The 72,089-nt window shown below is 37.8% G+C and overlaps 3 protein-coding genes and 2 pseudogenes across 3 annotated transcripts; all 5 read right to left on the bottom strand.

Annotated features, from left to right (window-relative positions):
• Positions 1-1,368: 1,368 nt before the first annotated feature.
• Positions 1,369-2,295, bottom strand: LOC147372108 (olfactory receptor 6C4-like). The gene has a single exon (XM_086403959.1). It carries the CDS (start codon positions 2,293-2,295, stop codon positions 1,369-1,371), a length of 927 nt encoding a protein of 308 aa, XP_086260085.1.
• Positions 2,296-22,352: 20,057 nt separating this feature from the next.
• Positions 22,353-24,990, bottom strand: LOC147372109 (olfactory receptor 6C4-like; annotated as a pseudogene).
• Positions 24,991-31,949: 6,959 nt separating this feature from the next.
• On the bottom strand, positions 31,950-32,963 carry LOC147372110 (olfactory receptor 6C2-like). The gene has a single exon (XM_086403960.1). The coding sequence runs from the start codon at positions 32,883-32,885 to the stop codon at positions 31,950-31,952; it is 936 nt and encodes a 311-aa protein (XP_086260086.1). The 5' UTR covers positions 32,886-32,963.
• A 9,655-nt stretch (positions 32,964-42,618) lies between these two features.
• On the bottom strand, positions 42,619-43,543 carry LOC147372111 (olfactory receptor 6C2-like; annotated as a pseudogene).
• A 19,193-nt stretch (positions 43,544-62,736) lies between these two features.
• LOC147372112 (olfactory receptor 6C2-like) lies at positions 62,737-63,814 on the bottom strand. Its single transcript, XM_086403961.1, has one exon. The coding sequence runs from the start codon at positions 63,773-63,775 to the stop codon at positions 62,840-62,842; it is 936 nt and encodes a 311-aa protein (XP_086260087.1). The 5' UTR covers positions 63,776-63,814; the 3' UTR covers positions 62,737-62,839.
• Positions 63,815-72,089: the final 8,275 nt, after the last annotated feature.

Here is a 72,089-nt window from a genome sequence, read left to right on the forward strand (position 1 = left end):
GAAAGAATGAAGCCATATCACAAAATTTGTCCTTTATAAACCTAACAAAAGTAAACAAAAAGATGAAAATTAAATTGTGATTGAAAAAAATTTTTCAAAGACTACCAAAGAGAGAGAGAGACAGAGTGGTTAACTCAGTCATTAACTTAGAAAGATGTCAGCTATGATCAGCAACAACAGGTAAGAGGATGGAAACCTTTCCTCTAGAACTCTAACCAAAACTTCTAGAAAATGAATGTGTAAGTTGACAAAATCTTGAGAGTTTTTGCCCCATTTGGAGAAAAGTGGACCTAATTTACAGGAGGATGGTAGTCTCAATGGCTACATTTGTAAGATAAATGAAAAAGAGAAGCAGAATAAAAAATATTTTCCCTTTAATATAAGCATGGCTCCACATCATGCTAAAGCTGAAACTCCAGTACTTTGGCCACCTCATGCAAAGAGTTTACTCATTGGAAAAGACTATGATGCTGGGAGGGATTGGGGGCAGGAGGAGAAGGGGACGACAGAGGATGAGATGGCTGGATGGCATCACTGACTCGATGGACATGAGTCTAAGTGAACTCTGGGAGTTGGTGATGGACAGGGAGGCCTGGCGCGCTGCTATTCATGGGGTCGCAAAGAGTCGGACACAACTGAGCGACTGCTCTGATCTGATCTGAATGCGAGATTTCTTTAGAAACAATGCTAATACAAAATTGTAAAATTTAAAAATAAAATAAAATAAAAAAAAAACCATAAAAAAAAAAAAAAAAGAAACAATGCTCATAGCATCACTTCCTTTCTTAAAACGTCTCTTGGCTTACCAGTGTCCAGTTTACTCCAGAAAACAGCTAATTCTTTCCAGTTGTTCTTTTTAGACTTTCTCATTCATCCTTCTCTATTAACACTTACCATATTCTTTTATTTTTTGTAATCTTATGACTTGGGGCTTCCCAGGTAGAGCTAGGGGTAAGGAACACGTATGATAATGCAGGAGACATAAGAGATGCTGGTTCAATTCTTGAGTGGGGAAGACCTCCTGGAGGAGGGCATGGCAACCCACTCCAGTATTCTTGCCTGGAGAATCCCATGGAAAGAGGAGCCTGGCAAGCTACAGTCCATAGTGTCACAAAGAGTCAGACACAATTGACACGACTTAGCACACATGCACGCACGCAAGCTTATGACTTATAAGTAAACTGCAAACTTGACAATTTACAGTTTATATACATTTCTATCACATTACACCATAGATTCCCTGAAATTAAGACATATGCCTTTCATATTTTTATCCTTAAGTGCCAGGTCAGCACTTGAATTATGGTAGACACTCAATACATATTTACTGAATGAAGTATATTTTTCCTTGAGGTGTATTTTGTTTTGTTAAAACTTTACAATCTTTTTGATGGTGTCCTTGAAGGCTTGTTTCACTTGCTGATTTCTTAGAGTGTAAATGAAGGGATTTAACAAGGGAGTAATTGAAGTAATGAGCATGGCTATTCCTTTGTTGAAAGCACCTTCTTCTTTTGCAGAAGGATTAATGTACATAAACATGCAGCTGCCATAAGAGAGCGAGATGACAATCCTGTGGGAGGAACAAGTGAAAAAAGCCTTTGCCCTTTGCTGAGCAGAAGGAATCCTCAGAATGGTCCTGATAATATATGTATCAGAAAGTGTCACCAGCACCAGAGTAACCACCAAAGTCACAACTGCCAAGGAGATGACCATCAGTTCTAAGAGGCTTGTGTCTGAGCAGGCGAGCTCCAGGAGGGGCCCATAGTCACAGTAATAGTGATTCAGAACATAGGAGGCACAGAAATCCACCTGGCTCATTAAGATGATTGGGGGAAAGATAGCCAGGAATCCCCCTAGCCAGGAGCAGAACACAAGTTGTATGCAGACTCTGCTGTTCATGACGGTCAGGTAGTGCAGGGGTTTGCAGATGGCCACATAGTGGTCATAGGACATAGAAGCCAGGAGGTAAAACTCTGTTGCCCCAAGAAATATAGCAAAAAAATATTGAATTAAGCATCCAGCAAAGCTGATGGCTTTATTTCCTGTTGTCATGCTGGTCAGAAATCTGGGAATGAAAATGGATGTGAAGGAAACTTCTAAGAAGGAGAAATTCTGGAGGAAGAAATACATGGGGGTTTGGAGGTGAGAATCTACTAGAGTGAGAATGATGATAGTCAGATTTCCTAGGACACTTAGCATGTAGGTGAGAAACAGAAAGATGAATATCAGTGCCTGGACCTCAGGTTGATTTGTGAGGCCCAACAAAATAAACTCAGTAAATGTTTGGTTTTTCATTGTTGACCTTCAGTAGATCTAAAGGGAATAGGTGAAAATGATGAAAACTAAAGTTTTTTGGGGCTGGGGAGATAAAGCTCATTGTAATCAACAGAATCAGATCATATATAACTCTCTATCTAGTTGGGCCAAACCAGTGTCCATTGGACTAGACTTGTTCCATGTAAGCCCCTCTGTTGCTCATGTAAATGACCTTATTCCTAAAGTCTTTGTAATTCCTCAAGTTGATCTATTCCTGCACGCATAAGAGAATTATTACAGAATAATTACTTAATTTTTTTCAGAAGAATAAATTTTTGTACCCATCTTTTCCTTACAAAGTCTCCGTATTGAAGTCATATTTCTCTGACTCTGATAATCTCATACCTCAGGGCACTTGGTAGAAATATCTCTATCTGATGCTATTTTCTGTGCTTCTCTCTCCCCTCTGTTGCTTTTCCTATACTGTTTCCCCTTCCCTGTAATATTCCCCCTCCTTGTACTATTTAATGTTTAGATGAGTACCTGCCACAGATCCTCATCTCCATTACTATATAAATCTCTGACTTCCCTTGTTCCAGCAACCAATATGGTATGGGGAAGGAGGTGGGAAGGGGGTTCAGGATTGGAAACACGTGTACACCCGTGGCAGATTCATGTTGATGTATGGCAAAACCAATACAATATTGTAAAGTAATCAGCCTCTAATTAAAATAAATAAATTTAATTAAAAAAAGAAATTTCCCCAAGTAGATAATTCTGAAGATCTTGATGCATAACTGATATTTCTAGACCCTCCCCCCTTCCCAGGTGGTGCATTTGGTAAAGAATCTGCCTGCTCATTGCAAGATACACAAGAGATATCGGTTTGACTCCTGGTCTGGGAAGATTCCCCTGGAGCAGAAAATGGCAACCCACTCCAGTATTTTTGCCAGAAAATTCCATGGACAGAGGAGCCTGGTGGGCTACAGTACATGGGGTCACAAAGAGTTGGTCATGACTAAGCATGCACACACCAGTTCTTTTGTAGGGTGAATTTGTAACAGTGCTTTAGGACTTAAAGACCTTTAGTTCAATATTCTATCATTTTATTTTGACTACATGAGCAAGTTTAAGACATTAATAAATCATATTCATTAGCATTTACTTTTATTTCTCTGCCATTTTCAAAGTCTCCTATACACTGATTTGGACTATATTTCTTTTTTTTTTTTAATTTTATTTTATTTTTAAACTTTACAATATTGTATTAGTTTTTTTTTTTCTAATTTTATTTTATTTTTAAACTTAACATAATTGTATTAGTTTTGCCAAATATCAAAATGAATCCGCCACAGGTATACATGTGTTCCCCATCCTGAACCCTCCTCCCTCCTCCCTCCCCATACCATCCCTCTGGGTCGTCCCAGTGCACTAGCCCCAAGCATCCAGTATCGTGCATCGAACCTGGACTGGCAACTCGTTTCTTACATGATATTTTACATGTTTCAATGCCATTCTCCCAAATCTTCCCACCCTCTCCCTCTCCCACAGAATCCATAAGACTGTTCTATACATCAGTGTCTCTTTTGCTGTCTCGTACACCAGGTTATTGTTACCATCTTTCTAAATTCCATATATATGCATTAGCATACTGTATTTATGTTTTTCCTTCTGGCTTACTTCACTCTGTATAATAGGCTCCAGTTTCATCCACCTCATTAGAACTGATTCAAATGTATTCTTTTTAATGGCTGAGTAATACTCCATTGTGTATATGTACCACAGCTTTCTTATCCATTCATCTGCTGATGGACATCTAGGTTGTTTCCATGTCCTGGCGGTTATAAACAGTGCTGTGATGAACATTGGGGTACACGTGTCTCTTTCCCTTCTGGTTTCCTCAGTGTGTATGCCCAGCAGTGGGATTGCTGGATCATAAGGCAGTTCTATTTCCAGTTTTTAAAGGAATCTCCACACTGTTCTCCATAGTGGCTGTACTAGTTTGCATTCCCACCAACAGTGTAAGAGGGTTCCCTTTTCTCCACACCCTCTCCAGCATTTATTATTTGTAGACTTTTGGATTGCAGCCATTCTGACTGGTGTGAAATGGTACCTTATAGTGGTTTTGATTTGCATTTCTCTGATAATGAGTGATGTTGAGCATCTTTTCATGTGTTTGTTAGCCATCTGTATGTCTAACAGAGAAGAGAAATGGAGAAATGTCTATCTAGTTCTTTGGCCCATTTTTTGATTGGGTCGTTTATTTTTCTGGAGTTGAGCTGTAGGAGTTGCTTGTATATTTTTGAGATTAGTTGTTTGTCGGTTGTTTCATTTGCTATTATTTTCTCCCATTCTGAAGGCTGTCTTTTCACCTTGCTAATAGTTTCCTTTGATGTGCAGAAGCTTTTAAGGTTAATTAGGTCCCATTTGTTTATTTTTGCTTTTATTTCCAATATTCTGGGAGGTGGGTCATAGAGGATCCTGCTGTGATGTATGTCGGAGAGTGTTTTGCCTATGTTCTCCTCTAGGAGTTTTATAGTTTCTGGTCTTACGTTTAGATCTTTAATCCACTTTGAGTTTATTTTTGTGTATGGTGTTAGAAAGTGCTCTAGTTTCATTCTTTTACAAGTGGTTGACCAGATTTCCCAGCACCACTTGTTAAAGAGATTGTCTTTAATCCATTGTATATTCTTGCCTCCTTTGTCAAAGATAAGGTGTCCATATGTGCGTGGATTTATCTCTGGGCTTTCTATTTTATTCCATTGATCAATATTTCTGTCTTTGTGCCAGTACCATACTGTCTTGATAACTGTGGCTTTGTAGTAGAGCCTGAAGTCAGGTAGGTTGATTCCTCCAGTTCCATTCTTCTTTCTCAAGATCGCTTTGGCTATTCGAGGTTTTTTGTATTTCCATATAAATTGTGAAATTATTTGTTCTAGCTCTGTGAAGAATACTGTTGGTAGCTTGATAGGGATTGCGTTGAATCTATAAATTGCTTTGGGTAGTATACTCATTTTCACTATATTGATTCTTCCAATCCATGAACGTGGTATATTTCTCCATCTATTAGTGTCCTCTTTGAGTTCTTTCACCAGTGTTTTATAGTTTTCTATATATAGGTCTTTAGTTTCTTTAGGTAGATATATTCCTAAGTATTTTATTCTTTCCGTTGCAATGGTGAATGGAATTGTTTCCTTAATTTCTCTTTCTGTTTTGTCATTATTAGTGTATAGGAATGCAAGGGATTTCTGTGTGTTGATTTTATATCCTGCAACTTTACTATAGTCATTGATTATTTCTAGTAATTTTCTGGTGGAATCTTTAGGGTTTTCTATGTAGAGGATCATGTCATCTGCAAATAGTGAGAGTTTTACTTCTTCTTTTCCTATTTGGATTCCTTTTATTTCTTTTTCTGCTCTGATTGCTGTGGCCAAAACTTCCAAAACTATGTTGAATAGTAATGGTGAAAGTGGGCACCCTTGTCTTGTTCCTGACTTTAGAGTAAATGCTTTCAATTTTTCACCATTGAGGATAATGTTTGCTGTGGGTTTGTCATATATAGCTTTATTATGTTGAGGTATGTTCCTTCTATTCCTGCTTTCTGGAGAGTTTTTATCATAAATGGATGTTGAATTTTGTCAAAACCTTTCTCTGCATCTATTGAGATAATCAGATGGCTTTTATTTTTCAATTTGTTAATGTGGTGTATTACATTGATTGATTTGCGGATATTGAAGAATCCTTGCATCCCTGGGATAAAGCCCACTTGGTCATGGTGTATGATCTTTTTAATGTTTTGTTGGATTCTGATTGCTAGAATTTTGTTAAGGATTTTTGCATCTATGTTCATCAGTGATATTGGCCTGTAGTTTTCTTTTTTTGTGGGATCTCTGTCAGGTTTTGGTATTAGGGTGATGGTGGCCTCATAGAATGAGTTTGGAAGTTTACCTTCCTCTGCAATTTTCTGGAAGAGTTTGAGCAGGATAGGTGTTAGCTCTTCTCTAAATTTTTGGTAGAATTCAGCTGTGAAGCCGTCTGGACCGGGGCTTTTGTTTGCTGGAAGATTTTTGATTACAGTTTCAATTTCCGTGCTTGTGATGGGTCTGTTAAGATTTTCTATTTCTTCCTGGTCGAGTTTTGGAAAGTTGTACTTTTCTAAGAATTTGTCCATTTCTTCCACGTTGTCCATTTTATTGGCATATAATTGTTGATAATAGTCTCTTATGATCCTTTGTATTTCTGTGTTGTCTGTTGTGATCTCTCCATTTTCGTTTCTAATTTTGTTGATTTGATTTTTCTCCCTTTGTTTCTTGATGAGTCTGGCTAATGGTTTGTCAATTTTATTTATCCTTTCAAAGAACCAGCTTTTGGTTTTGTTGATTTTTGCTATGGTCTCTTTTGTTTCTTTTGCATTTATTTCTGCTCTAATTTTTAAGATTTCTTTCCTTCTACTAACCCTGGGGTTCTTCATTTCTTCCTTTTCTAGTTGCTTTAGGTGTAGAGTTAGGTTATTTATTTGACTTTTTTCTTGTTTCTTGAGGTGTGCCTGTATTGCTATGAACTTTCCCCTTAGGACTGCTTTTACCGTGTCCCACAGGTTTTGGGTTGTTGTGTTTTCATTTTCATTCGTTTCTATGCAAATTTTGATTTCTTTTTTGATTTCTTCTGTGATTTGTTGGTTATTCAGCAGTGTGTTGTTCAGCCTCCATATGTTGGAATTTTCAATAGTTTTTCTCCTGTAATTGAGATCTAATCTTACTGCATTGTGGTCAGAAAAAAATGCTTGGAATTATTTCTATTTTTTTGAATTTACCAAGGCTAGCTTTATGGCCCAGGATGTGATCTATCCTGGAGAAGGTTCCATGTGCGCTTGAGAAAAAGGTGAAATTCATTGTTTTGGGATGAAATGTCCTATAGATATCAATTAGGTCTAACTGGTCTATTGTATTGTTTAAAGTTTGTGTTTCCTTGTTAATTTTCTGTTTAGTTGATCTATCCATAGGTGTAAGTGGGGTATTAAAGTCTCCCACTATTATTGTGTTATTGTTAATTTCTCCTTTCATACTTGTTAGCATTTGTCTTACGAACTGTGGTGCTCCCGTGTTGGGTGCATATATATTTATAATTGTTATATCTTCTTCTTGGATTGATCCTTTGATCATTATGTAGTGACCTTCTTTGTCTCTTTTCCCAGCCTTTGTTTTAAAGTCTATTTTATCTGATATGAGTATTGCTACTCCTGCTTTCTTTTGGTCCCTATTTGCATGGAAAATCTTTTTCCAGCCCTTCACTTTCAGTCTGTATGTGTCCCCTGTTTTGAGGTGGGTCTCTTGTAGACAACATATGTAGGGGTCTTGTTTTTGTATCCATTCAGCCAGTCTTTGTCTTTTGGTTGGGGCATTCAACCCATTTACGTTTAAGGTAATTACTGATTAGTATGATCCCGTTGCCATTTACTTTATTGTTTTGGGTTCAAGTTTATACACCGTTTTTGTGTTTCCTGTCTAGAGAATATCCTTTATTATTTGTTGGAGAGCTGGTTTGGTGGTGCAGAATTCTCTCAGCTTTTGCTTGTCTGAAAAGCTTTTGATTTCTCCTTCATACTTGAATGAGATCCTTGCTGGGTACAATAATCTGGGCTGTAGGTTATTTTCTTTCATCATTTTAAGTATGTCTTGCCATTCCCTCCTGGCTTGAAGAGTTTCTATTGAAAGATCAGCTGTTATCCTTATGGGAATTCCCTTGTGTGTTATTTGTTGTTTTTCCCTTGCTGCTTTTAATATTTGTTCTTTGTGTTTGATCTTTGTTAATTTGATTAATACGTGTCTTGGGGTGTTTCTCCTTGGGTTTATCCTGTTTGGGACTCTCTGGGTTTCTTGGACTTGGGTAATTATTTCCTTCCCCATTTTAGGGAAGTTTTCCACTATTATCTCCTCAAGTATTTTCTCATGGTCTTTCTTTTTGTCTTCTTCTTCTGGAACCCCTATGATTCGAATGTTGTAGCGTTTAATATTGTCCTGGAGGTCTCTGAGATTGTCCTCATTTCTTTTAATTCGTTTTTCTTTTATCCTCTCTGATTCATTTATTTCTACCATTCTATCTTCTAATTCACTAATCCTATCTTCTGCCTCTGTTAATCTACTATTTGTTGCCTCCAGAGTGTTTTTAATTTCATTTATTGCATTATTCATTATATATTGACTCTTTTTTATTTCTTCTAGGTCCTTGTTAAACCTTTCTTGCATCTTCTCAGTCCTTGTCTCCAGGCTATTTATCTGTGATTCCATTTTAGTTTCAAGATTTTGGATCAATTTCACTATCATTATTCGGAATTCTTTATCAGGTAGATTCCCTATCTCTTCCTCTTTTGTTTGGTTTGGTGGGCATTTATCCTGTTCCTTTATCTGCTGTGTCTTCCTCTGTCTCTTCATCTTGTTTAAATTGCTGAGTTTGGGGTGTCCTTTCTGTATTCTGGCAGTTTGTGGAGTTCTCTTTATTGTGGCGTTTTCTCACTGTGTGTGGGTTTGTACAGGTGGCTTGTCAAGGTTTCCTGGTTAGGGAAGCTTGTGTCGGTGTTCTGGTGGGTGGAGCTGTATTTCTTCTCTCTGGAGTGCAATGAAATGTCCAGTAATGAGTTATGAGATGTCTATAGTTTTGGGGTGACTTTGGGCAGCCTGTATCTTGAAGCTCAGGACTGTGTTCCTTTGTTGCTGGAGAATTTGCTTGGTATGTCTTGCCCTGGAACTTATTGGCCCTTGTGTGGTGCCTGGTTTCAGTGTCGGTATGGAGGCATTTGATGAGCTCCTGTCAATGAATGTTCCTTGGAGTCAGGAGTTCCCTGGAGTCAGGGTTTGGACTTAAGTCTCCTGCTTCCGGTTATCGGTCTTATTTTTACAGTAGTTTCAAAACTTCTCCTTCTATACAGCACCATTGATAAAACATCTACATTAAAGATGAAAAGTTTCTCTATGGTGAGGGTCACTCAGAGAGGTTCACAGGGTTACATGGAGAAGAGAAGAGGGAGGAGGGAGTTAGAGGTGACCGAAATGAGATGAGGTGAATCAAGAGTGGAGAGAGTGGGCTAGCCAGTAGTCACTTCCTTATGTGCAGTCCACAACTGGACCACTCAGAGATGTTCACGGAGTTATACAGAGAAGAGAAGAAGGAGGAAGGTGACAGAGGTGGCCAGAAGGATAAAAGGGGGGAATGAAAAGGAGGGAGACAGATCCAGCCAGTAATCAGTTCCCTAAGTGTTCTCCACCGTCTGGAACACAGAGAAATTCACAGAGTTGGGTAGAGTAGAGAGGGGTTAGGGAGGAGACACAGGCGACCTGGTGGAGAAAAAGGAGAGTCCAAAGGGAGAGAGAGCAGTCAAGCCAGTAATCTCGCTCCCTAGTGAAAAATGGGTCCTGAAGATTGGGTCCTTAAAGGTACAAAATTGGTAACAAATACATAAAAGCAAAAATTAAAAATCTAGAGTAGAGTTTGGAATTTCAAAAATATGATGTTAAAGAAAAGAAGAAGGAAAAGAAAGAGAAAAAAACGAACAAACAAAAACAAACAAGGTCACGAAAATTATAAAGAAAGTACAGGTACAAAATTGATAACTAATACCAAAAAGCAAAAATTAAAAATCTAGAGTAGAGTTTGGAATTCCAAAATACCATGTTAAAGAAAAGAAGAAGGAAAAGAAAGAGAGAAAAAACGAACAAACAAAAACAAACAAGGTCACGAAAATTATAAAGAAAGTACAGGTACAAAATTGATAACTAATACCAGAAAGCAAAAATTAAAAATCTAGAGTAGAGTTTGGAATTACAAAAATACAATGTTAAAAAAAAAAAAGAAGAAGAAAAATAAAGAGAGAAAACAAACAAACAAATACAATGTCACAAAAATTATAAAGAAAATACAGGTACAAAATTGATATCAAATACCAAAAAGCATAAATTAAAAATCTAGAGTAGAGTTTGGAATTTCAGATATACAATGTTATATAAAAGAAGAAGAGAAAGAAACAGAGAAGAAGAAAAGAAGAAAAGAAAAAAAAAAGTCACAGAAATTATATAAAAAAAAACTATAGGTACAAAATTGATAACATATACCAAAAAGCGAAAATTAAAAATCTAGAGTAGAGTTTGGAATTTCAAAAATATAATGTTAAAGAAAAGAAGAAAAAAACAAAAACAAAAAAACAAACAAAAAAACAAGGTGAAAAAATTATAAAATATATATATATGAAGTTTGCTGAAGAAGAAAAAAATAGGGTCTTTTTTTTTTTTTTTGCAAAGTAATAGGTCATAAAAGTGAAAATTAAAGGAACAATAGAGGACTTAAAAAAATTTTTTTTTAATTAAAAAAAAAGAATGATCGTAAAAATAATAAAAATATATCTAGGACTTTCTTGTTTTTTTTTTTTTTTTGTGGGTGTTGTGGGTTCAGTTCATTTTTGGCTAGTTCCTTGGTCAGACTTATATTTCTCAAGATCTATAGGCCCCTTCCTATGTAGTCCGTAGTAACCACAGGGTTTTGATCTATTGCCTGTAGCTTCCAAGGCGTTTCCCTCTGTTATATCTTCTTCTGTTTGCTAGTCTCTTCAGTATCTGGTTTCCGCCCTGACACAAAGGGCACGGTGGAGGACACTTTTTTTTTTTTTTTTTAGGCTTACTTGTTCAGTCGCGCTGTGGGGAGGGAGGGAGGGATGCTGCAAACAAATAACACTGGCGTGGGCTCGCAGTGCCTCAGCCACCCTGGGTCTGCCCCCGCTCACGGGGCGTGTAGCCTCCCTGTCCACACTGCTCCGACTCTAGGTTGTTCCGCCCGGAACAATCCGAGGCTGGCCCTGGGCTGCATGTACCTCCCAGGTCCAAGTCGCTCAGGTTCAGGCACTCGGGTAGTCCTCAGAGGCACAGACTCAGTTGGGCCTGCGTTTTGTGCTCTTCCCAGGTCCGAGCAGCTCAGGTGATGAGGTGTTTGGCGAGCGCCAATGCTGCGACTTATCGCCTCCCCGCCACTCTGTTATCTGGGTGTAAAACCGGCGCACCTTCTCAGGCAGATGTTGACCGTCCAGACCCCCAAGAAGTTTTAGTTAGCAAAGAAACTTGCTTACAGTTTTATAGATAATGTCTCTCTGGGGCTGCGATTGCCCCCTTCCGGCTCTGGCTGCCTATCACCGGAGGGGGAAGGTCTGCAGCCAGCTATCTCTGTTCAGTCCTTTGTTCCGTGCGCGGGCCTGCCGGTCTTAGGTTAGGGCTGGCTTTTCGCGTGGTAGATATCCCACAGTCTGGTTTGCTAGCCCAAATTATTTCGCTCAGATAGCTCTCAGGGTATTCAGGCCAGATTCTTACTCTCAGCGATGCAGCCCACGCCGTGCCTCCCTGCCCAGCCCCCGATTGCTAATGGCGGATGCAGGCGTCTGCGCTGCTTCTCCACTGGGGGAGTTACCGTAGGGCTCGCAATCTGCGAGTTTTAATTGTTTATTTATTTTTTCTCCCTGTTATGTTGCCCTCTGTGCTTCCAAAGCTCGGCACAGATTCGGCAGTGAGAAGGTTTCCTGGTGTTTGGAAACTTCTCTCTTTTTAAGATTCTCTTCCCGGGACGGAACTCCGTCCCTCCCTCTTTTGTCTCTTTTTTTTTGTCTTTAATATTTTTTCCTACCTCCTTTCGAAGAGTTGGGTTGCTTTTCTGGGTGCCTGATGTCCTCTGCCAGCATTCAGAAGTTGTTTTGTGGAATTTACTCGACATTTAAATGCTCTTTTGATGAATTTGTGGAGGAGAAAGTGTTCTCCTCGTCCTACTCCTCCGCCATCTTGGCTCCTCCCCAATATTGTATTAGTTTTGCCAAATATCGAAATGAATCCGCCACAGGTATACCCGCGTTCCCCATCTTGAACCCTCCACCCTTCTCCCTCCCCTCCCCTCCCTCTGGGTCGTCCCAGTGCACCAGCCCCAAGCATCCAGTACCATGCATCGAACCTGGACTGGCGACTCGTTTCATACATGATATTATACATGTTTCAATGCTATTTTCCCAAATCTCCCCACCCTCCCCCTCTCCCACAGAGTCCATAAGACTGATCTATACATCGGTGTCTCTTTTGCTGTCTCGTACTATATTTCTGAGAATAGAAGTCTTGAGAGATCCACAGACAGCATCTCAGAGTAGATTTTGCTCAAAGCCTCAAAGAGTCCTCAGTGGCAAACCAAGGATTATCAATTTATCATGCTTCAAATTTTCTTGGCATACAGAACCCAGGAAGAGGAACACTCATGTTTCTGACAATGAGTCCTTGTACATAAATTGGTAATCCCCAAGGAAGCAAATTTTACTGGTGGTATCCTGTGTGCCTCTTTAGGTTTTTCTGATTAAGAAGCAGAAACAACGTAAAATACCACTCTAATTCACACGTGTAAGAGTAAGGAAAATTAGACCCTCACAATCATTTTTGTCAACCTCTCCATTATTCCATATAGCTTTTGGAGGTATTGACCTATATCCTGCTACAACCCTGCCTTCCTTGTCTGTACTAACCTGTGGTCTTTGGAAAATGCTTCATTGTCATCCAGATTTTCACAGTTGGAGGATTTAATCAATCCATATTTATAGAATAATAACATCATTTACTTAAAACTTTCAGTATTCTCACCCTCATTGATCTGATTGACTGTAGTGGGCTGTTTACCTTGTTGTCCCCAAGAGGTAAATCAAAGGTGAGATGTGCCATGTGAGTCTCTGAGTTGTATAAAATTTAGTATTTTTTAAAATTGGGTTCCCATCCACATTCAGTTATTCTTTCAATGGAAGTACCCAAGTTTTTAGAGCTTAACTGGGAAGGAAGTGTATTACTTCCATTCTTTGAATCTGAATCAGAATCAAATCACAGTTTCTGAGACATAGACTTTTTCACGTGTATAATTAAAAAAAAAAAAGAGCAAATAATCACCTCCTTCTCCTGGCAATAATAGAATTAAAAAAGAGGACTTTAATAAGCTGAAAATGTTTCTGTTCTAAGAAAGATTATTGCAGAGTCCTTAGAAGGCAGGGTATGGGTGGGCTTCTTTGCAGTTTCTGTGTTCATTAGAGTGACATGGACTTTATTTGCTCTTTTTAGAGCAGGCACATGGGGATCAGTTTCTCAAAGAAGTTAAAGATGCCCTGTGGACCCAAGTATAAAAGGTGCAAATAAACCTCAGTTGACAGTTTGGAGAACAAGTTGTAAACATGTAGCTGAGGAGAGAAGTTCCTGAGAGACCATAAGGGTGTCATGAAAGAATCTGCCACAGTCATGAGGTTTGTGATGTTGAGAGTGATGGAGTGATAACCCAGGGGATTGGTGTGCCTGCCCGAGTCATTATTCCTATTATTTTTCCCTTTAATAAACTAGTTGGCCAGTGCTCAAACTTGATATAAATGAGTGTCACTTCACAGTGGATTATCACAACCTTGGGGCTTCCCTGGTGGCTCAGTGGTAAAGAACCCATCTGCCAATGCAGGAGATGTGGGTTCGATCCCTGGGTTGGGAAGATCCTCTGAAGAAAGAAATAGCAAACCAGTCCAGTGTTCTTGTCTGGGAAATCCGATGGACAGAGGAGTCTGGAGGGCTATGTCCATGGGGTCTCAAAAGAGTTGGATACGAATTAGCAACTAAACAACAACAACAACTTTAATGCCATGGTATCCTCCATTAAGATCTGCATGCTTAGTATTTCTGAAATTAATACTCCATCCAATTAGCACCTGGAAAATATTTTTCTATGGAAGATTTGATTTTATGTATACATTCTAGAGGTCTACAGGCTCACAGAAGCTATTTGCCTTCACCTTCTGAAGGAATAGTATGTTTTCACTTGCCTCCTTGTGAGATATTCTAACAACCTTGCCTATTGCACATAACTCTGCAGGCAAGCTCTTAACCACACCCAACTTATTCCAGGAATACAGCTGTGACATTATATTGACAACATCCTTCTGCAAGGAAATTCAAACAATGCTTTCACATGGGCTAAACAAAACTTTTCATAGAACTTTCTAATCAGAATTGGTCCACTGCATCGTATAAAATTCAAGGCCCCACTACTGCACTAAAATTTCTGAACAATACTCCTCAGCCCAGGAATGATTTATACCTGATGTAGTAAGGAACCAATTCTCCAGTTTTATCAGCATTTGCTATTTTAAAGGAGTCTCAGTGTTTACATGCTTAATTGGTTCTCAGAAGCAACATGCTCCTCATTTAGGAATTTGATTTCAGTCCATTATGCTGCTTCTTACAAATGGAGTCACTTTGTTTTGCTTTAAAAAATTAATTAATTTTAGAATTATCATAATTGAATACAACATTGCATTAATACAAGATAATGAGTAGATATTTATATATATATATATTACAAAATGATCACTACAATAAGTCTAATTAATATCTGTCACCGTACATAGTTATAGATTTTTTTTCTTATGATAAAAGCTTTTTAAGATAGACTCTCCTAACAACTTTCAAATATACAATACAGTACAATAACTATAGTCATCATACTATATAGTACATCTCCATAACTAATTTATTTTATAACTGGAAGTTTGTATATTTTGGCTCTCTTTACCCATTTCTCCTAGCTCCATCCCCCATCTTTGGCAATCACCAGTCTGTTCTCTGTATCTATGAGTTTAATTGTATTTATTGATTTACAAAAATTTTTATTAGAGAATAGTTAATTTACAGTTCTGTTAGTTTCAGGTGTACAGCAAATTGACTCAGTTATATATAAACACATATGTGCTCTTATTTAGATTCTTTTTCCATACAGGTCATTACAGAGTATTGAGTAGAGTTCCCTGGGCTATTCAGTAAGTCCTTAATGGTCATCTATTTTACTTTTTATTAAATGTTTTGTTTTGTGTTAGAGTATATCCAATTAATGTGATAGTTACAGGTAGACCAAGGCAAAGGGACTTAGCTACATATACACACACACACACATATACACATATATGTATATACATGTACATATATGTATAAATACACATATATACACATGTATCCATTCTCCCCCAAACTTGCCTTCCATCCAGGCTGAAACATGACATTAAACAGAGTTCCCTGTGCTATATAGTAAGTCCTAGCCTGGAGAATCCCAGGGATGGCAGAGCCTGGTGGGCTGCTGTCTATGTGGTCGCACAGAGTCGGACACGACTGAAGCGACTTAGCAGCAGCAGTTATCTATATTATATATAGTAGTAGTGTGTACATATTAATTCCAATCTCCCAATTTATCCCACTCCCCCTTACCCCACCTGGTAACTGTAAGTTTGTTTTCTATATCTGTGACTCTATTTCTGTTTTTTAAAGTATGTTCATTTGTACTTTATTTTTAGATTCCATACATAAGGAGTATCATATATTTGTCTTTCTCTGCTTGTCTTACTTAAATTAGTATGATAATCTCTAGATCCATCCATATTGCTGCAAGTGGCATAATTTAATTCTTTTTAATGGCTGAGTAATATTCCATTGTTTCTATCTATCTATATACACCACATCTTCTTTATTCATTCTTGTGTCAATGGACATTCAGTTTGCTTCCATATCTTGGCTATTGTAAACAGTGCTCAGCAAACACATGTAAGAGAGATCAAGCATTATTTGTTTTTCTCTGTCTGATCTATTCCACTTAGCATAATGCCCTTAAGGTCTCTCTATGTTGTTGCAAATGACAAGATTTTCTTCTTTTTTATGGCTAAATAGTTATATATATTTTCTTAATTCATTCATCTGTTAGAGGATACTTAGGTTGTTTCCATATCTTGGCTATTGTAAATAATGCTGCAATGAATGTGGGGGCACAGGCACCTTTTCAAGTTAGTGTTTTCATTTTCTTCAAATAAATACCCAGAAGTGGAATTGATGGATCATATGATTTTTTTAGTTTTAATTTCTTGAGGAAACTCTATACTGTTTTTCATAGTGGTTGAATATAAATTGGCTTGCTCCTAATGGCTTGCCACCCCAAACCAAAAATCACTAAATTGCAATAAAACAGGCACTTCTATCAGTGTCATTCAACCGTCCCAACCCCCCAAACTTCTTCACTGGAGAGGCTTTGGCTACCTTACCTTGGTCCTTTTGGAGTCCCTGAATCAGTCATTGTTCGTGGGTTTCTGCTGCAAAAAACTGCTTTCTCTGGCTGCACATTTCACATTAGTATGGCAACTGTTGGCTGTATAGTGGATCTTTCTTGGAATAAGTGCTTTTACAAATCCTGAACCTTTGACTCTGCACCCAGTTGTTCATTATGCCTTGGGTCTTTGAAGCACCACCCCACAAACTTGGCATGGCCACAAAGGCCTCATTATTCAAATGAAAATGCTACTTAGAGAGCCAAACTTGGGCCTTCTGGCAAATCTCACCCACAGGAGGAAATGATCTCCATGTCCTCAATCCTTTGCTAGATGCAGTGGTGCCTGAAGAGGTCACCCCTCCCCCATATCCATTGGTCATTTGGGGAGCCTCTTGGGATTAACTGAGTGATTAAGAAATGGAATTTGCATACTTTACAGATTCAGCACCAACATCACACAGGATGAAGCCCACTGAAAATCTTCTGCACTAGGACATCCCTAATCAAAGTTGGGACCCAGGGGTCAGCACAGTAATTTTATTTATTTATTTTTAATTTATTTTAATTGGAGGCTAATTACTTTACAATATTGTAGTGGTTTTTGCCATACATTGACATGAATGAACCATGGGTGTACATGTGTTCCCCATCCTGAAACCCCCTCCCAGGTCCCTCCCCATCCCATCCCCTCTGGGTCATCCCAGTGCACCACAGCACAGTCATCTTAATATTGGAGGATGTGATGGCCAACAATTGGCCCCTTCACATTTTTATAGACTCTTGGTCTGTTGCCGACCATGTAGTCACATGGTCTGGCTAATGGCAGCAACAACAATCCCTTATCGAAGTTGTTTCACACTCTCCTTTGGGGTAAAGAACTCCAGGAATTTCTTGCATCACAGATACCCAAAATGCAAATCAAGGTTGCATACTAAAATTCAATTTTCAGAGCCTCATTACAATGCACAGGCTGATAAATTAGCTTGGATTTCTGAAATACACACTGGTACAGTCTCAGATCTGATGCCACTAATCTCTTCTGGTGGGCCCATGAAATGCCAGTCCATAGTATGGCCTCTGCTTTCAAGGCCTGAGAAGAATTAAAGGGACTTCCCTTTTCCAGTGGGATCATAAGATAACACAGTGACTAACCCATGCATCTTATGAGGGAAAACGTGCCCCTGCCTATAAAATGGAAGAAGATTATCTCCCTGGGGGATGGCCCTTAGCCAGTGGCAAATAGATTAATGAGGCCACTGTCTCCCTCTGCTGTTAGTTACTATTCTTGGATCATGGTAGACACCTGGAAATAGTATTCCCCTCTCCTTCCAGACATGCTACCATTGAAGCCACAATACCAGACCTCAATGAGGCTTTTCTTATACTTTTACTAAAATGAGCTAAAGCTCTTGTTGGTAGTTTGTCAAGAGACTATGCTAGAAAATGGACGAATTAATGAATGATCTCAAGGGAGCCTGACCCAGAACAATGTTGCCCAACATGTTTCTTTGTTCTACTGATGATAAGAATGGTCTCTCTGATATTCAGCACAAATTGAGTATGTTTTCCCACTTTGTTAGCCTAAATATTGAAACCATTTAGGTCATCAGAGTCTAAATTGAAGGTGACCACAGTCCTTGAGACTTCAGATTCTGCCCCTGCTTCAGCATGGTTGCTATCCTGTGGTCCATTGCATCTGGGCTGACTTGTTGGCTGCTGCCAGCTCTCAAAATCTGTGTACTGCTGTTCACTATTTAGCTCTCAGTTCTCTAAAACCTGATGAAAGGAAAATGATCCTTGTTCTAATACTCACATGCTGGTGATCATGTACTGGGGACCCTTGCTGATTTGCTACCTCCTGGGGGTGTGCTGGTCCTGTCTTCAATATCCTGCAGTGGATTTGAAATCCAGGTCCCTCAGACTAGTGCACTCTGCTGTGATCCTAAGGAAAAGGGTCCTGGCCTTTGGGGAACCACAATTTCCTACAGTGGCAGCCTTCCATAACAACTCTAGTGGGAAGGTGTTCTAATGCGGTTAAGAAATAAATTCTTTTCAGTGTGATCTCTAGACTTAAAGCACTCCAGTCGGGGCTTCCTTGGTTGTCCAGTGGCTAAGACTCTGAGGTCCCAATGCAGTGGGCCTGGGTTCGATTCCTTGTCAGGGAACTAGATTCCACATACTGCAACTTAAAGAGCCTGAAGAGCCTGCATGTCACAACTCAGACTCAGTGCAGCCAAATAAATAAATTAGTAAATAAATATTTACCAAGAAAAAGCAATCCAGTCAAAATTCTTGCAGGATTTTTTGTAGATATAGATAAGTTGATTTTAAAACTTACATATAAAGAAAGGCAAAGAAACTCAGATAGTATAAACAATTTTGAAAAGAATAACAAAACTGTAGCATCCACACTATTTAATTTCCAGCCTGTAATGCAAAATAGATAATTTTTTTGGTATGTGTGTGTGATCAGTTGGTTCTGTATTGCTGTTGAGTGGGCTGTGATCATACACTGTTTTCAACAGTAGTCATTTCAATATCCTGCTGCATGGATCTTGTTGATTTCTTTATATTAGATAACCCAGTTGCTGAATCATTTGCCATGGCATATACTGCATGACTTTTACAATCCTGAAGACCACATATTAGGTACTGTAAGGCAGACAAACTTAGATAAAGTTTACTATTAAAGTTTGCAAATTGTCATTGTCCTGGATTTCTAAATCTGGGCTACAAAAACATGTCTTTGTTTTTTGTTTTTTTACTTGGTTCTACCTTAGATAATTATATTTTAAAATATGGATGTAGATTGTTTAATTTTGTAAGAATAATTTGTCATTGTACAGCAGGATGTGTTTACAGTGAGTGGTACGTACATTCTCTTAACTGAAGGAAATCTAAGGTTGTTTTGCCTTGATAGTTGAGATAGTTTGTCCTTATGTCTAAGTAAAACACATTGGAGGAGCTCCATGAAGCCCTAGATTCCTTATTAATCAGACATTCCACTGACACTGGCACTATGATTGGAGCTGAGCCTATTGAGATTCAGAGCAATCTGTTTAAATCTCTTTCCCAATTTTTATAATACTTTTTAAAACCAGAATCCAAAGAAGTCTTAAGGCCAACCATGAAAGATATAATAGGAAATCACATTATGCACCATCCTTGCCACGTTCTTGTCCTCCTAGGTAAACATAATACCATTGAGGAAATAGCTCGACAAATTCGAAACACAGGATTAACCAATGAAGAAGAGGCAAATATGGGACCAATTATATGAACACTAGTTTATTTATTTTCATCTCCACCTCTCAAGCTTGTCCTATAAAAATTGTTCAACTACACAAAGCAAACTTTTTCTCCTGTGGATCAAAATGACTGGAGGACTCTTGTAGCAATCATAGAACATTCCAGGAATGATATGTACACATTTTATATGTGTACTCTTAGAGTCTGCTTACTTTGAGGGGACCAGACATTCACTGGTTTGCCACAATCCAATCTTTATAAGCTTATGGGAATGATTATAAAAGATTTCCAGAATTCCATATTACCTACTCTCCCAGTTGATGATATATGCTAGGTAAAGGCTCAGTTGTTGGTGGGTACAACTCACTTCCTCTTAAGGCATTTTTCTGGACAATAATACCTGCTGTATTTGTAGCATCTGAGATAATCTTTATCCAAGAATAACCCTTAGGAATTGTTCCTACATGTCGAAACATCTTATTGTTTAATTTTATGATACACAAATGTATTTTGAGTCTTGGCTTTTGATTCATTATCTTTTTGTAATGTTCTCCCATTGTTGTAATTCTTGTTGAGTGGTTATAACCCATTTTACTCTTAAAAATTACATCTCATTTCACATTTTAATCCATTAACCAACAGTGAATATAGGACAACTGTTGAACATACACAGAAGGCCACTTGTACAGATGGAGAAGGAGGATGGAAGCCTTAGAAGTGAGGTCTTTAGAATGCAAGAGGACTCGATAGAATGTTTAACAGACAAATATTTGAAAATAAGATATGGCAAATAGTGTTAAATAAAAAGGTAATTATGTGTCACTAGACAATTAAAAAAGCTGTTCAAGAAAATAATGTAATTGTATGGTACCACTGTATTTATTGAAGATGGAAATGGCAACCCACTCCAGTATTCCTGCCTGAAAAATTCCATAGATAGAGGAGCCTGGAGGGCTACAGTCCATGGGGTTGCAAAAGAGTTGGACACGACCGAGTGATGGAGGCAATTGCTTTAAAGTGTTCAAAGTCTCCCACCTGTGCATTTAAAATACAATTGATGTATAACATAGGGATCTGTCACCCAGTGCTAGGTGACAACCTAGAAGGGTGGGATGTGGGTGGAGGGGGGAAGATTTAAGAGGCAGGGGACGTATGTATACTTATGGCTGGTTAATGTTGTTGTATGGCAGAAATCAATTATCCTCCAATTAGAAATAAATTTAAAAAACACAATTGAGGAAGCTTTTCAGAAGAAATCATAAGACACTAATTTTAGGGAAAATATCAAACAGCACAGATGGTGGATTATTATTATGAAAAGAGGCACAGTGAAATGCTTCCACTTGCCAGGCAAGTAGATTCAACATTTTTCTTGTTCTCATTATTTCCTTCAGTGTCTACCTTGCATGTCTAAAACTTTAATTTCTTTTAAAATTAGGTATGACAGTCTTTTCCTTCTCTACATGACCTCTAGTTGTCTGGCATTACTAGATTGAAATAATTTTGAACTTGACCTATAAAGCTTTGAAAGTATAGTGAACCTTTTTAACACTGCCAATTCAACTGCTTTGCTTCCAATTCTGACAATTTTTAAGCCTATAATTTTTGACTTCCAGGGGGACGTTTTACTTCCTTTTCTATATCTCTTTATTTCCTTTCTCCCTTTTTTCCTTTCTCCTTCCCTTCTTCTTTTCCACTGTCTCCCTCCTCTTCCTCCTCTTTCATCTCTCTGATGGCTACTATTGGCAGACTTTATTTCAGAATATCCTTGATTAGAACCTATTTTTCAGACTGTTTCCTAAGTCTGTGCTCTTCAATCACTCTGAGATAAAAGCCAGACATTTATGTCCAAACCTCACTTGTTCCTTGGATAGCTTGCTCAAATTTACCTTTAAATTAATCTTATATTTCACATGTCCTAAAGCTGAGTCCATTGGCACACTGATAAACAAATACTTCTCATACATTTATTTTTTCATCTGTGTTTCAAAACAAACTTGATTAAATATAATTTGTGAGTATTAAGCTGACAAATGTTTTTCTCTTGAATCCTTCATTTGATTTATGGCTTTATCAACCATGCAGTCTTCCAAGCTGGAAAACTTTCTCATTTCTGTCCACTACATTGCTTGGATTGAGATTGTAATTATGTCCTTTCTCTCTATTTTATGGACCATAATGAAACGTTTACTATTGTTTGTGAATGCTATTCTTGAGTAATTGCTTGTCACTCATCTTGTATGTAAAAGTTAATTTATTCACTGCTTTATTATATTCCTCATAAAGCAAAATTGATATATTACTTTCTTATAATTTCTCTTGGCTCAGTAATACTTAGTTAACTCTTAAATGTGCAATAAATATCTTCACTACTGGGCTCCTACCATTCACCCTAAATTAATATCCTCCTACTGTTCCCATTATACACCATTTTGCCTCTCAAATGTCTCAAAAGTGAGAAATCAAATGTCTCAAAAGTGAGAAATCATGATATCAAGAGCAAAGTTGTCTCAAATCATTTTTTATACATCTCATTTATTTCTTTGTAATAGCATTTAGTTTCATTATAATTTATATGTTTTTATATCTCTCTATGATACTGGCCTGGAGGTTCTTAGAAATTTGGGAGCTATGTTTCTTGTATTTCTATTCTCAGTGCCCAGAATATCCTTTGAAACATAGTCAACACTTATTAGATATGTATTAACTCAATTATTTGTTAATTTTATTAATTAAAATAATAAATTATGATTATTAAAATTTTGTAATTTTTTTATGGTGTTCTTAAAAGCTTGCTTCACCTGCTGATTCTTTAGGGTATAAATAAAGGGGTTCAACAAAGGGCTAACTGAAGTCATGAGCAGAGATATTTCCTTGTCGAAATTCCCTCCTTTTTTTGGTGATGGGTTCATGTATAAAAAGATGCAGCTGCCATAAGAGAGTGAGATGACAATCATGTAGGAGGAACAAGTGGCAGAAGCCTTTGTCCTTTGCTGGGCAGAAGTAATCCTCAGAATGGTCCTGATAATATATGTATAACAAAGTGTCACCAGCAAAAGAGTAGCCACCAGAGTCAAAACAGCTAAGAAGATGACTACTAATTCTAAAAGTCTTGTGTCTGAGCAGGCAACCTCTAGGAGGGGTCTATAGTCACAATAATATTGATTCAGAACATTGGAGGCACAAAAATCCATCTGGCTTATCAGGATAATTGGTGGCAAGATAGCCAGGGCTGCCCCTAGCCAGGAGCAGAACACGTTGTATGCAGACTCTGCTGCTCGTGATGGTCAGGTAATGCAGGGGTTTGCAGATGGCCACATAGTGGACATAGGACATAGAAGTCAGGAGGTAAAACTCTGTTGCTCCAAGGAGTATAGCAAAAAAATACTGAGTCAGGCAGCCAGGAAAGCTGACAACTTTATTTCCTGTTGCCAAGCTGGTCAGAAGCCTGGAAATAAAAATGGATGTGAAGGAAACTTCTAAGAAGGAGAAATTCTGGAAGAAGAAATACATGGGAGTCTTGAGGTGAGGGTCTACCATAGTGAGAATGATGATAGTCAGATTTCCTAGGACACTTAGCAAGTAGGCGAGGAACAGAGAGGTGAATATCACCACCTGGGTTCAGGTTGATTTGTGAGGCCCAACAAAATAAACTCAGTAAATGTGGTTTGGTTTTCATTGCTGACCTTCAGTAGATCTAAAGGGAAAAGGGAAGGTCAGTGATCAAAACTGGAGTTTCTCAGGCTAGGAAAAATGAAGTTAATTGAAACCAACAGAATCAGGTCATATTATCAACTCTTCATCCAAATTGGCCCAAAGTGGCATCCCACTGGACTAGGAATGGCTCATTGGAAGACCCAGGGTTCCTATGTAAGTGGCTTCATTCATAAAGCTCTTTTTTGGAAAGTGAATATTTTAATGGATCAATATTTTCACATTAAAACATGAATAAAAATGATTAAACACAAAGAATGATCTAAAATACACACAGGAATGATGTGCATATAGAATTCATATAATGGAGTTAAAAACAGCAAAACATAAAATATTGGTTCAATTAATAAAGCTTTTGTCATTTCTCCTATTCCTGGGTTCTTAACACAGACATGTCACACAAGAATGACTCTGCCTGTACATGTCCTTACTTATAAAATATTCATAAGTTTCCTACATTTAAATAATTTTATCTGATTTTAGTTCTCTATGTCTTTTTTACTTCTATGTTCTTGGTATAAATTTTTCTCTTTGTTCTTCTTTTCTCTTCTTTTTGTGTTCCCCTTCATACACTACCCGATACTTCATCATATATGTAGCTGACTCTTATCTCCTTCACAGTCTAGTTGCCTGGTTTCCTCTTTAAAGTAACCTGTGGAAATTCTCCCAGTACAGGCAATGTTACAAACCCCCAATCCAAAGCTGTTTGTTTTTGTTACCTTCCTGAACTTTTTTCAGATGAACGTCTATTTGGCCTTTAAGATTATGAGACTGTTTCAGAATGCTATCATTTTATACCATAAGTTTTTTCCTATGTCCAGGCTTCTTCCATCACTAAATTGTATTGATATGCATTAAGCCTTATGCTTTATGGGCTTCCCTGGTGGCTCAGATGGTAAAGAATTTGCCTGCAATACAAGGGACCTGGTTTGATCCCTGAGTCAGAAAGATCCCCTGGGGAAGGAAATGGCAACCCACTCTAATATTCTTGCCTGGAGAATTCCATGGACAGAGGAAATTGGCAGGCTAGAGTCCATGGCGTTTGCAAAGAATTGGACATGATTGATGACTAACACTTTCACTTTTCACTTACACTTCATTGCCAGAGTCTGCTGGGCACTGATTTGGCATACAACTGGGGAGAGAGATATTGTGGCGGTCATAGGACATAGCTCCCAGAATGGATTTTGCTCAAAGTTTTGAAGACTGCTGAATGGTATCTAGGAATAGAGGCTGGTTATAAATCTCAAAAATATGTGTTTCCACTGTTCACAGAGCACAGAAATGAGGAAATTGATGCCAGTATTATTGGTTATAATTGTTCTTTGTAGATATATTGGTAGTCACTAAGGAAGGCAAACTTGATAGTTACATGTTTTTGCACCTGTAGCCTTATCTGATTAAAAATATTCTTGTGGCAAAGGACATTTTAAGGGATCCTTTAATCAACCTGTATGGTTAGTTAGAAAAGTCATATACTTTCAGACATCACTGATATCCCATGATGGCCATACATGAATATTGAGAGACCAGGTAAGGTGAAACCTGAATCTGGTTTTCTCAGATCTGGATCTTATTTCCCTGGTTGTACTCACCCGAAATTTTTAACAGTGGCTTTACATTTTCTTTCAGAATTTCACAATGGTAAAATTCCATGGTCTATGTCCACTAATGATTCCATCAGTGATTTTGGAAACTAGAAACATAAAGGGCTTATACTGTTCACAATTTGAATGACTGTGGTGGTCTGTTTACCTGGTTGATACTAAAAGGTGAATCAAACGTGAGATTCACATATGAGTCTACAAATAGCAAAAAATTAGCATAATTTATTTGTATTGTCTTGCCTTATCCTGCCATGCTGTTTCATGGACGTACTCAACCTTATAAGGCTTAACCAAATAGAAGAGAATTATTTTCTCTATTACTTCAAATAATTCAAATTAGATTAAACTTCAGTTCTTGAGAGACAGGGTTCTACTTAACAGGGGCTAATAGCATACCAAAAAACTATAAAAAGTAGCAATGATAGGATTAAAAAGGGGGACTGATCAGACTGAAAATACCCTAAATTTTCTGATTTGTAGTAAATTATGTTGCTCTCCTTAGAAGCCAAGATATGGACTTCCAGGTTTTATCTGTTCCTTTTAGAGAATGCACATGGGGATCAATTTCCCTAAGAAGCTAAAAGTGCCCTGTGGACTCAAGTTCAGAGGTGTTAATGAGCATCGATAGTTGACAACTTTGTGAGCAAGTTGTAGACACATATTTGAGAGAAGAAAGGCCAAGGAGACTATGTTAAAAGTACAATGAGAGTATCAAATTATCACATTGTATGTCTTAAAAGTTACTCAATATTACATGTCAATTATATTTCAATATATTTGGGAAAAAAAGACCAAAAAGAAAAAAAAGGTACAGTGAGAGAGTCAGCTACAGCCTAAGAATCTGAGAGAGAAGATGAGAGTAATGAAGTGAGACCTTTGAAGATGGCTAGAAAAATTACCACTCGGTTATCACTGAAACATGCTACCACATTGGTGACACAATTTGAGGGTCATTGAAGAGCCCCACATTCTGAAAATACTTTGTGAGTCATTTTTCTAAAATCAGCACAATTAGGGGCTCTTTCATTTGTAGGAGTGTGAGTGGCCCTGTACAGTACCTCTAGGTTCATTAAAAATTAAGCCATGTCTCAAATTATGATTGTCATTCGTCCACCACCTGCCCCCAAATATAATAAAATATTATCTTATTTTCTGTCCATTTTTTTCTTCTTGTTCATCTTTTTGATATTATAAGATATTATAAGAACGAAGTACAAAGATTATACTCAAAAAGGAAAAAAAAAAAAAACATATGTTGTGAGAAACTTCATTTTGGATAAATGTTTGTGTTCTCAGAGATTTCAAAAGATAAAAAATCAATGGCAATACTAACACCACAAACATTAATAGCAAGGCCAAGGAGCAAATTATGAATAACTGTGCTATTAAGTGATCTCTACTTCTTTTTGAGTAGGGGGTGAGTCTGTTACATGAATTAACTTCTTCAATTATCTCAGAAATCTTTTGAATCTGGATTTATTTGTATCTCCATTTATATATGAGAAAATTTCAACAAATTAAATTTCTTACATTTACAATTTTATTACTTTATGGATCCTTAAACAATATAGCTTTGTGTTGCCTGTTTTCAACCTTTATAAAAATGGAATTACATTGTATGTATTCCTTCGTGTCTCACTTCTTTTGTTCAGTTTTATGCATATAGTTAATTTGTGTTGCTGCTGATAGCTGTGACTCATTCATTTGCATTATAATATTCCATTGTATCGGAGAAGGCAATGGCACCCCACTCCAGTACTCTTGCCTGGAAAATCCCATGGATGGGGGATCCTGGTGGGCTACAGTGCATGGGGTTGCAAAGAGTTGGACATGACTGAGCGACTTCACTTTCACTTTTCACTTTCCTGCATTGGAGAAGGAAATGGCAACCCACTCCAGTGTTCTTGCCTGGAGAATCCCAGGGACGGGAGAGCCTGGTGGGCTGCCATCTATGGGGTTGCACAGAGTCGGACACGACTGACGCGACTTACCAGCAGCAGCATTCCATTGTATGAATCTGCCACCATTTATTCATTTAGTTATCAGGGATTTATTTTTCATTTTGGAAACACTATGAAATGCACAGTTCTACTGACACATGTATTCCACAAGTGGAATTGCTCGGTTATTGGGTATGTATTATTTCAACTTTAATAGTAATGCTGAATTGATTTCAAAGTGGTTAAATTGTTTACAATATCCAATTGCTCTCTGCTCCATAGCTTCCTTACTTGGACTTCAGATTGTCCATGTTTACCTATCTGATTATATGATGTAGAACTCATGTGATCTTAATTTGCTTTTCCCATGATTGTTAGTGTAGGTGAAGAATTTTCTATAACAATATTAGCCATTTATATTTCTCTTTTTTGAAGTCCTTTTTCCAATCTCTTGCTCACTTTTTTTTAATTGGGCTATCAGTCTTTTCTCTATTGATATGTTGGAATTCTTTATATATTCTGAAGATAAATACTTTTTGGATTATATGAGTTGCAGATATCTTACTATTTTTCACTCTGTTACTGATTTTCATTTGTGAACAGATTCTTAATTTTAATGCAGTCAAATTTATCAATTTTTTGTTGTACCTAAGTTAAGAAAAAATTTCCCTAACCCACTACCATGAAAATATTCTATATAATCTTCTTTAATTTTTTGACTTTCAGGTTTATGTCTATAATTCATTTGGAATTGATTTCTTCTGTAATTGATATCCAATTTCACTTTTTCCCATATAGACATCAAATATTCCCAGAGTTGTTTGCTGTTAAGACTGTCCTTTTCCATTTTAGTGATAACTTTATCATAAATTAAGGGTTCACATATATATGAGTCAATTTCTAAGTTCAATTATCTTCCATTGGTCTATTTGTCTATTCCTACAACAATAATATGCTGTTTTAAATAACTAGGGCTTCCCTGATAGCTCAGCTGGTAAGGAATCTGCCCCAAATGCCAGAGACCTGGGTTCAGTCCCTGGGTTGGGAAGATCCCCTGGAGAAAGGAAAGGCTACCCACTCCAGTATTCTGGCCTAGAGAGTTCCATGGACTGGATTGCAAAGAGTTGGACATGACTGAGCAACTTTCACTTTTTCACTTTAGAATAATTAGTGATCTCTGATAATTTCATTTTGTTATCCTTCTTTTAGAGTGTGTCATTATTTTTTATCCTTTGTAACTCAGCAGAAATTTTGCCTATCAAGTATTACAAAAAAAAATCTATGAAATCCTTACTGAGATTGCATTATACCTATAGTAAACTTGTGAAAATTGGTATCTTTAAGATGTTTTGTTTTCTAGCCCATAAGTACGGTACAGCCATTTATTTGAATCTTTAAAATGTCTGCAAATAGAATGTTATCTTTTTCTCCAATAAATCTTGCATATATTCATTCACCACTATTTGATTTGTAAATGATGTCTTATTTTAGTTTCATCTTCTACTGGTTTGTTTTTGGCATATAGATAATACAATTGATTTTTGTATGTTGATGTTATACACAGTAACTTTAAATTGAAACTAAAGTATGGAATATAATACTAATTTATTGTTGATTTTTAAATATTTATTTCTATTAATTTTATTCTTAAATGTACACCGAGGTATTCTAGATCAGAGGCAGATTTCATATTTACCTCTCAGGTCAGTTCAGTTCAGTTCAGTTCTGTCACTCATTCGTGTCCGACTCTTTGCGATCCCATGAACCACAGCACGCCAAGCCTCCCTGTTCATCACCAACTCCCAGAGTTTACTCAAACTCATGCCCATTGAGTCCATGATGCCATCCAACCATCTCATCCTCTGTTGTCCCCTTCTCTTCCTGCCTTCAATCTTTCCTAGCATCAACGTCTTTTCAAATGAGTCAGCTCTTCGCATTAGGTGGCCAAAGTATTGGAGTTTCAGCTTCAATATCAGTCCTTCCAATGAATATTCAGGACTGATTTCCTTTAGGATGGACTGGTTGGATCTCCTTGCAGTCCAAGGGACTCTCAAGAGTCATCTCCAATACCACAGTTCAAAAGCATCAATTTTTCAGCACTCAGCTTTCTTTATAGTCCAACTCTCGCATCCATACATGACTATTGGAAAAATCATAGCCTTGACCAGACAGATCTTTGTTGACAAAGTAATGTCTCTGCTTTTGAATATGCTGTCTAAGTTGGTCATAACTTTCCTTTCAAGGAGTAAGCGTCTTTTAATTTCATGGCTGCAATCAGCATCTCCAGTGATTTTGGAGCCCAGAAAAATAAAGTCAGCCACTGTTTCCACTGTTTCTCCATCTATTTGCCATGAAGTGATGGGACCAGATGCCATGATATTAGTTTTCTGAATGTTGAGCTTTAAGCCAACTTTTTCACTCTCCTCTTTCACTTTCATCAAGAGGCTCTTTAGTTCTTCTTCACTTTCTTCCGTAAGGGTGGTGTCATCTGCATATCTGAGGTTATTGATATTTCTCCCAGGAATCTTGGTTCCAGTTTGTGCTTCATCCAGCCCAGTGTTTCTCATGATGTGTTATGCCTATAAATTAAATAAGCAGGGTGACATCATACAGCCTTGATGTACTCCTTTTCCGATTTGGAACCAGTCTGTTGTTCCATGTCCAGTTCTAACTGTTGCTTCCTGACCTGCTTATTTACCTCTCAGTAAATAAATATGGGGCTTTCCTAGTGTTTCAGACAGTAGAGAATCCCCCTGCAATGCAGAAGACTCCAGTTTGATCCCTGGGTTGGGGAGATGCCCTGGAGAAGGGCAACCCACTCCAGTATTCTTGCCTGGGAAATCTCATGGACAGAGGAGACTGGCAGGCTACAGTCCCTGGGGTCGCAAAGAGTTGGGACATGCCTGAATGACTAACATTTTCAACATTTGATGAGTAGCTATGTAATCCTCTGATCTTAAGAAAGTGCATCTGATTCTACCTTTATTAGTAAACCTTTATTAGCCCACAGGACAGAGGAACCTGGTGGGCTACAGTCCTTGGGGTCTCAAAGAGTTAGACGTGACTGAGCGACTAACACAAATAAATAATAAGCATATTAGATCTCCTCACCCTAAGTCTAATCACTGCGGTGACATGATGACAGCCAAGTCAGATATCCTGTGTGAGCAATTCTAAACCCACAGGCAATGCATGCATGCTAAGTCGCTTCAGTCGTGTGTGACTCTGTGCGACCCCATGGACTGTAGCCTGCCAGGCTCCTCTGTCCATGGGATTTTCCAGGCAAGAATACTGGAGTGGGTTGCCATGCCCTCCTGCTGGGGAATCTTCCCAACCCAGGGATCAAACTTGCTTCTCCTATATCTCTGGCATTGGTAGGTGGGTTCTTTACCACTAGCGCCACCTGGGAAACCCATAGGCAATAGATGAAGAGAAATAATTGTCTGCTTACAAAGGAAAAGGAGGCAGTTGTCCGCTCCCTTCCAGAAAGGGTCTTCTCTTTAGCCATTTGATAGGTAAATAAAATGTCTCCAGTAGTCAGATAGATCCATGCAGGTCTTAGCTTTTACAATTTAGAGATGGCAGCCAAGTTCCTGAGTTTCCTTTTTCCTTGATGTGTAAAATAATTAGGGAAACAATCCTAGTCTTCCTGGAACCTTGGTGTTTAACCTAAAGACAGTATTTGGCTGTAACCATTTGACTTGCTAGGGGAGATAGAATTTTTATTATCTTTTTGGATCAGAGCAATTAACTAGCCAAATTAGGTAGACCTAATTCTTAAGGCAGGAGAAGAGTTGGGAATTGGCATTCCCAACTGCTAATTAGCATTCCCAAGTGCCAACCAAAAAAATTAACATTTACAGGAACCATAAGAAATCCAGGGAAAATTCATACTCCCACATTTACCTGAATACTCTTCTAGACTCATATATCTGCCTTTCATTCTCTAATGTTTCTTGATGAATGGAACTTTCCTTACTGTAAAATATTTCAGTTTACCATACTTTAAAAAAGTTATTTTTTTAGGCTTTTAAAACAATGGTTAATGCTTTCTGTTTTTAGTTTAAAAAAATATCCTTAGCCACATGGAACTCTGTTCAATATTCTGTAATAACCTAAATGGGAAAAGAATTAGAAAAGATTAGAAAAAAATAGTTACATGTGTATGTATAACTGGTGGCGAGGGAAATGGCAACCCGCTCCATTAGAGTCGGACATGACTAAGCAGCTAAAACAACAACCACAGCATATGTATAACTGAATCACTTTTCTGTACACCTGAAACTAGCAGAAGATTGTTAATCAACTATACTCCCATATAAAAAAAATTCTTTACCCTTAGATCATGGAAATATTCTTCTAGTTTTCATCTAGAAGATTTATTATTTTTCTTTTCACATTTTTAAGATTAGAGTCTGATCATCTATTAAGAAAAAAGCCTTAAGGTGTTGTAGTTAATTACCATAATATGTTGTCTTAGAGATACAGTCATCAATATCAAAGTGGCAAACAAGCACATACTTGACAGAAAGTGTATCCTAGAAGGAAATAAATCTGTGCATATGACTTCACAAATAATTTTCCCTTTTGAAGACAGCTTTATTGAGGTATAATTGATATTCACATATTTAACATATGTGCAAAGTACATATTTTCACAGAAATTCACATTATTTAATGTATACAATGAGGTCAGACATATTCATACACCAGTGAAACCACTGTCACTGCTGCTCCTGGGAGATCTGGGACTTGCTTAGGACATATCAGTCAGTAAAAGAGGAGTAGCTGAGCACCAATATAATAGTACATTGATATTGCTTACATTTCTTGGTTCTGTAAGTAACAGACATATGGTTATAAATATTTACAGAGAATTTCCCCCATGTATTCCTGGAGATAGGTTGAGCTAAAAGGATTATCAATACATGTATTAATGGTAGGTACTAAGTGTAACAGAATGAGGTTGTGGTGTATAAAACCATGGCTAACATACCATTAGAGAAAAATAAATGAATACCAAGGAATACTTTTACAATTTTTTCTTTTGTACTCAGTAATCATTTTAGTCATTTGAAATAGGATGCAACCCTTTTGATCATGTCTTTGAAAGCTTGTACCACTTGTTTGTTTCTCAGAGTATAAATGAAAGGATTCATTACTGGGGCAACAGAGGTGGTAAGAACTGACACCACTTTATTAATAGCTACCCCTTCTTTTGCATGTGGTTTAATATAGATGAAGATGCAGGTTCCATAAGTGATGGAAACCACAATTAAATGGGAAGAACATGTAGAAAAAGCCCTTTTCCTTTGCTGCACAGAAGGGAATCTGAGAATGGTCCTGATGATGTATGTATAGGACATGATTACACACACCAAGGTGAACAGGAGTGTCAATACAGCCAGTACAAAGACAAATCGCTCTAGGAACTCTGTGTCTGAGCAAGTAATCTTCAGGATGGGAGCAGCATCACAGCCAAAGTGATCTATGACATTAGAGTCACAAAACTCAAGCTCAAAGCCCATGCCAAATGGTGGGAGGACGATGATTAGAGCAATCATGTAACAGCCAATGAGGAACTTAATGCAGACCGTGTTGTTCATGATGGTCGTGTAATGCAGGGGTTTGCAGATGGCCATGTAGCGGTCATAGGACATGGCCGTCAGAATAAAAAACTCAGTCACAGCCAGGATAACAACAAAAAATAATTGAGTGGCACATGCATTGTAGGTAACAGTGTTGTCCCCAGATGCCATTGTGTAGAGGAATCTGGGAATGCAGACGGTTGTGAATGACACTTCCAAGATGGAGAAATTCCGGAGGAAAAAATACGTGGGTGTTTTGAGGTGAGGATCTACCAGAGTGAGAGTGATGATGATCAGGTTCCCAGCAACACTCAAAAGGTAGGTTAGAAGCAAAAAGATGAACAGCAGAATCTTTAGATTCGGGTCATCGGTTAGTCCCACTAGGATGAACTTTGTTATTGCTGTGTAATTTTTCATCCCTGATTCCTGACAGTGGTTGTGTCTGTGTGTTAAAAAAAAAGAGAGAAATTAGATCAGAGAACTAGACTGTTACATGAGTTAGCAGAGGGATGACATGAAATTCCTAGCTAATGTTAACTTAGTTACATAAGCCAAGGTTTTATTTTATTTACCTGTGAATCAAGAATGCTATTTTATTTACCTGTTAATAAAGAATGCTATTGGAGCAGGGGTTAATTAATCATTATTGCTACTGGATTCTCACTGCTGAGCATTGTACTGGATACTAGTCAGAAGGCTCTACTAAAGATTCTTATTACTATATCAATGTAGTATTAATTCAATAGTAAAGGAATTATTTGGTTAACAACCTAATGGAAAGGAAGCTAGGCTTTATTATCAGTGTTAATGAACAGAAAAACACTGTCATAAAAATACACATGGTTTGTAATTTCCTGACAATAAAACCTCAAGCTGTGCTGTCATCTTGGTTCTATGTGGGATACAGGGGTGACTACAGTTAAGGTTGTGAAATTAAATTTTTTCTTCTCTCTGCCTCTCCTTCCTTGCTTGTGATGATAATCCACATTCTCCTCTAAAGTGCCTCACATCTCTCTGCTCTCTTCCCTTTTAAACCACACAGATGTATGCTCATAAGTCTATTCAAAAGATAGAATCAGAGCAATTTTCAAAACCTTACATAAGATCCATTTCTCTGTTTACAATCACTCACTGGAGTTCCAGAACCCTTGGAATAAAAGTCAGACTCCTTACTCTGGTTTATAAGATACTTCATGATCTCATTTGTGTGAAATGCTCCTAATTTTTGTCTAGCTTAGCTGTTTGGGTCTTCTGTTCCTTGAAGATGCCAAATTATTTTTCATTTCTGACCTTTTGCCATTTTCTCTCTTCTAGAAATGCTCTGTTTGCATTCTTGTGTGACTGGATCTTATTTTTCAGGTGCCAGCCTAAACATAATCCCCTCAAAGTTGCATCTCTCAGGATCCTATATGTATTTTTTCTGCCTCCAATGTCGTGAGCACTCTTTCTGTTTATTTCTTTTATTATCCATTTACTTTTTACTCTACTTGATAACAAGTTCCGTGAGAACACAGATGGATTTATTTTGTAAACCACTGTAAACCCAGGGCTAGATTTTTTTTCCTGGCACGTAGCAGATATGCAATACAAGTTTACTGAGTGAATGAGGCCGGGCATTTTGTCCTCGATGATTGATTGACTAGTTTCATTTAAAGTGTAACTGAAAAGTTACATCATTCATTTATCTTTTAGCTTTAGTCTTAACTTAAGGATCTCAGTGTATTGAGGCAATTCTAGAAATCATAAAGATAAATGATATATTTTAGTCATCATCTCCCATGATTACACTAAACTACATTATCTGTACCTAAGATCTAATAAGAATTAATCTTTTAAAGCTACTTGGGTTTAACGGTGGTGTCTTGAAGGAAGGATTGTTGAGGGAAGGAGGTGGCTTGGTGGCAAGGTTTTCACTTTGTTCATCTCTTTGCCTCATTTTCTCAGAAGGAACTTGGCCGAGGAGAATTGTCACCCAGTCCTAGGTCTCCTCTGAGAGAGCCCATCTGGGTTAATTATAAGATGTAGGGATGGGACTTCCCTGGTGGTCCAGCAGGAGGATATGGGACTTCCCTGGTGGCCAAGACATTGGGATATGGGGATATGGGTTCGAACCCTGGTTCAGGAACTAAGATCCCACACGCTGCAGGGCAACTGAGCCCATGCACCACAACTACTGAGCCTGTACTCTAGAGCCCGCAAGGCACAATTGCTGAAGCCCATAGACTCTAAAGCCCATGCTCCACAACCAAGAGAAGCCACTACAATGAGAAACCCACACACCAAAACTAGAGAATAACCTCTGCTCAGTGCAACTAGAGAAAGCCCACCCACAGCAGTGAAGACCCAAAGAAACTTTAAAAAAAAAAAAAAAAAGAGGTAGGGGTTAAGACTGGAAGTTCTGGAATAAAATAGATACCAGGGCTTGATGCTTGGGTTCACACATGGTCATGAAACTTTGGAAAGTTCAGTAATGGGCTCTGTTTCCTGGTCTGTGTCATGCAAATAATAATTGTATGTTTTTCAAGGGTTAGTATAAAGATTAAATACATGAATTCTTCCAGGCTCTTAGCATCCTGCCTGGCATAGAACAGATATCAAATACATTCTATTCACTCTATTTCTTCTTCCAGGACCTACTGCCTCTCCCTGTGTTCACATACCGTCTCATACTTTTCCCCACCTTATCCCTAGATTTATCTCTCACCTCTTACTGTATTCTGTATACATATTTTAAGTTTGCTATTATCTTTGAGATTAAATACAAAATTATAAGGTCCTCTTAAGTTCCGTTAATGTAATATTCACTGATAAGTCTGTTTACATGGAAGTAATTCAACTATATACAATGTAACATGTGACTTATTCTCTCTGAATCTCAAACATTCATGATCTATACTGTTAATACTTTCTAATGTGATTTCTTGCCCAAGTCTCTTAATTCAAACATTGTTCCTTGGGATATTCACTTCCTCTCAGTAACTGCAGCTTTCATATTCTCTCCTTGTCCTAGGGTCCTCTTGTTTCATTTCATTGTACTTGAGAACTCCCCAGAAATTCCTCCAACTCATTTATAAGAAATCTCTTTATGGCCTCTACATGTTGCCTTATCTCTTTCTCTTTGAACTATTGCAAAGGAACAAGAGAGAGAGAGAGAAAACAACAACAACAACAAAACAAAACCTTAGTCAAATGGATGCCAGGTTACAGTAAATGAAATGGTCAAGGACTTAAGAGAGCTACATAAATTGAGATACAAATCACCTTAATAATTATTTTAGCCTAATTGTAAAGATAGAAATCAGAGGGTTAGTAGTCACCAGGCTCACTAGGAGCAAAATCTAAGGAAGAATCTCAGTTTTCTAAATCTTATTTCTATGCTTTTTTTGCACTGTGCTAAATTTATGAGAGAATTTCAGTTTTTTTTTTTTTTTTTTGGTTTCCCTGATTTCCACTCACCCCTTAGGAAGTTTGCCACTTCTAATGTGTGTGTGTTTTAATCTTCCAAGGGTACTCAGTCCATTCTAGCCGATTCCTCAGTCTCTATATTACCTCAGGGAACACTTACCATCAGTGCTGTAGGAGGAAATAAATTCACCTAGGGTTTTATAAACTGGTAACCATATTTATGTTACTCACTTCAGGCATATTTATGTTTTTAATTGAAGAATAAACTTCTCATGAGGAAATTGCTGGGATAAGAATTGGCTTTTAATGGAGATACCAGTGTAGAGAATTCCCTTTTCATTGTATTCAATTTAATTCACAAACTTCTTCAAGGAAGGTAATATTTATAAGGCAGGTACTAAATGTCAATAATTATGTTAAACATTTAGAGTACATCATTTAATTTTCAAAGCAGCTCTCCGAGGCTGCTTGTAATTTAATCGTCATTTTACAATTGAGGAAATCATGGTCCAGAAATATTTAGAATTGTGCCCAAGGTCAATGACTTAGGATGCGGTAAAGCAGGAATATTAACTGTCTGTCTATATGACCCAGCTCATAACCACTATAAAACACTGCCTTCTCAACTGTTTATTTGACTGATTTATTTCTCCTCTTTATCTTTTGAGAAACAGAAAACGGCCAACATCTTCTCTGTGATGCTGTCAAGTAACTTTCAGGGAATGAAATAAATCAATGCCCAGGGTGTATTTATTTCTGAGTTATGGGTTATAGTAGAATGACAGTTGGTCTTCAACAGTAATAATTCATTACATTTGTAGGGTTTCCTGGTGGCTTGTACAGTAAAAGAATCTGCTTGCCATGCAGGAGATGCTGGTTCGATTCCTGGGTCAGGAAGATCCCTGGGTCAAGAAGATACCCTGGAAAAGGAAATGGCAACCCACTCCAGTATTCTTGCCTTGGAAATCCCATGGACAGAGGAGCCTGGTGGGCTACACAGTCCATGGGATTGCTAAGAGTCAGATGGAGTGAGCAACTAATGTGCACATTTGTAGCAAACAGAATGTTTCCCATTTGCAGTCACTGTCTCTAGGGCCTCTGGTTTCTCTCATCACTGGGGTGGAACAAGATCTTCCCAGGAGAGCTCAATTAGTTTAGAACATGAATGTTTTCTCTTGGATGTTTCCACCCATTTCCCATAATGATATTCAGGCGAGTTTCCCCTGAGACTAGGGAAATGTGGCTTTTCCCTTCCCACTGGGGGTGCAGTGTCCATTTCCAATATGTGCTCAGATCTCACTTCAGAGTCCACTGTCTTGCATTGCTGGACAGCGGTCTGATTTGGGTGTGTAATAAATGGTTGGCCAGTTAACTGCTTCTTTCTCAGGTACTGTGGAACCACTCAGGGAGTGACCACACCCGACCAGATGTGAAAGTTGAGTAGCATTCCTGTTATCTTTTCTTGTCTTTTGATCTAGATTCCTAGTGCTCACATGTGGTGTCCACCAAGCTCTCGTCAACCTGGGATAATCCTTGTGAACTCACAATATTCTAACTTCGCTCCTTGCAAATATCTGTTATTACTTTAGTCTCACCTGAAACATATTGGGTAAACTCATGCAGAATAACATACAAAAGTTCATTGATGTATTGTGGCATCTTATTTATAGCCACTGTGCAGATGATGATTGCAGCCATGATGTTAAAAGACGCTTGCTTACTACTTGGAAGTAAAGTTATGACCAATCTAGATAGCATATTAAAAAGCAGAGATATTACTTTTCCAACAAATGTCCATCTAGTCAAGGCTATGGTTTTTCCAGTGCTCATGTATGGATGTGAGAGCTGGACTGTGAAGAAAGCTGAGCGCCGAAGAATTGATGCTTTTGAACTGTGGTGCTGAAGAAGACTCTTGAGAGTCTCTTGGACTGCATGGAGATCCAACCAGTCCATCCTAAAGGAGACCAGTCCTGGGTGTTCATTGGAAGGACTGATGCTGAGGCTGAAACTCCAATACTTTGGCCACCTCATGCGAAGAGTTGACTCATTGGAAAAAGACTCTGATGCTGGTAGGGATTGGGGGCAGGAGGAGAAGGGGAAGACAGAGGATGAGATGGCTGGATGGCATCACTGACTAGATGCACATGAGTTTGGGTGAACTCCGGGAGCTGGTGATGGACAGGGAGGCCTGGCATGCTGTGATTCATGGGGTCACAAAGAGTCGGACATGACTGAGTGACTGAACTGGACTGAACTGAACTGAACTGAACTGGAGGAGGAAATTGCAACCTACTCCAGAATTTTTTCCTGGAGAATTCCATGGACAGAGGAGCTTGGCAGGCTGTACAGTCCAGGGGGTCACAAAGAGTCAGACACGACTGAGTGACTAACACACACTTATTAATAGCATAATGTTTTACCCTGTCAAGTATATTTTGTGGTACTTCTCATTAAATACAGGGAATTATCTCTAATGGTAGATATTCAAGCTTTTGAGCAAAATAGATACATTAGGGAGACATTTTTGCTGGATTAAGAGAAAAGGAAGTCTTAGGGTTTCACACATGGGAGACTATATTCTTCCCCTAACAATTTACTGTCCTAGCCTTCAAAATTTTCCAGAGGTCACCTTTATAAAGTCTTATCAGAATTCAAATGTCACTTGTCAGAGAATAGAATAACATTGGATATAACTATTGATTTCTATTGTGAAACACTGTTCTTAATTCTTCTGGACCTGGGTTTTGAAACACCTAGGTCAAAGCTTTCTGTCTTGTAACTTTGAACCAAGTAAATCATACTCACCTTTCAGATAGCTGCTCATGGCTTCTGTGCAATTTAACCACAAAGATCCTTAGGGTGACTCAGAGCTGAGAAGACTTTGTTAGCTGATGGTGTGTCCTACAATATGTTTCACGCACTCACACACTTGCACTCACTGGCAAGTGTGTGAGTGAGCAGAGATCTCTTAGGGTCCCATTGCCCACAGTTTCCCAGGGATTTTTTTCTCAGATGTCCTTTTATCTTCTATAGTCTTATAAGGATACAAAATGAAAGATATTTTCTGACTTAATTCTAGGAAGAATGCTCATATGTTCTGTATAGTTAAAAGAATTAAAGACTCTTGTCGTTGGTGAGAAGCTCTTTTTGGTTTGGGCAAACTGATATCTTGACCTCTGCACAGAAAGAGAGCACTCTCTGCAAATTACATATTAACAAGAATGGTATAAGTTATATCTGGTCCCCAACAGGTTAGCAGGGATCATCTGAAACAATACAATGCCTTGGGATCATAGGTTCAAAAGTCACTAATTAACCTATAGTGTAATTAACTTTGGGTGGAAAAAATACTGTTCTCAATTGGGACTGTGTCCTTGGAGAAAGGAAGATGCAACAATAGAATTAGAAATAGGTCAGGTGCAAAACAGTAAGTGTTTGTTGTTGATGAATCATAAGTGTGGTTTCTTTTCACCATTTTTTTCATTGTTTAAGGAATTCTGCTGAGTTCAGGGAAGAAGCTTTCAGGAATGCAAAGTTGCTGCTCTTGGTGAAACCACACCGTCTATTGTGGGAGAATTAGCTGTTCCTTTGATTTTGGGCACCCATTCATCTCATGTGTGTTTTGCCCAATTACACGACTTGTTATTATAAGTACTTAGGAGATTGCACACTCATAATTCTAAAGTAAAACAATATACCTCACTATCAGATGGTTTTATTTTTTTGTAAGTAACATGGGTAGGAAAGAGCAAAACTAACGATTTCAGGTCTACTTGGACACTCCACAATTCACTTCCATTCATAACTCACTAAGAATTATCAAGAATGAATTTTGAATTTTATCAATTTTAAAAATATCTAGTAAATTAGACCCAGTGGACATGAATTTGAACAAGCTCTGGGAGATGGTGGACAGGGGAGCCTGTCATCCTGCCATCCATGGGGTCAAAAAGACTTGGACACGACTTAGCAACTGAACAACCACCAAATTCAGTCAGTTCAGTCTCTCAGTTGTGTCTGACTCTTTGGGACCCCATGGACTGCAGCACACCAGGCTTCCCTATCCATCACCAACTCCCAGAGCATGCTCAAACTCATGTCCATTGAGTTGGTGATGCCATCGAACCATCTCATCCTCTGTCATCCCCTTCTCCTCCTGCCTTCAATCTTGCCCAGCATCAGGGTCTTTTCCAGTGAGTCAGTTCTTTGCATCAGGTGGCCAAAATATTGGAGCTTCAGCATCAGCCTCAGTCCTTCCAATGAATATTCAGGATTGATTTCCTTTAGGGTTGACTGGTTGGATCTCCTTGCAGTCCAAGGGACTCTCAAGAATCTTCTCCAACATCATAGTTCAAAAGCCTCAATTCTTTGGTGCTCAGCCTTCTTTATGGTCCAACTCTCATATCCATACATGACAACTGGAAAAACCAAAACTATTGATTAATTTCCTTAAACTTTATAGTACCATTTAGGCTTTTTATTTTTTCAGGTCATTTTAAAAAGAGGTAGTTCATTTTACTAAGATTTACATTTACTGATATAATATTTTTATGGCATTTTTATGTTTGCTATCTAAGTTGTAGCTATCAAAGTCTTTCCATTTTTAATATTATCTATATCCTCCTTATTATTTGTTTATCAGTTTTACCAGAACATGAAAACCTTATTAGTTCTATTTTTTGGGAGAGCACTTTATTAATTTCCCTCATGCTGTATCTTTGTTTTTCACTTCATTAATTTCTGATCCTGTCTTTATATCTTATCGTTATATTTTAATATATTTACTTAGAGTTTTAAAAAATTCCATTAAAGTTGAAAGTTTAACTTTGGTCATCTTTTCCAAATATGTGCATTTAAGTTTAAAAATACACCTCAAATCTGGCTGCTGATACAGGATCTCCAGTGACATTTAAATTTCAAATAAACAGAAATATTTCTTTAAAAAATGTCTGAAATTAACACTTTCAGAGAATGATACATGCCTAAAAGTGTCATATTGGTATTCAGTTTTATGATAGATACATTCAATATAAGCTTATATTTTAAATTGTATGAATTATGAATGAACTTGCATGAATGATGAATATGAATTAAATACAGATGTGAATAAAATGTAAATATAAGATTTTAATATTAATGAAATATAAATGTATTTTATATAGTATATGTAAGTTCATTTTTGATAGAATATATTGTATAAGTTGTATTTGTATATATACTTTTATATATTTCCATGATGAATACTCATATTCATTATATGAGTTTTTAAAGCTTTGTAACAGCAGAATGTATAAAAAGATATTCAGTTAAAGCTCATTTTCATCACCTTATCCTTATATGCTTGGTTACCTATCCATATATTTTCACTATTTTTCCATTGTTTTAATGAATTTTTAGGCATATGTAAAATTAGATGATAAGTTTTCATCTTTTTCTAAACAGAAAGGATGTATGCACTATTTTGCATCTTTCTTACTTTAAATATATAGCATAATGGAAAATTTTCTATGTCAATACACAAAAAGCTAACTTAATTTTTTAAATAGATGTAAGGTATTCTACAGAATGGAACTTCTGTTGAATTGATCAGTCTTCTATTGAAAAACATTGCACTTAATGCCTTTTGCTATTACAAGCAATGCTGAAAAGAATGACTTTAAATGAATATTACTTCACAGATTTATTCACATACCACAAATTGGGAGAAAATATTTGATTTTCAAATATCAAATATTTAATAAAGGACTTGGATCAAAATATACAAAGAGTTCTTGCAGCTCAGTAAGAAGACAAGCAACCTGGAACTTGCTTATCAGTCCAGTGGCTAAAACTTCACGTTTCTCATGCAGGGGGCATGGGTTCAATATCTGGTGAGGGAACTAAGAACCATGAATGCCATGTAGTGCAATCAAAAATTAAAAAAAATAAAAGACAAGCAACCCAATTAAAAATGGGCTAATTATTTGAATAGAAATTTCACCAAAGAAGACATACAAACATATGATAAACACAGGAAAAGATGCTCAATATCATTCATCATTAGGGAAATACCAATTAAACCCATAATCAGGTGCCATCACATACTCATGAGAATAGCCATAATAAAAAAAGAGTCACAATTCAAGTGTTGGTGAATATGTCATGAAACTGGACCCTTTACACATTGCTGGTGGGACTAACATGTTACAGATTTAGAAAACAGCTCTATAGGTACCATACAACTCAACAACTCCATTTTAGGTACAGAGAATGAAAACATATGTCTCACAATGACATGGAAACAACCCAAATGTTCAACTGGTGAAGGAAAAAATGAATGTAATATATCCATGTGATGGAATACTATTTGCTATAAAATGGAGTAAGCTTCTAATAACTGCTACAACATGAATGAACCTCAAAAACTTTATGCCCAATAAAAGAAATTAGACACAAATACATATATGTTTCCATTTGTATGAAATGTCCAGAAAAAGCAAATTTATAGAGAAGGAAAAGAGATCAGTGTTCGTACTGGAGGTGAGGGGATGAAAGTGGTGACTGACTGCTGATGGTCATCAGAAAAATATTTGGGGTGATGGAAATGTTCTAGAATGGATTATAGTGGCGATTGGACAGCTCTATTAACTTACTTGAGTGTATTCAATGGTACAATGAAAACTTGTGAATTTTATAATAGTTAAATTACATCTCAATAAAATTATAGGAAGTTGTTTTACACTTTGATCTTTTAAGCTCACTAATCTTAGTTCTTTGAAATAGATGCAACCCTTTTGATCATATCTTTGAGAGCTTGTACCACTTGCTTGTTCCTCAGAGTATAAATGAAAGGATTCATTACGGGGGCAATTGAAGTTGTTAGCACTGACACCACCTTCTTTATAGCAACCGCTTCTTTTGCATGTGGTTTGATGTAGATGAAAATGCAGCTTCCACAAGTGATAGAAACCACAATTATATGGGAAGAACATGTAGAAAAAGACTTTTTATTTTGCTGGGCAGAAGGGAATCTGAGAATGGTCCTGATGATGTATGTATAGGACATGATTACACGCACCAAGGTGAAAATGAGTCTCAACACAGTCAGGACCAAGAAGAATCACTCTAGGAACTCTGTGTCTGAGCAAGTAATCTTCAGGATGTGAGCAGCATCACAGCCAAAGTGATATTAGAGTCACAAAACTCAAGCTCAAAGCCCATGCCAAATGGTGGGATGATGATGATTAGAGCAATCATGTAACAGCCAATGAGGAACTTGATGCAGACCATATTGTTCATGATGGTCGTGTAATGCAGGGATTTGCAGATGGCCACATAGCGGTCATAGGACATGGCCGTCAGGAGGAAAAACCCAGGACAATAAGAAAAAATAATTGAGTGGCACAAAGATTATAGGTAACTGCATTGTCCCCAGAGGCAAGGATATAGAGGTATCTGGGAATACAGACAGTGGTAAAAGAGACTTCTAGAATGAAGAAATTCTGAAGAAAGAAATACATAGGTATTTTAAGGCGAGAATCTGTAAAGGTGAGGGTGATGATTGTCAGGTTCCCAATGACACTCAGCAGATAGATGATGAACAAAAAGATAAAAAGCAAAATCTGTAAATTTGGGTCATCTGTCAGTCGCACCAGGATGAATGTTGTTAACACAGTGTGATTTTTCATCACTGATGTCTGACTTCTGCACCTTCTGTTGGTTAAAATAAGGTAGATATTGGATATGAGTAGGGTTTAAATGGCTTAGAAATGCGAGTAGAGTAAGAATGCTAGGCAAGACAATATAATTTTATTTGATAATGTGATTGCATTGGTGACTCATGCTCGTCCAAGATTGATACAATAGTGTGGCCAAAAGCTGGTATTAAACATTCTTATCATTATACTTATAAGTCTGTGATACAAGGACTCCCAGATTACAGCCGTCTAGAGAACGAACCTCTTTCAGATGACATCAGTCATGTAGAAAAGGAAAAAATAAAGGCAAAAGCATTATTTATCATGAATCATATAAAGACACCAGAGAGGCAGCACAACACATTGGCTTGGGGCATGGACTCTGGAGCCTGATTTTCTGGGCTCAAATTATCATTATTTAGCACAAGACTTTAGGCAAACTATTAATCTCTGTGTATCATTTTCTTTATATGGAGGAATTATTCCATGGAGAATAACTGAATTTATTGAATAGTGTTGTTAAAGGAATAAATGAGTCAATATGTTTAAACAACTTAGAAAATTACCTGAAAATAATGAATATCATATATGATTATGTTATTATTATTCTATACAAGACTTCAGAATGAATGTCGATAATCCTTCTGATCATAAATACTGTGTATCTTCTTTCAGTGGAATGTAAACAGAGTTGACTATAATGAAAGGTGGGATGTTCCCAAAGCTTTTTCTATAACTCTCTGTCTTTTCTGAATTCCACAGCCAAACATGCTCATTTAACAATTGCAAAGAAAAAAAGATTGCTTTTCTACTCTCTTTACTTTCAAAACTAGAAAAAATAAAACGAGGCATCTTCTACATATTAACCAGAATGCTCTTTTAAGCTGATACATTGAACTGTGTTATTTCCTGGTTTCAGTTCCTTCCGTGGTTTCCTTCTGAACTTGAAACTAAAGCGAAATTCTCACTTTGGCCTGAAAAATCCCAGGTGACCTGGCTCCCTTATCTCTCTCCAACCTCAGTCTTTCTACTCTTTCTCTCATTCGGTAGGTCTCATTTAGCGTGCCCTTTTTTAGTTCGTCCAGCTTTAGAGAGGAGGTCCTATGCTCTCCTAAACAAACCTGTGAACTTGGGGTTTTCAGAACATCACTGTTTATCTTATGGCACACCTTTGCTATTTGCAGTTATGTATTTTTCTTTTAAGCTTCTTCTCTTTTTTCTCTTACCCCACTGCAAGACACACAAGAACACAGATCATGTTTGTTTTGCTCACTATTAATGGATTGCCTTGCAACACGTCTGGCACTCAGGAAGAGTTAAATAAATATTTTTCAAGTCAATAAGAAGGACTAAGCATTTTATACATGGAAAAGTTGGCTGATTTCCTTTTTATTTTTTAAATTTTTTTAAAATTTTATTTTATTTAACTTTACAATATTGTATTGGTTTTGCCATATATAAAAATGAATCTGCCACAGGTATACATGTGTTCCCCATGCTGAACCCTCCTCCCTCTTCCCTCCCCATACTATCCCTCTGGGTCGTCCCAGTGCACCAGCCCCAAGCATCCAGTATCATGCATCGAACCTGATTTCCTTTTAACTGAAACATCATTCATCTATTTCCATATAGTCTTATTTACCTCCCATAATGTCTTGAAACTTATTGAAGCTATTTTTGGCATCAAGGGTAAAGAGATCACTTTTACCTGAGTCCCTTCAACTGATGTGGGTGCATGCTTGCTCAGTCGCTAAGTCTTGTCTGACTCTTTGTGACCCCATGGATTGTAGCCTGCCAGGTTCCTCTGTCCATGGGATTTGTCAGGCAAGAATACTGGAGTGGGTTGCCATTTCCTCCCCCAAGGGATCTCCTCAACCCAGGGATTGAACCTCTCCCATGGCTCCTGCATTGGCAGGCGGATTCTTTACCATTGAGCCACCTGGAAAGCCCCTCTTCTCAACTGACACTAGGTGTCTTTGCCTTGGCCCAAGAGTAAACCAGACAAAAATTTTTATATTATTAAGATTAATGTGCAGAAATGATTTGTGGAAATGAGCTACTATAGGACTGAATTCTGTTCAAGCCCTTGAGTCTACCCCTAGTCCCAGTTCTTCTCTTGGAGGTTGGTTGAGACTTCAGGAAAGGTAATTCCTGAATCAGGAGAGTTCAGTTACCTGGGTCATTTTGTAAATGGTGATGGTGAAGGACTGGGGTATTGGAATCAGTCAGATTACGGTAATGATCTGGGTAATGAGCCAAATAATGGATCTGTGCCCTCTGCTTTCTTTATTTCATCATCCAAAAAGTGCAAATATTAATATCATGTGCCTCATTGAATTATGGTGAGAATTAAGTAAGATTAAACCCAAGGTTCTTAGCATAGTTTTAGGGACATTATTAATACTAAATAAAGGCTGAGTATTTTCACTCTTCTTTTTCCCTTAAAAAGGAGTTGTGTGTGCTAAGTGCTTTCTCTCTTTGGTTTTGTTTGTTTTTGGCTGCGCTGTGTCTTCACTGCAGCCTGCAGGCTTCTCTTCTTGCAGAACATGGGCTTTGGAATACACAGGCTCACTAGTTGGTGGCTCTCAGGCCTTTCTAGTTGTGGCATGCAGGCTTAGTTACCCTGTGGCATGTGGGATCTTGGGCTTCTCTGGTGGGTCAGTGGTAAAGAATCCACCTGCCAGTGCAGGAGACCTGGGTTTGATCCCTGAATTGGGAAGATCCCCTGGAGAAGGAAATGGCAACTCACTCCAGTACAGTCTTCTTGCCTGGGAAGCCCAATGGACAGAGGAGCCTGGCGAGTTGCAAAAGAGTCAGACATGACTTAGCAACTAAACAACAATGACATAGGGGCTTTTTGTTCCCTTACCAGGGGTTGAACCTGCATTCCCTGCATTAGAAGGCAAATTCTCAACCACTGGACCACCAGGGAAGTCTCTTACTTTCCCTCTTTGGTTAAGTGAAGTTTGGTACCCTTTCCATTCTTTCCTTCACTGTGATCATAGTTCTATCCTCCTTAATTTATTTCCCAGACTTCCATAAACTTTTCTATCCACTTTTATTTTGAGGACTTCTGGAGTCTCACAAGTAGTGCTTCCTTGGAAAGTCTAATTATTAATAGAGCTCTTCATATATGTAGCACAGAGTATGATCTCTTCTTTCCAAGAGAGAAAGAAGTACTTGTCATTTACTGTTTGCAGTTTGTGGCATAACATGCTGACCATATTTCTTAATCCATTCACCTCTTTTTGAACTCACTCTACACACGCACATAAATTTATCTTCTGGACTTGTCCTGGTACCCTGACCTTTCAAGACTTTCTGCCAAATCAGAATACCTCATTCAGACTGTGCTGCAAACTTAGCTGTCTCTTCCACACTCTCTTATTTATTTCCTTTTATCTCTTTGTTTATTAAAAAAAGCACTCAAACTTAATGAATACCAGTCCCCTTTATATAAAAATGTTATTTATAAATTATGAACAGATTAATACAATTTTAAATGCAGCTGATACTGTCAACCATTTTGTTCAGTCCTCTAATTCTGATATTGAGGACAAATTGTTGGAAATATATGTATAACTGTCTCATAATTGGCAAGAAAATAAATTTGTCTCCTGAATCTTAATTATATATTTTCTTTCCTATAAAAGTGTGAGTAAAAAAGTTTTAGGAATCTGTTTTGTGATATTCAGATTTTCTAACTCTAAACTGTTCTCTAGCTTCCAACAATTACTAGTTCACGTATTTCGGTTTCTTGGTCTCTAAAATTCTCTGGAAAACTTAATAAGTGAATTACGTATTATATGAAAGGTTAACCACTTAGTGAGGGTGTCTTCTTATTTGGAAAGCTTCTTTCTAATAGCTTTCTTGTTGTAAAGTCAGAACATGGTTCAATATTCAATTTTCAAAAGCTACATTAAGTTTTTAAAAAATTCAAAATATTTTGAACTATTGATTCTAGAGATATTTTGTTTTAATTGGAAAGTATATTTCTGATAATAAATTTCAATCATAGAAAAGATGCTCCTGGAAAAGGAAGTCCATTTTTCTTCCTTCAAATTAACTTCCAAATTTTATTAGGCTAACAGCTAACATTTCATAAACTAGGTGCCAGATGTAGTGTTACATACATTACATAGTTTATCTCAACATACCAGACCACCTGACCTGCCTCTTGAGAAACCTATATCCAGGTCAGGAAGCAACAGTTAGAACTGGACATGGAACAACAGACTGGTTCCAAATAGGAAAAGGAGTTCGTCAAGGCTGTATATTGTCACCCTGCTTACTTAACTTATATGCAGAGTACATCATGAGAAATGCTGGGCTGGAGGAAGCACAAGCTGGAATCAAGATTGCCAAGAGAAATATAAAAAACCTCAGATATGCAGATGACATGACCCTTATGGCAGAAAGTGAAGAAGAGTCTCTTGATGAAAGTGAAAGAGGAGAGTGAAAAAGTTGGCTTAAAGCGCAACATTCAGAAAACTAAGACGATGGCATCCGGTCCCATCACTTCATGGAAAATAGATGGGGAAACAGTGAAAACAGTGGCTGACTTTATTTTTCTGGGTTCCAAAATAACTGAAGATGGTGACTGCAGGCATAAATTAAAAGACACTTACTCCTTGGAATAAAAGTTATGACCAACCTAGACAGCATATTAAAAAGCAGAGACATTACTTTGCCAACAAAGGTCTGTCTAGTCAAGGCTATGGTTTTTCCAGTGGTTGTGTATGGATATGAAAGTTGGACTATAAAGAAAGCTGAGCGCTGAAGAATTGATGCTTTTGAACTGTGGTGTTGGAGAAGACTCTCGAGAGTCCCTTGGACTGCAAGGAGATCCAACCAGTCCATCCTAAAGGAGATCAGTCCTGGGTGTTCATTGGTAGGACTGATATTGAAGCTGAAACTCCAATACTTTGGCCACCTCATGAGAAGAGCTGACTCATTGGAAAAGACCCTGATGCTGGGAAAGATTGAGGGCAGGAGGAGAAGGGGACGACAGAGGATAAGATAGTTGGATGACATCACGAACTCAATGGACATGGGTTTGGGTGAACACTGGGAGTTGGTGATGGACAGGGGGGCCTGTGGTGCTGTGGTTCATGGGGTCACAAAGAGTCGGACATGACTGAGTGACTGAACTGAACTGAATGTAGCAACTCTCTGAGGTCTGTAGTATTGTAATTCACACTTTGAAGATGAGGACTAAGTATTGTTGTTTAGTTGCTAAGTTGTATCTGACTCTTTGTGACCCCATGAACTGTAGTCTGCCAGGCTCCTCTGTCCATGGAATTTCCCAGGCAACAATATTGGAATGGGTTACCATTTCTTTCTCCAAGGGATCTTCCCATCCCAGGGATTGAACCTATGTCTCTTGTGTTGGCAGTTGGATTCTTTACTGGTCAGCCTTGAATGAAGCTCCTCATAAGTATTAGGGAACCTAAATTATCCATCTAGATTACCAATCCATCAAAGGTATGGTAAAGTGGGGATATGAAGACAAATAATTTGATTCCAGAGATTCAGTTCTTAAACATTTAAGAATACTGCCACTGAAACTTCCTTCCATTTTACCTGTGTATAGCTTTTCATTATTGGGCAGATGGGAGGACATGGATAACTGACTTCTCCATGTTCTCATTTCCCCTGTTTTTTTGAGTCGAGAATCAATCTTTTATATGATGCCACTTCTGCCTATTTGACCAAAGTAAATGTCAGTTAACTAATTGAATCTGAATTAGGACCAGTAGTAGGCAGACAACTGCTCTTTAAAACCTATGATTAATCACACTCTAGCTATTCAAATGTTTCCCATCTGTATTCTGTCTCCAGGGCTCCTGATTTTTCCCTGTTAGAACAGGATCCTCCCAGTAAACACCAACTAGGTTTTTTTGCAAGAATGGTTTTCACTTGGTTGTTGTAAAATATTTCCCACAAAGAGCCTTGAGGTGGGTTTCCCCTGAGTCTAAGGAAACATGGCTTTGCCCTCCACAGTGAGGGAATGGACTGTGTCCAGTTGCAGAGTTTTCAGATGTACCTGATTTACAGATGGCATTATGGGGATGTGAAATGGCTTTTGTTAGCTGCTAGCTGCCATTCTAGGTAATACAGTCACTCAGGGACTGATCATAGGAGACTTCATGTGCAAGGTCAAATCTTTGACCTCCAACTGTCTTTCCATCTTATCTATCTGATTCTATCTCTTATTTTTGATTCTGGCTTCAGGTAGCCTCATATGATACCTTGCCCTGGACTATTCTTTGGTCCCTGAAAACTTCCTTATTTTTCCCTGTCAGTAGCTACTTTTTTGATATCTCAATTTCATCTGGGAAATAAATTAATAAACTCCTGTGCAGTAGCATAGAAATGTCCTAACTTAATGTATTCATTGACCAATAGCCTAATGTGTTTATATACATGGGGACAAATGTGTTATAAAATATAAAGCTCATTAAAGAAGATTATATTCTCAGCTTGGAGATTTAGATTGTGTAGTGGAGAACAATGAGGGAAACATTATCAGATTGAGAGGAAAGGGCTTTCTTGGAACTTTTCCTATTGACTGTATCCTCTATAAATCATCAGTCTCTGTTCTTAACCCTTCTGTCTTTCATGAACATTATTCAAAGATCTTGTGCAAAATCATGTCACATGTCATAGGACAAAGCAATATCTCAGAACTATCTGCTGATTCTTCTTCTGGAATATTGTCAACATTATTTAGTACCTAAATTTGAGTCTATTAGTTTCGAGTGGTGAATATCTGTCAAAATCAACGAACTTACAGGACAAATTTTATTATACTTTACAGTTGTAAATTTAATTATTCAAAAACAAATATGTCAACAAAGGAGAGCAATGATACAGGATGAAGGAAACAGGATGTTGTGAAAGAAGTTGAAGGAAACTTCATTTAAAATGGAGGCAGAAGGCCAGAAGGAAGAACCTTCACACACTACAACTTGACATCAATCACAGACCCTGACAGGAAGAATTTTCCTTGCCCAGCAACAAGCCCAGCCAATGGAAACTACTGCACTATACTTATTTACTTATTATTTATTTATTTATTGAACTCCTTTCCTTACCAAGAACAGACTTGTAGTTGCTGAAGGGCAGTGGGTAAGGGAGGGTAGGAATGGGAATTTGGGATTAGCAGAGGCAAACTATTATATATAGGGTAGATAAACAATGGACCTATGGATAAATGGATAAACAAATGGACCAACTCTACAGCACAGAGAACTGTATTCAATATCATTTGACAAATCATAATGGAAAAGAATATATATGTGTATAATAGAATCACTTTACTGTACAGAAGAAACTACACAACATTGTAAATCAACTATACTTCAAAATTTAAAAAATACTCACTTTCCTTACAAGGAATTTCATATGAAACAACCCCTTTCAACTTCCACTCTTTTCTCTACAAAGTAATGTTTCTCTTATTTGCTTGTTAGACTTGCCGATAATTTTTGCTATAGCAGCTTGTCCCAAATTACAATCTTCTGCTAAAGTCATTATGCTGATAAAAATATCAGCTTGGTTATACTCACCTCTGTGATGGTCCTTCATGGCTTCTGAGTGCACTTTAATCACAAAAGTCCTTCGTGTGACTCAAAGCTAGACAAGAATGGATGACTGAAGGCAAGTAAGTGTAGACTTCACCACATTATTTGTGTGCACCTCACATTAGTATTACACAAAAGTTCTGTGAGAATGTTCGCCTCAGTAACCAATGCCTATTAATTTCCTGTCACCTCTTCTTTTAGGAAATTTTAAAGAAACACATTTCAGTTTTATGGTTCCACTCTATCAGTAGGAAAAAATGTTCATGTATTCTGAAAAGACTCTGATGCTGGGAAAGATTGAGGGCAGAAGGAGAAGGGGACGACAGAGGATGATGGTCGGATGGCATCACCGACTCAATGCACATGAGTGTGGGTGAACTCCAGGAGTTGGTGATGGACAGGAAGGCCTGGTGTGCCTCCCGGTTCATGGGGTTGCAGAGTCAGACATGACTGAGTGACTGAAGTGAGCTGAACTGAATTATGGTTAACTGAGAAGATGGAAAGACTGTGGAAACTGATTGCAACTCTCTCCAGTTTGAGAAATTTAGATTTTGGCCTTTTCAAACAGGGAGACAGGTTTCCTCCTAAAATTTACATTTACAAGAACAGGATTAGTTATATCTGCTGAGTCCACCATAGATGTGAAGGGAACAACAGACTAAACAAACTCAAGGTTCTATTGGGAGCCCAGGTTCAAAAATCACTAATTAATCTACAGTGTATTGAACTTGAAGAAATTCTTTGAAATAGAAGTTTTCATCATACATCAGGGGGAGGTGTGTCTTTGGAGAAACGAAGATGCAATGACAGGTCATCTGCCAAACAAAAAGAATCAGATGAAAAGTCAAAAGACTTGATTCTCTCCACATGGCCTAGAGATAGTTCAGATGAATTTAGGAGAGAAGCTGCTCAGAATTCCCTGAGGGAAGCCAGACTGATTTATTTATAGCTTCCCTGGTGACTCAGATGGTAAACAATCCACCTGTCAATGGAGGAGACACAGGAGACTCTGTGTTCGATCCCTGAGTTGGGAAGATCTCCTGGTGAAAGAAATGCAACCCACTCTAGTATTCTTGCCTGGGAAATCCCATGGATGGAGGAGCCTGGTGGGCTATAGTCCCTGGGGTTGCAAACAGTCAGATATGACTGGGCGACTAACACTTTCATAGTTGATTTACAATGTTGTGTTAGTTTCTGCTGTACAGCAAAGTGACTCAGTTATATACATACATATATCCACTATTTTTAAGATTCTTTTTCTGTATAGGCCATTATAGAATTTTGAGTAGTTTCCTGTGTTTTACAGTAGGTCCTTATTAGTTATCTACTTTATGTATATAGTAAGGTATATATGTCAATCACAATCTCCCAATTTAGCCCTACTCCTTTTTTCACCCTGCTAGAGCCATAAGCTTGTTTTTTACTTCTGCAATATAGAGTACAAACTAGTGGTTACCAGTAAGGAGAGGGAAAGGGAAAAGAAAGGTTATTACAGGATTATATGAAAGCATATGTGTGGAATTTTTGAAAATTGTAAAGCACTATAGAATTTAAAGAATCTTTCATTCAATTAAAAAAGGATGAGTTTTATGGTTTGTGAATTATATATCAATAAAGCAGTTATTTTTATTTATTAAAATTATTTTTATTGAGGTATAGTTGATTTGCAATTTTATGTTAGAAGCAATTATTTTTCAAAAATGGATGGATCTTCTAGACTGAAGAAACTGCATTGCAGAAATTCTGCTGCATGATCTCATGTTGACTGAACAGAAGGCCTGAAATATTAGAAGAGGACAGTGAAAAAGAATTTTTACACTGGATGACTAAAGTCCTAGAGTGCTATCTTAAGAAGATTTGACTAAAATCTGTCCTCAAGGAGGCACTGAAGAATTTTTTTGAGGAATGTGAAAAGCTCAAATTCATTTATGGAAGATTATTCTGAAAAAAGTATGAATGTGGATTTAAGAAGTAAGAATCTTGAAAGAAGGTGGAAAGACCAATTTGGAGAAATGGTCAAAAAGCACAATGCTGATTCTCCATGTTAATTGCCTATTTGTGTCAAGAGCAGTATAATTCCAGTCATCCAGACTGAAACTCTGTAAGAAACTTATACTTTGCTTTCATCTAGTATTGATGCCAGCAAATATCATTAATTATTTCTAATTTTTATATTTGTCTGAAACATTTTGCCCAGGTGGAAATATTAACCCAAAGAGTTTTAAAAGACAGACATATATTTGTTGATCCAGTTTTCTTAAAGAAATGCTCTCTGCTTACTTTTCCACTTTTCTAATCTTTTCTGAGTCTAAGGTGGGTTCTATCCCCTTATTGGTCCTAGCAGAATAGAAAGTAGTATTGCGCTTCCATCATATACACAGACATATATGCTCAGTTGCTCAGTCATGTCTGACTCTTGTGATCCCATGAACTGTAGCCCGCCAGGCTCCTCTGTCCATGGGATTTCCCAGGCAAGAATACTGGAGTGGGTTGCCATTTCCTGCTCCAGGGGAGCTTCCCATCCCAGGAATCAAAGCGGCATCTCTTGTGTCTCCTGCATTGGCAAATGTATTCTTTACCATTGCACTATCATTAACTTTTTAGAGGTTCTTAAACATCCAAAGTAACATATTTTCTCTCTCTTCAGAACAGCCACTTTGGGATCAATTGTGCTGAGAAACAATACATTCCTTAGAGATCCTGGTTCTGAGGGACTAATAAAGACATTTTGTTGCCCTCTCCAAGAACAAAGTTAAGTAGATGTTTAAGAGAAGTCATCCCAGAGAGATTGGTAACAAAATTGCAATGAGAGCATCAAATACAGGTCATCAGGAGACTAAGGAGAAGAATGAGAGACAGAACAATGGAGTTGGGAGGGGTCTTTTGATTGAGTGGCTGGCAAAACACATCTTTATGTCTTCATTCAAATCCATCACTTAAGTCTCCACGGATTTTTCTCAGCATGGAGAAATAGTTGCTATTTAACTTGAGGATTTATATTTATTTTTAAATAGATTTTATTTTTTAAAGAACTTTTAAAAAAAAGAACATTTTAGATTTATAGGAAAATGGAGAAGGTAGTGGGCTTCCCAGGTGGCCCTAGTGGTAAAGAACCCGCCTCCCATGTCAGGAGATGTAAGAAACATGGGTTCGATCCCTGGGTTGGGAAGATCCCCCAGAGAAGGATGTAGCAGCCAACTCCAGTATTCTTTCCTGGAGAATCCCATGGAGAGAGGAGCTTGGAGGGCTACAGTCTGTAGGGTTACCAAGAGTCAGACACAACTGAGCTCCCACAGAGTAGATAGTAAGGGTGATTCCTATATACTATATACCCAAATTATCCTTTTAAAATCTTACATTAGGATGATGCATTTGTTACCATTAATGAACTAGTGAAAAAGTGAAAGTGAAAGTCTCGCAGTCGTGTCCAACTCTTTGTGATTCCCCATACTGTGCTTGGAATTCTCCAGGCCAGAATACTGAAGTGGGCAGCCTTTCTTTTTTTCATGTGATCTTCCCAACCCAGGGATTGAACCCAGGTCTCCCACATTTCAGGCAGATTCTTTCTCAGCTGAGCTACAAGGGAAGCCCAAGAATACTGGAATGGGTAGCCTATCTCTTCTCCAGGGGATCTTCCCAACTCAGGGATCAAACCCAGCTCTTCTGCATTGCAGGTGGATTTTTTACCAGCTGAACCACAAGGGAAGCAATTTAGGACTATAATGAATAAAGTTACTATAATAAAAGTGATAGTCACTTAGTTGTGTCTAGCTCTTTGTAACCCCATGAAGTGCAGCCCACCAGACTCCTCTCTCCTTGGAATCTTCAGACAAGAATGCTGGAATGGGTAACCATTACCTTCTCCAGGGGATCTTCCCAACCCAGGGATCAAACCTGGGGCTCCTATTTTGCAGGTGGATTATTAATTTTTTTTAATATAAATTTATTTATTTTAATTGGAGGTTAATTACTTTACAATATTGTATTGGTTTTGCCATACATACAGGTGGATTCTTTACCAATTGAACTATCAGGGAAGCCCAATGAACTAGTACTGATACATTATTATTAAATAAAGTCCACAGTTTATTCAGATTTCCTTAGCTTACACAGGTATTTTTATTTTTATTGTTTTTTCTATTCCATGACCTCATCTAGGACACTATGCTACATTTAGTGTTCAGATCTCCTTAGGCTCCTCTTACCTGTGACAGTTTCTCAGACTTTCTTATATTTGAAAACTTTTGCAGCTTTGAGGATTGCTGGTTAGATATTTTATTAATATAAGATGCCCACTATTGGAAGTTGTCTGACAAGATTGGGAAGAAGACCACATAGGTAAAGTGACATTTTTTTTTCACATGCTGTCAAGGATACATACTATCAACATGATTTATGGTGTTGATCTGGATTATCTGACTGCTGTAGTATTTGTCAGTTTCTCCTCTATAAGAGGAGTATCTATATGAACTATTTGGGATCCTTCTGCACAATATTTCTCCCTCCTTTGTTAATTTATTCCATCATTTGTTTGTATCAGTATGGACTCTTGGTGTTTTAGAAATTTTAAATGGAAAAAGAAGAAAGGTCTTGGAGAATAAAGTCCCATTTTCCCTGAATATTTTTGAAGTATAGAAGAAGCTTGCACTCATGCTATGGCCATTATCATGTAAAGAACAATTAAAATATAGAAATAAAAAGTACATTTTAGCAATGAGGTGATGGTTAATAAACATAGATAATATTGTGAAAGCACAAAATTTTATTTTCACAAGTGCAGAACTACAAAGACTGTCATTACCATTTAATAGAAAGATTTTTAATCATTTGATCCAAGGTCCTTGTGTAACTGTTACCTGTTTTACCATTTCTATCTTCTGTAAGTCTATTACTTTTTTCACACTATACCTGGATTTTATCTTCAGTAGTCTAGGATAAGCAACAAAACACTCCTTAGAATATCCTTCCCAAATCATGAACTTTTTGATGTTTTTATCAACCCTCCTAATTTATAACTTTCTCCTTAAATCAAGGGATAATAAAAGTTTAGATACTGGAGAACTTAATTAACTAAGATTTACTTATCTTATCCTAAATTCAGGGCTTGTTCTTCTTGGGTCTATGTCGAAACACCATTATTGGTAATGTCAGTAGAAGTCTCCAGCCTTTGGAAGTCTTTTTATGTCTCTTCTGTAATCATGTATTTCAGGATGTAGTACAGCCAAATAATTTTTAGAAAGGTCAGCAGAAATATTTTTGTATATAAATTGATTTAAAAGAAAGAATATAATTATCTTCACTGATTTTGAATTTTCTCTATTAATACTGTCTACTCATTCCTGAAAAATAAACATTTTAAAATGAGAAAGAGAGTTTTAGTATTTTAAAGACCATTTTTAAAGCTTTGGTAAAGAATCTTTAATGACTAATGACTCTTGTACAATTGAACACTAGATACTGGAAGTATCTTCCCAATGAGTATTAGATATTGAAGTCTTCCCAATGAGTGAGAAATGCTCTCTGGGAATTTATATTCTGTATCATGAGATGGCCATATGATCAGAAATATAATTTTATTTATTTAAATTTCTTTTTTATGACATGGGTTATTTTGGGGAATCTGGTCTCTGGAACATGCATTAATTGAAAAAAACATACTGAATGAAATAAGCTTGAAGAAAAGAAGAAAAAGCTTTATTTTGGCTTTTGTATTATAAGAGAAAAATCTTCCTGGGGTTGGATTAGCTTGATGAATCTGCAGAATATAAAGAAACCATTTATTTGAAGATGGTGGAGGAATAGGTGGGGGAGAGCACTTTCTCCCCCACAAATTCATCAAAAGAACATTTAAACGCTGAGTAAATTTCACAAAACAATTTCTGAATGCTGGCAGAGGACATCAGGCATCCAGAAAAGCAGCCCATTGTCTTCAAAAGATGTTTTATCAATGGTGCTGTATAGAAGGAGAAGTCTTGAGACTACTGTAAAAATAAGACAGAAAACCAGAAGCAGGAGGATTAAGTCCAAATCCTGAGAACATCAGAGAACACCTGACTCCAGGGAACATTAATCGATAGGAGCTCATCAAACGCAACCATACCTACACTGAAACCAAGCACCACCAAAGGGCCAACAAGTTCCAGAGCAAGACATACCACACAAATTCTCCAGCAACACAGGAACACAGCCCTGCGCTTCAATATACAGGCTGCCCAAAGTTACTCCAAAACTATTGACATCTCATAACTCGTTACTAGACACTTTATTGCACTCCAGAGAGAAGAAATACAGCTCCACCCACAAGAACACCGACACAAGCTTCCCTAAACAAGAAACCTTGACAAGCCACCTATACAACCCCACTCACAGTGAGGAAATTCCACAATAAAGAGAACTCCACAAACTGCCAGAATACAGAAAGGACACCCCAAACTCAGCAATATAAACAAGATGAAGAGACAGAGGAATACCCAGCAGGTAAAGGAACAGGATAAATGCCCACCAAACCAACCAAAAGAGGAAGAGATAGGGAATCTACCTGATAAAGAATTCTGAATAATGATAGTGAAAATGATCCAAAATCTTGAAATCAAAATGGAATCACAGATAAATAGCCTGGAGACAAGGATTGAGAAGATGCAAGAAAGGTTTAACAAGGACCTAGAAGAGATAAAAAAGAGTCAATATATAATGAATAATGCAAAAAATGAGGTAAAAAACACTCTGGAGGCAACAAATAGTAGAATAACGGAGGCAGAAGATAGGATTAGTGAATTAGAAGATAGAATGGTAGAAATAAATGAATCAGAGAGGAAAAAAGAAAAACGAATTAAAAGAATGAAGACAATCTCAGAGACCTCCAGGACAATATTAAACGCTCCAACATTCGAGTCATAGGAATCCCAGAAGAATAAGACAAAAAAAAAAAAAAAAAAAAAAAGACCATGAGAAAATACATGAGGAGATAATCGTTGAAAACTTCCCTAAAATGGGGAAGGAAATAATCACCCAAGTCCAAGAAACCCAGAGAGTCCCAAATAGGATAAACTCAAGGTGAAACACCCCAAGACACATATTAATCAAATTAACAAAGACCAAACACAAAGAACAAATATTAAAAGCAGCAAGGGAAAAACAACAAATAACACACAAGGGGATTCCCATAAGGATAACAGCTGATCTTTCAATAGAAACTCTTCAGGCCAGAAGGGAATGGCAAGACATACTTAAAGTGATGAAAGAAAATAACCTACAGCCCAGATTACTGTACCCAGCAAGGATCTCATTCAAATATGAAGGAGAAATCAAAAGTTTTACAGAAAAGCAAAAGCTGAGAGAATTCAGTACCACCAAGCCAGCTCTCCAACAAATGCTAAAGGATATTCTCTAGACAGGAGACACAAAAACGGTGTATAAACTCGAACTAAAAACAATAAAGTAAATGGCAACGGGATCATACTTATCAATAATTACCTTAAACGTAAATGGGTTGAATGCCCCAACCAGAAGACAAAGACTGGCTGAATGGATAAAAAAACAAGACCCCTACATATGTTGTCTACAAGAGACCCACCTCAAAACAAAGGACACATACAGACTGAAAGTGAAGGGCTGTAAAAAGATATTCCATGCAAATAGGGATCAAAACAAAGCAGGAGTAGCAATACTCATATCAGACAAAATAGACTTTAAAACAAAGGCTGTGAGAAGAGACAAAGAAGGACACTACATAATGATCAAAGGATCAATCCAAGAAGAAGATATAACAGTTATAAATATATATGCACCCAACATAGGAGCACCGGAATATGTAAGACAAATGCTAACAAGTATGAAAGGGGAAATTAACAATAATACAATAATAGTGGGAGACTTTAATACCCCAATCACACCTATGGATAGAACAACTAAATAGAAAATTAACAAATAAACACAAACTTTAAATGATACAATAGGCCAGTTAGACCTAATTGATATCTATAGGACATTTCACCCCCAAACAATTAATTTCACATTTTTCTCAAGGGCACATGGAACCTTCTCCAGGATAGATCACATCCTGGACCATAAATCTCACCTTGGTAAATTCAAAAAAGTTGAAATCATTCCAAGCACCTTTTCTGACCACAATGCAGTAAGATTAGATCTCAATTACAGGAGAAAAACTATTAAAAATTTCAACATATGGAGGCTGAACAACACGCTGCTGAATAACCAACAAATCACAGAAGAAATAAAAAAAGAAATCAAAATATGCATAGAAGTGAATGAAAATGAAAACACAACAACGCAAAACCTATGGGACACTGTAAAATCAGTGCTAAGGGGAAAGTTCATAGCAATAGAGGCATACCTCAAGAAACAAGAAAAAAGTCAAATAAATAACCTAACTCTACACCTAAAGCAACTAGAAAAGGAAGAAATGAAGAACCCCAGGGTTAGTAGAAGGAAAGAAATCTTAAAAATTAGGGTAGAAATAAATGCAAAAGAAACAAAAGAGACCATAGCAAAAATCAACAAAGCCAAAAGGTGGTTCTTTGAAAGGATAAATAAAATTAACAAACCATTAGCCAGACTCATCAAGAAACAAAGGGAGAAAAATCAAATCAATAAATTAGAAATGGAGAGATCACAACAGACAACACAGAAATACAAAGGATCATAAGAGACTACTATCAGCAATTATATGCCAGAAAAATGGACAACGTGGAAGAAATGGACAAATTCTTAGAAAAGTACAACTTTCCAAAACTGAACCAGGAAGAAATAGAAAATCTTAACAGACCATCACAAGCACGGAAATTGAAACTGTAATCAGAAATCTTCCAGCAAACAAAAGCCCAGGTCCAGACGGCTTCACAGCTGAATTCTACCAAAAATTTAGAGAAGAGCTGACACCTATCCTACTCAAACTCTTCCAGAAAATGGCAGAGGAAGGTAAACTTCCAAACTCATTCTATGAGGCGACCATCACCCTAATATCAAAACCTGACAAAGATGCCACAAAAAAAAAAAAAAAAAAAGAAAAGAAAAGAAAAGAAAACTACAGGCCAATATCACTGGTGAACATAGATGCAAAAATCCTTAACAAAATTCTAGCAATCAGAATCCAACAACACATTAAAAAGATCATACACCATGACCAAGTGGGCTTTATCCCAGGGATGCAAGGATTCTTCAATATTTGCAAATCAATGTAATACACCACATTAACAAATTGAAAAATAAAAGCCATATGATTATCTCAATAGATGCAGAGAAAGCCTTTGACAAAATTCAACATCTATTTATGATAAAAACTCTCCAGAAAGCAGGAATAGAAGGAACATACCTCAACATAATAAAAGCTATATATGACAAACCCACAGCAAACATTATCCTCAATGGTGAAAAATTGAAAGCATTTCCCCTAAAGTCAGGAACAAGACAAGGGTGCCCACTCTCACCACTACTATTCAACATAGTTTTGGAAGTTTAGGCCACAGCAATCAGAGCAGAAAAAGAAATAAAAGGAATCCAAATTGGAAAAGAAGAAATACAACTCTCACTTTTTGCAAATGACATGAGCCTCTACATAGAAAACCCTAAAGACTCTACCAGAAAATTACTAGAGCTAATCAATGAATATAGTAAAGTTGCAGGATATAAAGTCAGCACACAGAAATCCCTTGCATTCCTATATACTAATAATGAGAAAATAGAGAAAATAAGGAAACAATTCCATTCACCATTGCAATGAAAAGAATAAAATACTTAGGAATATATCTACCTAAAGAAACTGAAGACCTATATACAGACTATAAAACACTAGTGAAAGAAATCAAAGAGGACACTAACAGATGGAGAAATATACCATGTTCATGGATTGGAAGAATCAATATAGTGAAAATGAGTATACTACCCAAAGCAATCTATAGATTCAATGCAATCCCTATCAAGCTACCAACGGTATTTTTCACAGAGCTAGAACAAATAATTTCACAATTTGTGTGGAAATACAAAAAACCTCAAATAGCCAAAGCAATCTTGAGAAAGAAGAATGGAACTGGAGGAATCAACTTGCCTGACTTCAGGCTCTACTACAAAGCCATAGTCAGGAAGACAGTATGGTACTGGCACAAAGACAGAAATATAGATCAACAGAACAAAATAGAAAGCCCAGAGATAAACCCATGCACCTATGGACACTTTATCTTTGACAAAGGACGCAAGAATATGCAATGGAGAAAAGACAATCTCTTTAACAAGTGGTGCTGGGAAAACAGGTGAACCATTTGTAAAAGAATGAAACTAGAACACTTTCTAACACCATACACAAAAATAAACTCAAAATGGATGCATAAAACTCTTAGAGGAGAGCATAGGCAAAACACTCTGACATAAATCACAGCAGGATCCTCTATGACCCACCTCCCAGAATATTGGAAATAAAAGCAAAAATAAACAAATGGGATCTAATTAAAATTAAAAGCTTCTGCACAACAAAAGAAACTCTAAGCAAGGTGAAAAGACAGCCTTCAGAATGGGAGAAAATAATAGCAAATGAAGCAAATGACAAACAACTAATCTCAAAAATATACAAGCAACTCTTGCAGCTCAATTCCAGAAAAATAAACGACCCAATCAAAAAATGGCCAAAAGAACTATTTAGTTCTTTAGACATTTCTCCAAAGAAGACATACAGATGGCTAACAAACACATGAAAAGATGCTCAACATCACTCATTATCAGAGAAATGCAAATCAAAACCACAATGAGGTACCATTTCACGCCAGTCAGCATGGCTGCAATCCAAAAGTCTACAAGCAATAAATGCTGGAGAGGGTGTGGAGAAAAGGGAACCCTCTTACACTGTTGGTGGGAATGCAAACAAGTACAGCCACTATGGAGAACAGTGTGGAGATTCCTTAAAAAACTGGAAATAGAACTGCCATACGACCCAGCAATCCCACTGCTGGGCATACACCCGAGGAAACCAGAATTGAAAGAGACATGTGTACCCCAATGTTCATCGCAGCACTGTTTATAATAGCCATGACATGGAAGCAACCTAGATGTCCATCAGCAGATGAATGGATAGGAAAGCTGTGGTATATATACACAATGGAATATTATTCAGCCATTAAAAAGAATACATTTGAATCAGTTCTAATGAGGTGGATGAAAATGGAGCCGATTATACAGAGTGAAGTAAGCCAGAAAGAAAAATACCAATACAGTATACTAACACATATATATGGGATTTAGAAATATTGTAATGACAACCTTGTATGTGAGACAGTAAAAGAGACACAGATGTATAGAACAGTCTTTTGGACTCTGTGGGAGAGGGAGGGAGGGAATGATTTGAGAGAATGGCATTGAAACATGTATAATATCATATAAGAAACAAATCACCAGTCCAGGTTTGATGCAGAATACAGGAAGCTTGGGGATAGTGCACTGGGATGACCCAAAGGGATGGTATGGGGAGGGAGGTGGGAGGGGCTTTCAGGATTGGGAACACGTGTACACGCGTGGTGGATTCATGTTGATGTATGGCAAAACCAATGCAATATTGTAAAGTAATTAGCCTCTAATTAAAAGAAATAAATTTAATTAAAAAAAAGAAAGAAACCGTTTATTTGGCAAATTCACAATTGTTACTTCTGAGTTATTAAGATTTAAATTTAATTTACCTTGGTCTCAAAACACTAATAGTCTCTTACTTCTTTGTGAGAAATACAACTTGTTTTATTGTGTCTTTAAAGGCCTCTTTCACTTGTTTATTTCGAAGTGTGTAGATGAATGGATTAAGCAAAGGGGCAACTGAAGTTGTGAGCACAGACACCACTTTGTTGAAGGCCACTCCTTCCTTTGCTGAAGGCTTGATGTAGATGAAGATGCAGCTGCCATAGGTGATGGAAACCACAATCATGTGGGAAGAACAGGTGGAAAAAGCCTTTTGCCTTTGTTGGGCAGAAGGGAATCTTAGAATGGTCTTGACGATGTATGTATAGGAGAGGACCACACACAGTAAGGTAAAAATGAGTGTCAGCACAGCAAAACTCAAAGCAATTCTCTCTATTAACACTGTGTCTGAGCAAGTTATCTGTAGAATAGGAGATGTATCACAGCCAAAATGATCTACCACATTCGAGTCACAGAATTCCAGCTGGAGGCCCATGCCAAGAGGTGGGAGGATGATCAACAGGCCAGCCAACCAACAGCAGAGAACGAGGGCAGTGCAGACTCTGTTGTTCATGATAGTGGTGTAGTGCAGGGGTTTACAAATGGCCATGTAGCGGTCATAAGACATGGCTGCAAGGAGAAAAAATTCAGTTGCTGCAAAGAGGACAATAAAAAATAATTGGGTGGCACAAGCATTGTAGGTAACAGTATTATCTCCAGTTGCCATAGAATACAGGAATCTGGGGATACAGACTGTGGTGAATGAGACTTCCAAGACAGAGAAATTTCGGAGGAAATAATACATGGGTATTTTGAGATGGGAATCCAAAAGTGTGAGGGTGATAATGATTAGGTTCCCAGCTACACTCAACATGTAGGTGAGAAACAAAAATACAAAAAGCAGAACTTGTAGTTTTGGGTCATCTGTCAGTCCCAGGAGGATGAATGTTGTTATTGTATGATTTCTCATCACTGCCTCCTGTCAAGTCAAGAGTGAATCCACCTGAAGAAACAAATGTCATAAGAACCTAGTATTAGAATATGAATGAAATATCCCAGCAGCCAGTTCACATGCACTTTTTTCTTTTACTTAATAATCAGTTTGTTAACAGCGACTTTGACATCCTACTGAGACATTTATAAGAAATACCTATTGTGAATCTTACACTTCTGATTCTCCAAATAGGAAGTATATTTAGGATGTAGCTCAGATGGTTATGTGTCTGCCTACAATTCGGGAGACCCGGGTTCGATCCCTGGGTCAGGAAGATCCCCTGGAAAAGGAAATGGCAACCCACTGCAGTATATGCATGCCTGGAAAATGCCATGGACCGAGGAGCCTAGTGGGCTACAGTCCATGGGGTGGCAAAGAGTCAGACAAACTGAGCGACTTCACTTTTCTTTCTTTCTTTCTGGTGGTCCAGTGGTTAAGACTCTGAGCATGCAGGGGTCCTGGATTTTATCCTTGGTTAGTACTTTGGCCACCTCATGTGAAGAGTTGACTCATTGGAAAAGACTCTGATGCTGGGAGGGATTGGGGGCAGGAGGAGAATGGGACGACAGAGGATGAGATGGCTGGATGGCATCACTGACTCGATGGACGTGAGTCTGAGTGAACTCCAGGAGTTGGTGATGGACAGGGAGGCCTGGCATGCAGCGATTCATGGGGTCGCAAAGAGTCGGGCACGACTGAGTGACTGAACTGAACTGAACTAGGGATGCCAGCATCCCACATGCCACAATGAAGAGCCCACATGCTGCAACTAAGACCAGGGCAGCCAGATAAATTAATAAACAAACAAATAAGCATTAGAAAAAGAAAGTACACTTAAAAGGAGATGGAGAAGGCAATGGCACCCCACTCCAGTACTCTTGCCTAGAAAATCCCATGGATGAAGGAGCCTGGTAGGCTGCAGTCCATGAGGCTGCTAAGAGTTGGACATGACTTAGCGACTTCACTTTCACTTTTCACTTTCATGCATTGGAGAAGGAAATGGCAACCCACTCCAGTGTTCTTGCCTGGAGAATCCCAGGGGCGGGGGACCCTGGTAGGAGGCCGTCTATGGGGTCGGACATGACTGAAGCGACTTAGCAGCAGCAGCAGCAGCAAGTTAAAAAGCCATAAATCTGACATGCAGCTTCTTAACAATATTGCTTTGTGGCCTAGATTTTATTTGCCCTTATCTCGGAGGACCAGGATGTCATTTTTGCAGTTTTTCTGCCCAACATCTTCTTTCTTTGCTTCCCCACCCTACACCAAAATGATCCATTTTCAAAACCAAGAAAAATCTATTAGTACTTTTTTGGTGTGCGTTTTATTTATTTTTTTTGTCTTTACATTTTTAAAAATTTATGTATGGTGTGTGTTTTAAATCAAAACATGTCTTTAGGGCAATTTTGTGTTCACAGCAAAATTGAGGGGAAGGTACATAGATGTCCCATATACCTCTTTCCTCCACATATGCACAGCTTCCCCTGCTCCATTATCAACAACCCCCACCAGAGCTGTACATTTGTTATAACTGATGAACTTGACATGTCACAATCACTCAGAGTCTGTTAGTTTACTTTATGGTTCATTCTTGGTGTTCAATGTCCATGGGCTTGGACAAATATTTAATTGGTATTTTATGTTGATCATCTTATTTGTTATGCCAAATTTTAACAGCAGCACATTCAGTTAAAAGTGCTAGTTGTTATTGCATCATTCTTTTGAAAGAACAACTCAAAGAACATACATCTGAGTTGGTGGGTAAGTTGTGTTAACTATATGAGAAATGCTCCATAAGATTTGCTGGTATTTAGGATTTGGGATTGTTAATTCAATTTTTTTCATTTTTATTAAGGTCTGCTTGGAGTCCAGGTTCGATGCACGATACTGGATGCTTGGGGCTAGTGCACTGGGACGACCCAGAGGGATGGTATGGGGAGGGAAGAGGGAGGAGGGTTCAGGATGGGGAACACATGTATACCTGTGGTGGATTCATTTTGATATTTGGCAAAACTAATACAATTATGTAAAGTTTAAAAATAAAAAAAAAATAAAAAAAAGGTCTGCTTGGAGAAGTAAATGGCAACCCACTGCAGTATTCTTGCTTGGAAAATCCCAAGGACAGAGGAGCCTGGCAGGCTACAGCCCATAGGGTCACAAGAGTTGGACATGAGTTAGTGCTATCTTTCTTTCTTTCTTTTATGTATAATAATCTGCAATCATTAAAAGATTTGCAGTTCAGTGAGTTTGGAAAAAATGTATATATCTGTGAAACCACCACCACAACCAAGATACCTCAAGATGCAAAGCAAGATACATTGCATTTCCATCATAAAAAATCTCCCTCATTTCCCTTTGCAATTCAATCCATTCCTTTACTCTTGGCCCCCCAAATAATCATTAATTTGCTTTTTGTCAGTATAAATTAGTTGTCAAGAATTTTGTATGATTGGAACCAGTTTTTAAATCTGATTTCCACTCAGGATGTTTTTGAGAATCATCTATATGTTTGCCATATATATTCCCTTTTAATCTGCTCAGTCATGGTGGACTTTTGGGTTGTTTGCACTTTGGAACTATAATAAATAAAGTTACTATAATAAAATTGATATTCACTCAGTCGTGTCCAGCTCTTTATGACCCCATGAATTGCAACCCACCAGGCTCCTCTGTCCATGGAATTCTTCAGGCAAGAATGCTAGAGTGGGTAACCATTCCTTTCTCCAGGGGATCTTCCCAACCCAGGGATCAAACCCAGGTCTCCTACTATGCAGGTGGATTCTTTACCAACTGATTTACCAGGGAAGCCCAATGAACTAGTACTGATACATTATTATTAAATAAAGTCCACAGTTTATTCAGATAATCTATACTTACTCATACAAAGAAATACTTAATAGGCATCTATTACATAAAGAGCATAATATCAGAGACTGGAGATCCAACAATTAACTGGATCTCTTCCCTCTAGGAGTTTTCAGGCTACCAGTGAAAGTGAAGTCACTCATTTGTGTCCGACTCTTTGCAACCCCATGGACACCAGGCTCCTTCGTCCGTGGGATTTTCTAAGCAAGAGTACTAGAGTGGGTTGCCATTTCCTTCTCCAGGGAACTTCCCGACCCAGGGATGGAACCAAGGTCTCCCACATTGTAGACAGACACTTTACTGTCTGAGCCTGTGGAAGATAACATTTCACTGTAGTGCAAACTCAATAATGTGGTAACATAGATAAAAGTGAAAACACACTTCAAATTTGGGATGATAACTGCTCATGCTAAGTTTGTTCCTTAGCACTATGTAACTATTCATATTTTTCTATGCTCGTTCAGTTTCTTTAGGTTCTTTTCTTTCTACTAAAATCATCAGCATTATCACTTACCTTAGGTGAGTTATCAAAGTGCACTGCTCAGGGTTCACAGACATGCTTTTGAAACAGAAATCCCTCCCTTAGCACATGGGGAAAATGATTTACTGGAGAGATAGTATGTTGTTATTCTGAAGGAACATGAAGTTAGAATTTTCCTGCCACAGTCACAACATAGTAGAAATGAGTGTTGATTACTTTTTGCATAATTATAATGAACTAAAAACCCACATTTAAGATTTGACTGAACTCACCCTTTGCATATAGTTAGGGAATATGGAAAAAAAGACTTTCATGACAAATTAAACACTGACAATTTTCTGACAATTTTTATAAGCAGCAGCCATTGAGGAAACCACAGTCTGAGGAGCATTGAGTTAGTGAGGAGCTTTTATTCACTTCTTTCCCTAATCTCACATTTCACCTGCCTCAGCTCCCAGTCTCACTCTCCATAGAGACCTGCATGGATGGACACACACACACACACACACACACACATATCCTCTCACAGGCAAATCTGACAATCAATAGAAATTTCCTAGATTTTCAAAGATCCCTGTCTCAGTCTCCTTTTCCCTTGCCAACTCTAAAATGACATCTGATCCTAGAGTTCCAAGTTCTTCTTTTAGTTCAAAGGGAAAAGAGATAGTGCAGAGAAAAGGAAGACTTCTCTTGAGTTTTGTTAGGGCATACTTGATCTTCCTGGGTTGGGAGGCAATCTTCTCCACAAATTCTGTAATAGGAACATTTCTTTTATATGTTTAGTATGCTACCAGTGCACAGGGAACATTTGAGTGAATGACAAAATAGTCCTTGGTGACCTAGTTTCCAAAGTACTAATGAATTGGTGGAAGCTTAATCAACAGTGCAAAAACACACATAGCAATCGAGACAGTGTCCTCAGAGACACTGAGGGTGGTCTGATGTCATCCGAATTCTGTTTTGATTTCTTTGCAGAATCGTAAGATTATTCCTAGAATTTGAAAATCGATTTAACACTTTATATATATATTATATATATATACATATAAAATAAAGTAAAGTAAAGTGAAAAAAAAAAACACTCTTACCCTCTTTTTACAGATGAGGAAATTAAGGAGAAGAGAAATGAATAATCAGGATGCCCTATAGTGGTGATGCAAGTTTAGAACAAAAGTTTATCTGAGTACAAAGATACTGCTTCTTCCTCCATGCTACCTTAGTTGCTTGTTCTGATACTGAAGATTCACTAGCATTTAAATATCAAACTTGATATTATAGGGATACTTGATCTGATTTTCATTTTTTTCATCTTCTACTTATGATCTTTCTGGTAGGCAATGAAACGATCTTTGGTATTCGAAACAATGGAAAGTTTTCACTCCAACTATTGGACAAAAAATTGCCTCTTTCCAGGATATGTTTTTTGTTTTGCTTTGGCTTATTATTGTCCAGATACTGGGAAATGTTGAGGGCAGGAGGAGAATGGGGTGACACAGGATGAGATAATTGGGTGCTATCACTGACCCAATGTATATGAGTTTGAGCAAACTCTGGGAGAGTTTGCATAAGGTTGCAAAGTGTTGGACATGAATGAACAATGAACAACAAATTACTGTCCAGTGACCTTGAGCAAAGCTTTCTGTTTGACTATCTCTGCTGTCATTTCTGGACATTTTCATTCTTGATGCTCATGTCAGATGATGCAGCAGAGGAGTGGTCTTGCTGCCTTTACTGGGGCAGGTATTTCCTCTCCTCAGGCCACTCACTACTGCTCCATGCAGTTTTCTCACACTGAATAGACATGACACATCATACTTCTCCCACTATGGGGAGAGAGTGATTGAAAATGTTCCTTGGCAGAGGAATGGGCTGGGGAGAAAGAAGATCTTTCTCTTTGTATTTATAGTACATTTTTGAAAAACATCCTGATGGACTATGGCAGAGATGGTCTTCCTGATGAATTGTCCCAGTGATCATTAGATAGTGCCCATTTTTGCCTCTTGTTACTTTTTTGCTTAAAGTCTATTTTTGCCTGATATGTGTATGGCTTGACAACTTTCTTTTGGTTGTCATTTGCCTGGACCATTCATTCTCCATTCTTTCACTTTGAGCTTTGTGTTTGTTTTTAAAGCTGAACTGTGTCTCTTGGAGGCAGCATGTAGTTGAGTCTTGTTTTTTAATCTATCCAGCACTCCATGTCTTTTGATTGGTGAATTCAGTTGGTGAATTCAATTACCTTTAGGATGATCATTGATAGATGAGTACTTGGTGCTGCCATTTTGACTTTTATTTTCTGGTTGCTCTATGTCTCCATTTATTTCTTTTACCTTGTGTTTCTGTCTGCCATTTTGGCTTGGTAGTTTTTCTATGATGTTTCTCTTTTTTATGCTTTGCATCTGTGCTCTAGATTTATATTTTATTGTTACTATGGGGTTTGTATAAAATGTCTCGGAGATAAAATAGCTCATTTCTCTACTGATAGCATCTTATCATTATTTAACCTATATGGATTCCATCCTTTCTTCTTCCCTTTTTGTGTTTTGATGTCTTAAATTATCCCTTTTTACATGGTGAGTTTGTTTCCAAATTGAAGTAGCTAAAGCTATTTTTTTTTCTAATTTCCCTTATGCTATAACAAAGTGGTTAAAAATCTGTTCTGATAAAGAGTTTCAATTTTCTGATTCTGTCTTTCTATTTATCACCTTACTAAACGTTTTGTGTGCTTTTGCCTTTTTGTTTCTGGTAGAAGAGCTCTTTTTGTCATTTCTTTTTTTTTAAAAATATAAATCTATTTATTTTAATTTGAGGCTAATTACTTTAAATACTGTATTGGTTTTGCCATACATCAACATGAATCTACCACGGGTGTACATGTGTTCCCCATCCTGAATCTCCCTCCCACCTCCCTCCCCATACCATCCCTCTGGGTCATCCCAGTGCACCAGCCCCGAGCATCCTGTATCATGCATCGAATGTGGACTGGTGATTCATTTCACATATGATATTATACATGTTTCAATGCCATTCTTCCACATCATCCCACCCTCGCCCTCTCCCACAGAGTCCAAAACACTGTTCTATACATCTGTGTCTCTTTTGCTGTCTTGCATATAAGGTTATCGTTATCATCTTTCTAAATTCCATATATATGTGTTAGTATACTGTATTGGTGTTTTTCTTTCTGGCTTACTTCACTCTGTATAATCGGCTCCAGTTTAATCCACCTCATTAGAACTGATTCAAATGTATTTTTTCAAATGGCTCAGTAATATTCCATTGTATATATGTACCACAGCTTTCTTATCCATTCATCTGCTGATGGACATCTATGTTGCTTCCATGCCCTGGCTATTATAAACAGTGCTGCGATGAACATTGTGGTACATGTGTCTCTTTCAATTCTTGTTTCTTTGGTGTGTAAGCCCAGCAGTGAGATTGCTAGGTCATATGGCACTTCTATTGCCATACTAGTTTGCATTCCCACCAACAGTGTAAGAGGGTTCCCTTTTCTCCATACCCTCTCCAGATTTTACTGCTTGTAGACTTTTGGATAGCAGACATTCTGACTGGCGTGGAATGGGACCTCACTGTGGTTTTGATTTGCATTTCTCTGATAATAAGTGATGTTGAGCATCTTTTCATGTGTTTGTTAGCCATCTGTATGTCTTCTTTGGAGAAATGTCTATTTAATTCTTTGGGCCATTTTTTGATTGGGTCATTTATTTTTCTGGAATTGAGCTGCAGGAGTTGCTTATATATTTTTGAGATTAATTCTTTGTTGCTTCGTTTGTTATTATTTTCTCCCATTCTGAAGGCTGTTTTTTCACCTTGCTAATAGTATCCTTTGTTGTGCAGTTCAGTTCAGTTCACTCGCTCAGTTTTGTCCGACGCTTTGTGACCCCATGAATCTCAGCACGCCAGGCCTCCTTGTCCATCACCAACTCCTGGAGTTCACTCAAACTCATGTCCATCGAGTCAGTAATGCCATCCACCATCTCATCCTTTGTCGTGCCCTTCACCTCCTGCCCTCAATCCCTCCCAGCATCAGAGTCTTTTCCAATGAGTCAACTCTTCGCATGAGGTGGCCAAAGTACTGGAGTTTCAGCTTTAGCAAAGAACACCCAGGGCTGATCTTCTTTAGAATGGACTGGTTGGATCTCCTTGCAGTCCAAGGGGCTCTCAAGCGTCTTCTCCAACACCACAGTTCAAAAGCATCAATTCTTTGGCACTCAGCTTTCTTCACAGTTCAACTCACATCCATACATGACCACTGGAGAAACCATAGCCTTTACTAGATGGACCTTTGTTGGCAAAGTAATATATCTGCTTTTCAATATGCTATCTAGGTTGGTCATAACTTTCCTTCCAAGGAGTAAGTGTCTTTTGATTTCATGGCTGCAGTGATTTTGGACCCCCCCCCCGCCCCCCGCAAAGTCTGACACTGTTTCCACTGTTTCCTCATCTATTTTCTGTGAAGTAATGGGACTAGATGCCATGATCTTCGTTTTCTGAATGTTGAGCTCTAAGCCAACTTTTTCACTCTCCTCTTTCACTTTCATCAAGAGGCTTTTTAGTTCCTCTTCACTTTCTGCCATAAGGATGGTGTCATCTGCATATCTGAGGTTATTGATATTTCTCCTGGCAATCTTGATTCCAGCTTGTGCTTCCAGCCCAGCATTTCTCATGATGTACTCTGCATAAAAGTTAAATAAGCAGGGTGACAATATACAAACTTGACGTACTCCATTTGCTATTTGGAACCAGTCTGTTGTTCCATGTCCAGTTCTAACTGTTGCTTCCTGACCTGGATATAGGTTTTTCAAGAGGCAGGTCAGGTTGTCTGGTATTCCCATCTCTTGAAGAATTTTCCACAGTTTATTGTGATCCACACAGTCAAAGGCTTTGGCATATTCAATAAAGTAGAAATAGATGTTTTTCTGGAACTCT

The sequence above is a fragment of the Bos grunniens genome, chromosome 5 (genome assembly GCF_055505025.1).
Source record: "Bos grunniens cultivar Pamir isolate PY7600 chromosome 5, Bosgru_T2T1.0, whole genome shotgun sequence".
NCBI classification, from domain to species: Eukaryota; Metazoa; Chordata; class Mammalia; order Artiodactyla; family Bovidae; genus Bos; species Bos grunniens.

Excerpts from the sequence above, each read along its gene's own strand:
- LOC147372108 (XM_086403959.1), bottom strand. The coding sequence starts at position 2,295 with ATGAAAAACCAAACATTTACTGAGTTTATTTTGTTGGGCCTCACAAAT.
- LOC147372110 (XM_086403960.1), bottom strand. The coding sequence starts at position 32,885 with ATGAAAAATTACACAGCAATAACAAAGTTCATCCTAGTGGGACTAACC.
- LOC147372112 (XM_086403961.1), bottom strand. The coding sequence starts at position 63,775 with ATGAGAAATCATACAATAACAACATTCATCCTCCTGGGACTGACAGAT.